Source organism: Oncorhynchus gorbuscha, linkage group LG07 (assembly GCF_021184085.1).
Source record: "Oncorhynchus gorbuscha isolate QuinsamMale2020 ecotype Even-year linkage group LG07, OgorEven_v1.0, whole genome shotgun sequence".
Classification (NCBI taxonomy): domain Eukaryota; kingdom Metazoa; phylum Chordata; class Actinopteri; order Salmoniformes; family Salmonidae; genus Oncorhynchus; species Oncorhynchus gorbuscha.
Genome location: NC_060179.1, coordinates 9,730,728 through 9,802,816, shown reverse-complemented (window position 1 = coordinate 9,802,816; position 72,089 = coordinate 9,730,728).

The following is a 72,089-nucleotide window of genomic DNA, read 5'->3' as shown; positions in this document are numbered from 1 at the left end:
GATGGGTGTATTGTCATAGCATAACTTTCATCAAACCATTCAGTAAACTACTCGTGTCCTGTGGATGGGTGTGACTACTCGTGTCCTGGGGATGGGTGTGACTACTCGTGTCCTATGGATGGGTGTAACTACTCGTGTCCTGTGGATGGGTGTGACTACTCGTGTCCTGTGGATGGGTGTAACTACTCGTGTCCTGTGGATGGGTGTAATGACTCATGTCCTGTGGATGGGTGTAACTACTCGTGTCCTGTGGATGGGTGTAGTTCAGTGACTACTCGTGTCCTGTGGATGGGTGTAACTACTCGTGTCCTGTGGATGGGTGTAGTTCAGTGACTACTCGTGTCCTGTGGATGGGTGTAGTTCAGTGACTACTCGTGTCCTGTGGATGGGTGTGACTACTCGTGTCCTGTGGATGGGTGTAACTACTCGTGTCCTGTGGATGGGTGTAACTACTCGTGTCCTGTGGATGGGTGTAACTACTCGTGTCCTGTGGATGGGTGTAGTTCAGTGACTACTCGTGTCCTGTGGATGGGTGTAGTTCAATGACTACTCGTGTCCTGTGGATGGGTGTGACTACTCGTGTCCTGTGGATGGGTGTGACTACTCGTGTCCTGTGGATGGGTGTAACTACTCGTGTCCTGTGGATGGGTGTAACTACTCGTGTCCTTTGGATGGGTGTGACTACTCGTGTCCTGTGGATGGGTGTAACTACTTGTGTCCTGTAGATGGGTGTGAATACTCGTGTCCTGTGGATGGGTGTGATTACTCGTGTCCTGTGGATGGGTGTGACTACTTGTGTCCTGTGGATGGGTGTGACTACTCGTGTCCTGTGGATGGGTGTAACTACTCGTGTCCTGTGGATGGGTGTGACTACTCGTGTCCCGTGGATGGGTGTAACTACTCGTGTCCTGTGGATGGGTGTGACTACTCGTGTCCCGTGGATGGGTGTGACTACTCGTGTCCTGTGGATGGGTGTAACTACTCGTGTCCTGTGGATGGGTGTAGTTCAGTGACTACTCGTGTCCTGTGGATGGGTGTAACTACTCGTGTCCTGTGGATGGGTGTAGTTCAGTGACTAGTCGTGTCCTGTGGATGGGTGTAGTTCAGTGACTACTCGTGTCCTGTGGATGGGTGTAGTTCAGTGACTACTCGTGTCCTGTGGATGGGTGTGACTACTCGTGTCCTGTGGATGGGTGTAACTACTCGTGTCCTGTGGATGGGTGTAACTACTCGTGTCCTGTGGATGGGTGTAGTTCAGTGACTACTCGTGTCCTGTGGATGGGTGTAGTTCAGTGACTACTCGTGTCCTGTGGATGGGTGTAACTACTCGTGTCCTGTGGATGGGTGTAGTTCAGTGACTACTCGTGTCCTGTGCATGGGTGTAACTACTCGTGTCCTGTGGATGGGTGTAACTACTCGTGTCCTGTGGATGGGTGTAGTTCAGTGACTACTCGTGTCCTGTGGATGGGTGTAACTACTCGTGTCCTGTGGATGGGTGTAGTTCAGTGACTACTCTTGTCCTGTGGATGGGTGTAGTTCAGTGACTACTTGTGTCCTGTGGATGGGTGTAACTACTCGTGTCCTGTGGATGGGTGTAGTTCAGTGACTACTCTTGTCCTGTGGATGGGTGTAGTTCTGTGACTACTCTTGTCCTGTGGATGGGTGTAGTTCAGTGACTACTTGTGTCCTGTGGATGGGTGTAACTACTCGTGTCCTGTGGATGGGTGTAGTTCAGTGACTACTTGTGTCCTGTGGATGGGTGTAACTACTCGTGTCCTGTGGATGGGTGTAGTTCAGTGACTACTCTTGTCCTGTGGATGGGTGTAGTTCAGTGACTACTTGTGTCCTGTGGATGGGTGTATTGTCGTAGCATAACTTTGCACATTGCATGCAGCACATTGTCGACGTGTTTTGCTATTGTTGTGATATTTTGATTTGTTTTACTAGAAAAATAATTAGTGAACAAAAGATTTACTGACAGAACACATAGATTTGATAAACGAATATCGACCTGCTATAATGACATTTCTGTCTGCTACAACTGTTTAATCACCTGTCAATTTTACAATGAAACAAATTACAATTCCACTGTAGCACTTCCTGTCAACAATGCTATAATTCGAAGTAATTAAACCGTAGCTCTAATACTCTGAGGAAAAATAATGATTGGCTGAAATCTATAGGTAATTTATTTGAGTCACAATATACATTTGTAGATACTTTAGGATGATTTAGACACACACACACACACACACACACACACACACACACACACACACACACACACACACACACACACACACACACACACACACACACACACACACACACACACACACACACACACACACACACACACACACACACACACACACACACACACACACACACACACACACACACACACACACACACACACACACACACACACACACACACACACATCAGCAGTGGAGGAGAGGGGGAAGAGATGAAGGGAGATGATTGTCGGTGACTGTGGAGAGGATGGCCAGGGTGGTTAGTGAAATTAACAGAAGGTTAGCCGGCAGAGGACTGCAGGAAGCAGATGGTTCTGTACAGTGGATCTCTCTGAAGGATATCTCTGCTGAAAACCTGCATTGTTGGAGTGTGTGGAGGGGGAGAGGTGGCTGTAGGGGGAAAGGGACTTCAATTCTGTTTAAATAAGTTCAGAAGTAGAAATGTGCTTACAAGTCACATGATAAGCCGAATGGACCCACTCTGTGTGCAACAATAGTTTTTAACATGGCCTTTCAAACGACATTTAAAAAAAACAAGCCGTTGTTTTTCAAAGGAATGAGGAATGATAAACGGCTGCGTCGGGCCAGGTGCCAATTTGTAAGTCGCTCTGGATAAGAGCGTCTGCTAAATGACTTAAATGTAAATGTAATGTGACACTAACTGGGCTGCTTTGGGGTTTAAAGTAGATTGAATTTTTATGTTGTGCTGCGCTGGACTCTGTTCACAGGGTCAGGTGCCCTGTTCACCTTGCTTGTACTAACTGAAAGGGCCATTATATAAGCGAGTAGCGTTTGCCCCTCATCCAGAGGTGTTGTTGTGCCGTTAAGATTACTGCAGTAGGTCACAGCGTGCCGTTATGATTACTGCAGTAGGTCACAGTGTGTCGTTATGATTATTGCAGTAGGTCACAGTGTGTCGTTATGATTACTGCAGTAGGTAACAGTGTGTCGTTATGATTACTGCAGTAGGTCACAGTGTGTCGTTATGATTACTGCAGTAGGTCACAGTGTGTCGTTATGATTACTGCAGTAGGTCACAGCGTGTCGTTATGATTACTGCAGTAGGTCACAGTGTGTCGTTAAGATTACTGCAGTAGGTCACAACGTGTCGTTATGATTACTGCAGTAGGTCACAGTGTGTCGTTATGATTACTGCAGTAGGTCACAGTGTGTCGTTATGATTACTGCAGTAGGTCACAGCGTGTCGTTATGATTACTGCAGTAGGTCACAGTGTGTCGTTATGATTACTGCAGTAGGTCACAGTGTGTCGTTACGATTTCAAACGGAAAGAATTAGAGAGATGACAGATGTTGCAAATGTGTGATTCGTTTCATGTACTCTACTTACTGAACGGAGGTTATATTTATAATGTCAAGCTCACTGAATTAGTTTATGTGAGAGAGTACTGCATAAACAAAAGGCCGTGTCATATGTCTTACCTACTGTGGAACACCATTATGTGTGGCCTGTACACTAAATGCTCTAACAATTTATACCTTTATCTTTGTAACATGAGAAGGTTTTAACGATCCAAACGGGTGATAAAGGTGTGCGTTGAAGCTTTTGATTTGTGCGTGAGATCAGGGTGGTGTGCAGGTCCTATTCTTAACCATCACTCTGAATGGGAGATGTAAAAACATGTGAGGTATCATTGAGTTATTGGAGAAAGTAATATTCTGCACTTGCTAGTGTAGACTTATAATAGTTTATACAGTTTATTCAGCGTGGGGTATGTGAGATATTGGAGAAAGTAATATTCTGCACTTGCTATTGTAGACTTATAATAGTTTATACAGTTTATTCAGCGTGGGGTATGTGAGATATTGGAGAAAGTAATATTCTGCACTTGCTATTGTAGACTTATAATAGTTTATACAGTTTATTCAGCGTGGGGTATGTGAGATATTGGAGAAAGTAATATTCTGCACTTGCTATTGTATACTTATAATAGTTTATACAGTTTATTCAGCGTGGGGTATGTGAGTTATTGGAGAAAGTAATATTCTGCACTTGCTATTGTATACTTATAATAGTTTATACAGTTTATTCAGCGTGGGGTATGTGAGTTATTGGAGAAAGTCATATTCTGCACTTGCTATTGTATACTTATAATAGTTTATACAGTTTATTCAGCGTGGGGTATGTGAGTTATTGGAGAAAGTCATATTCTGCACTTGCTATTGTAGATTTATAATAGTTTATACAGTTTATTCAGCTTATACAGTGTTGGGTATGTGAGTTATTGTTAGCTTGTTGTGTTCAATGTCACAGTTACTCTGGCCTTCTGTTTTCAACTCCAATTAGGATCCTTAGTGGCAGCCAGCGGTGGCCGTAGTACTCCCAGTGGTGCCTGTCTAGATTGAATTGCTGTCGTAATCTTGAGGTATTTGAAATTGAAAGCTCCAAACCAGGGAATATTGACAGACAGGCCCAGTGCCCCATAGGCCCCAGACACACACACACACACACACACACACACACACACACACACACACACACACACACACACACACACACACACACACACACACACACACACACACACACACACACACACACACACACACACACACACACACACACACACACACACACACACACACACACACACACACACACACCGCAGTCCCAACTCTCAGTGGAATAAGCAAAATGATTTGTGGACGCTTGTCAAGAGGATCCTAATTATAAATGTTTACCCATAGAGAAACAACCAGTTTGCCTCCTAATTCACAGCCTTGGAAAGCTATTCCCCTGGAGGATGAGCTAGCACATCATAATGTCAGCTGCTTCCTCCAAGCACATCATAATGTCAGCTGCTTCCTCTCTCGCCTGGCCTGGCCTTGCTGTTCACAATCACTGTTTCCAACCTTGGCTGCTGACGCACAAAGAACACACATAATACACTGAACCAAGTACACCGTTGCCTCATTCCACTGATAATACAAGGCATTTCAGTATATGGGGGGGACATGAGGCAACGATGTACTTTAGGACCATAGGGACGCCTCCGAGCAGTGGGCAGGCTGTTTGGAGTTTTTATCCACCATACACCCATCCACATTATATACTTGATAAAAAATGTAATAATACTATGCCTCACCCCACTTCTAAAACTAAAGTTGTGCCCCTGCACTGAGCAAATATATAACGCAACATGCAACAATTTACAGTTCATATGAGGAAATCAAGTCAATTGAAATAAATGAATTAGGCCCTAATCTATGGATTTCACACGACTGGGAATACAGATATGCATTTGTTGGTCACAGACACCTCTTAAGGATGGGACTGTTTTTTTTTTCAATTTTCGCCTGAAATGACATACCCAAATTTAACTGCCTGTAGCTCAGTACCTGAAGCAAGGATATGCAAATTCTTCGATACCATTTGGAAGGAAACACTTTGACATTTGTGGAAATGGGAAATGAATGTAGGAGAATATAACACATTGGATCTAGTAAAAGATAATACAAACTAAAAACATGCGTTTTCTATTAGTTTTTTTTGTTCCACCATCTGTGAAAATGTAAGAGAAAGGCCAATATATGAGTTAAGAGTCTAATCGAAATTAATATTTTGGCCACTAGATGGCAGCAGTGTATGTGCCAAGTTTTAGACTGATCCAATGAACCATTGCATTACTGTTCAAAATGTTTTATCAAGTCTGCCCAAATGTGCAGAATTGATCAATTGATACATTTTCAAGTACATAACTATAGAGAACATACATTATGTGGTAATAAAACAAATCAGTTTACACACTCCCAGGAATGTCATAAATTATGGACAATTAGTTTCCCTACAGAAAATACACTAAACTTCACACATCTAGATGTGGGGGGCAAACACAGCAGGGGTTCAAAAATCATAATCGGTCGACCTCTAGTTGTAATGCAACAAAATAGGAAAAATGCCAGGGGGGGTGAATACTTTTGCAAGGCACTGTACATTAGCTCAACCGGGTTTCCGGTAACGTAATTTCAAGGCACAAGGCAATGTTTCTTCAAATTACAGAAGACAGAAAACAATATCCTAAACTTAATAAACTCAGTAAAAAAAGAAACTTCCTCTCATAACAACATTCAACAACTGAGACATAATCTGAACAAGTTCCACAGACATGTGGCTAACAGAAATGGAATAATGTTTCTCTGAACAAAGAGGTGGTCAAATTCAAAAGTAATAGACAGTATCTGATGTGGCCACCAGCTGCATTAAGTACTTCAGTGTATCTCCTCCTCATGGACTGCACCAGATTTGTCAGTTCTTGCTTTGAGATGTTACCCCACTCTTCCACCAAGGCACCTGCAAGTTCCCGGACATTTCTGGGGGGTGGCCCTAGTCCTCACCCTCCGATCCAACAGGTCCCAATGGGATTGAGATCCGGGCTCTTCGCTGGCCATGGCAGAACATTGACATTCCTGTCTTGCAGGAAATCACGCACAGAACGAGCAGTATGGTTGGTGGAATTGTCATGCTAGAGGGTCATGTCAGGATGAGTCTGCAGGAAGGCTACCACATGAGGGAGGAGGATGTCTTCTCTGTAACACACAGCGTTGAGATAGCCTGCAATGACAACAAGCTCAGTCCGATGATGATGTGACACACCACCCCAGACCATGACGGACCCTTCACCTCCAAGTAGATCCCGCTCCAGAGTACAGGCCTCGGTGTAATGCTCATTCCTTCGACGATAAACGCAAATCCGACCATCACCCCTGGTGAGACAAAACCACGACTCATCAGTGAAGAGCACTTTTTGCCAGTCCTGTCTGGTCCAGCGACGGAGGGGTTGTGCCCCTATGTGATGTTGTTGCCAGTCCTGTCTGGTCCAGCGACGGAGGGGTTGTGCCCCTATGTGACGTTGTTGCCAGTCCTGTCTGGTCCAGCGACGGAGGGGTTGTGCCCCTATGTGACGTTGTTGCCAGTCCTGTCTGGTCCAGCGACGGAGGGGTTGTGCCCCTATGTGACGTTGTTACCAGTCCTGTCTGGTCCAGCGACGGAGGGGTTGTGCCCCTATGTGACGTTGTTGCCAGTCCTGTCTGGTCCAGCGACGGAGGGGTTGTACCCCTATGTGACGTTGTTGCCAGTTCTGTCTGGTCCAGCGACGGAGGGGTTGTGCCCCTATGTGATGTTGTTGCCAGTCCTGTCTGGTCCAGCGACGGAGGGGTTGTGCCCCTATGTGACGTTGTTGCCAGTCCTGTCTGGTCCAGCGACGGAGGGGTTGTACCCCTATGTGACGTTGTTGCCAGTCCTGTCTGGTCCAGCGACGGAGGGGTTGTACCCCTATGTGATGTTGTTGCCAGTCCTGTCTGGTCCAGCGACGGAGGGGTTGTGCCCCTATGTGATGTTGTTACCAGTCCTGTCTGGTCCAGCGACGGAGGGGTTGTGCCCCTATGTGATGTTGTTGCCAGTCCTGTCTGGTCCAGCGACGGAGGGGTTGTACCCCTATGTGACGTTGTTGCCAGTCCTGTCTGGTCCAGCGACGGAGGGGTTGTACCCCTATGTGACGTTGTTGCCAGTCCTGTCTGGTCCAGCGACGGAGGGGTTGTGCCCCTATGTGACGTTGTTACCAGTCCTGTCTGGTCCAGCGACGGAGGGGTTGTACCCCTATGTGACGTTGTTGCCAGTCCTGTCTGGTCCAGCGACGGAGGGGTTGTGCCCCTATGTGACGTTGTTGCCAGTCCTGTCTGGTCCAGCGACGGAGGGGTTGTACCCCTATGTGACGTTGTTGCCAGTCCTGTCTGGTCCAGCGACGGAGGGGTTGTACCCCTATGTGATGTTGTTGCCAGTCCTGTCTGGTCCAGCGACGGAGGGTTGTGCCCCTATGTGACGTTGTTGCCAGTCCTGTCTGGTCCAGCGACGGAGGGTCCTGAGAAAGGGACGTTTCTTTTTTTTCTGAATTTACAAGTGTAGATATTAGTTGGCAGGGGTCTTTACATCAACATTATAGTGTTTTGATGTATTTCTAATACAGTTTAGACACACATTATAATACATTTTCTAAGACCCCTTTCTCAGGTGTTTGGACAGAAATCAAAACCTTTGCTTATTCCTAATATTTAATATAGAAAAAAGTTGACAAATATATAAATGCCTTAACACACGCCTATGAACTTAACATGTTGATGCTCATGTGTCCTTTTACATGGACATGACTTGAGGTAGATTTTTACTGTTATGTTATGTTACTCTAAGCTATGTTTTACTTTGCCTAGAGTATCTGAGTTCCATTCCAGCCTGGTTATATTTATTCAAGATGTATGTGACTCATTTCAATGGCCAACGTGTTTTTGCAGTGAGATGAAGCTCTTTGATGAGAGCCGGAGGGACATCTGCTAGTCTGCTGCCAGACCTGTGAAATCACCCAGGTGGGTCATGGGCTGTCTGGCTGAACATGTGTCCATGAAAGCATAGCCAACACCTTGTCTAGAAACTAATATTACCTTTTCAAAAAATAGAACATAGAATATGATATCAGAATAGTTCCATAACAGGGCTTGAAAAATGGACTGAAAGTGTCATGCAGGTGAATGAGGACCCAAAAGCGACTTGGCGAAAACAGAGTCTTTAATTCAGTAAAGTAATTCTACAAACATAAGACATAATTCCACTCGTAATGACGAGAACAGACTGGAGACTCGATCAAGAACTGCAGGTTGCCTCGGGAAGGCACTTGAACCTAGCAGACTCAGACACCTGCTCTCCACGCAGCATCTGAGGGAAACACGACACGACAGGGCGATACACAGACACAGCAAGGTGAACAATAGACAAGGATCCGACAGGACAGGAACGGAAAACAAGGGAAGAAATAGGGACTCTAATCAGGGGAAAAGATAAGGAACAGGTGTGGGAAGACTAAATGATTGATTAGGGGAATAGGAACAGCTGGGAGCAGGAACGGAACGATAGAGAGAAGAGAGAGAGGAAGGGAGAGAGAAAAAGGGGAACGAACCTAAAAAGACCAGCAGGGGGAAAATGAACAGAGGGAAAAGCAAAATGACAAGACAATCTAAGACAAAACATGACAGTACCCCCCCACTCACCGAGCGCCTCCTGGCGCACTCGAGGAGGAATCCTGGCGGCAACGGAGGATGAGTGAACGGTCCAGCACGTCCCGAGACGGAACCCAACTCCTCTCCTCAGGACCGTAACCCTCCCAATCCACTAAGTATTGGTGACCCCGTCCCCGAGAACGCATGTCCATGATCCTACGTACCTTGTAAATAGGTGCGCTCTCGACAAGGACGGGAGGGGGGGAGGGAAGACGAACGGGGGTGCGAAGAAAGGGCTTGACACAGGAGACATGGAAGACAGGATGGACGCGACGAAGATGTCGCGGAAGAAGCAGTCGCACAGCGACAGGATTGACGACCTGGGAGACACGGAACGGACCAATGAACCGCGGAGTCAACTTACGAGAAGCTGTCGTAAGAGGAAGGTTACGAGTGGAAAGCCACACTCTCTGGCCGCAACAATACCTTGGACTCTTAATCCTGCGTTTATTGGCGGCTCTCACAGTCTGTGCCCTGTAACGGCAAAGTGCAGACCTCACCCTCCTCCAGGTGCGCTCACAACGTTGGACAAACGCTTGAGCGGAGGGAACGCTGGACTCGGCAAGCTAGGAAGAGAACAGAGGAGGCTGGTAACCCAGACTACTCTGAAACGGAGATAACCCGGTAGCAGACGAAGGAAGCGAGTTGTGAGCGTATTCTGCCCAGGGGAGCTGTTCTGCCCAAGACGCAGGGTTTCTGAAAGAAAGGCTGCGTAGTATGCGACCAATCGTCTGATTGGCCCTCTCTGCTTGACCGTTAGACTGGGGATGAAACCCGGAAGAGAGACTGACGGACGCACCAATCAAACGACAGAACTCCCTCCAAAACTGTGACGTGAATTGCGGGCCTCTGTCTGAAACGGCGTCTAACGGGAGGCCATGAATTCTGAACACATTCTCGATGATGATTTGTGCCGTCTCCTTAGCGGAAGGAAGTTTAGCGAGGGGAATGAAATGTGCCGCCTTAGAGAACCTATCGACAACCGTAAGAATCACAGTCTTCCCCGCAGACAAAGGCAGACCGGTAATGAAGTCTAGGGCGATGTGAGACCATGGTCGAGAAGGAATGGGGAGCGGTCTGAGACGACCGGCAGGAGGAGAGTTACCCGACTTAGTCTGCGCGCAGTCCGAACAAGCAGCCACGAAACGGCGCGTGTCACGCTCCTGAGTCGGCCACCAAAAGCGCTGGCGAATAGACGCAAGAGTGCCTCGAACACCGGGATGACCAGCTAACTTGGCAGAGTGAGCCCACTGAAGAACAGCCAGACGAGTGGAAACAGGAACGAAAAGGAGGTTACTAGGACAAGCGCGCGGCGACGCAGTGTGCGTGAGTGCTTGCTTAACCTGTCTTTCAATTCCCCAGACTGTCAACCCGACAACACGCCCATAAGGAAGAATCCCCTCGGGATCAGTAGAAGCCACAGAAGAACTAAACAGACGGGATAAGGCATCAGGCTTGGTGTTTTTGCTACCCGGACGGTAAGAAATCACAAACTCGAAACGAGCGAAAAACAACGCCCAACGAGCTTGACGGGCATTAAGTCGTTTGGCAGAACGGATGTACTCAAGGTTCTTATGGTCTGTCCAAACGACAAAGGAACGGTCGCCCCCTCCAACCACTGTCGCCATTCGCCTAGGGCTAAGCGGATGGCGAGCAGTTCGCGGTTACCCACATCATAGTTGCGTTCAGATGGCGACAGGCGATGAGAAAAATAAGCGCAAGGATGAACCTTATCGTCAGACTGGAAGCGCTGGGATAGAATGGCTCCCACGCCTACCTCTGAAGCGTCAACCTCGACAATGAATTGTCTAGTGACGTCAGGAGTAACGAGGATAGGAGCGGACGTAAAACGTTCTTTTAGAAGATCAAAAGCTCCTGGGCGGAACCGGACCACTTAAAACACGTCTTGACAGAAGTAAGAGCTGTGAGTGGGGCAGCAACTTGACCGAAATTACGAATGAAACGCCGATAGAAATTAGCGAAACCTAAAAAGCGCTGCAACTCGACACGTGACCTTGGAACGGGCCAATCACTGACAGCTTGGACCTTAGCGGAATCCATCTGAATGCCTTCAGCGGAAATAACGGAACCGAGAAAAGTAACGGAGGAGACATGAAAAGAGCACTTCTCAGCCTTCACGTAGAGACAATTCTCTAAAAGGCGCTGTAGAACACGTCGAACGTGCTGAACATGAATCTCGAGTGACGGTGAAAAAATCAGGATATCGTCAAGATAGACAAAAACAAAGATGTTCAGCATGTCTCTCAGAACATCATTAACTAATGCCTGAAAAACAGCTGGCGCATTGGCGAGACCAAACGGCAGAACCCGGTACTCAAAATGCCCTAACGGAGTGTTAAACGCCGTTTTCCACTCGTCCCCCTCTCTGATACGCACGAGATGGTAAGCGTTACGAAGGTCCAACTTAGTAAAGCACCTGGCTCCCTGCAGAATCTCGAAGGCTGATGACATAAGGGGAAGCGGATAACGATTCTTAACCGTTATGTCATTCAGCCCTCGATAATCCACGCAGGGGCGCAGAGTACCGTCCTTTTTCTTAACAAAAAGAACCCCGCCCCGGCCGGAGAGGAAGAAGGCACTATGGTACCGGCGTCAAGAGACACAGATAAATAATCCTCGAGAGCCTTACGTTCGGGAGCCGACAGAGAGTATAGTCTACCCCGAGGAGGAGTGGTCCCCGGAAGGAGATCAATACTACAATCATACGACCGGTGAGGAGGAAGGGAGTTGGCTCGGGACCGACTGAAGACCGTGCGCAGATCATGATATTCCTCCGGCACTCCTGTCAAATCGCCAGGTTCCTCCTGAGAAGTGGGGACAGAAGAAATGGGAGGGATGGCAGACATTAAACACTTCACATGACAAGAAACGTTCCAGGATAGGATAGAATTACTAGACCAATTAATAGAAGGATTATGACATACTAGCCAGGGATGACCCAAAACAACAGGTGTAAAAGGTGAACGAAAAATCTAAAAATAAATAGTCTCACTGTGGTTACCAGATACTGTGAGAGTTAAAGGTAGTGTCTCAAATCTGATACTGGGAAGATGACTACCATCTAAGGCAAACATGGGCGTAGGCTTGTCTAACTGTCTGAAAGGAATGTCATGTTTCCGAGCCCATGCTTCGTCCATGAAACAACCCTCAGCCCCGAGTCAATCAAGGCACTGCATGTAGCACCCGAACCGGTCCAGCGTAGATGGACCGACATAGTAGTACAGGATCTAGATGAAGAGACCTGAGTAGTAGCGCTCACCAGTAGCCCTCCGCTTACTGATGAGCTCTGGCCTTTTACTGGACATGAATTGACAAAATGTCCATCAAATCCGCAATAGAGGCACAGGCGGTTGGTGATCCTCCGTTCCCTCTCCTTAGTCGAGATGCGAATACCTCCCAGCTGCATGGGCTCAGTCTCTGAGCCAGAGGAGGGAGATGGTTGCGATGCGGAGCAGGGAAACACCGTTGACGCGAGCTCTCTTCCACGAGCTTGGTGACGAAGATCTACCCGTCGTTCTATGCGGATGGCGAGAGCAATCAAAGAGTCCACACTGGAAGGAACCTCCCGAGAGAGAATCTCATCTTTGACCACTGCGTGGAGTCCCTCCAGAAAACGAGCGAGCAGCGCCGGCTCGTTCCAGTCACTAGAGGCAGCAAGAGTGCGAAACTCTATAGAGTAATCCGTTATGGATCGATCACCTTGGCATAGGGAAGCCAGGGCCCTAGAAGCCTCCCTACCAAAAACTGAACGGTCAAAAACCCGAATCATCTCCTCTTTAAAGTTCTGGTAATTGTTAGAACAATCAGCCCTTGCCTCCCAGATAGCTGTGCCCCACTCTCGAGCCCGGCCAGTAAGGAGTGAAATGACGTAAGCAACCCGAGCTCTCTCGCTAGAGTATGTGTTGGGTTGGAGAGAGAACACAATATCACACTGGGTGAGAAAGGAGCGGCACTCCGTGGGCTGCCCGGAGTAGCAAGGTGGGTTATTAACCCTAGGTTCCGGAGGCTCGGCAGGCCAGGAAGTAACAGGTGGCACGAGACGAAGACTCTGGAACTGTCCAGAGAGGTCGGAAACCTGAGCGGCCAGGTTCTCCACGGCATGGCGAGCAGCAGACAATTCCTGCTCGTGTCTGCCGAGCATGGCTCCTTGGATCTCGACGGCAGTGTTACGAACGTCTGTAGTCGCTGGGTCCATTCTTTGGTCGGATCCTTCTGTCATGCAGGTGAATGAGGACCCAAAAGCGACTTGGCGAAAACAGAGTCTTTAATCCAGTAAAGTAATTCTACAAACATAAGACATAATTCCACTCGTAATGACGAGAACAGACTGGAGACTCGATCAAGAACTGCAGGTTGCCTCGGGAAGGCACTTGAACCTAGCAGACTCAGACACCTGCTCTCCACGCAGCATCTGAGGGAAACACGACACGACAGGGCGATACACAGACACAGCACGGTGAACTATAGACAAGGATCCGACAGGACAGGAACGGAAAACAAGGGAAGAAATAGGGACTCTAATCAGGGGAAAAGATAAGGAACAGGTGTGGGAAGACTAAATGATTGATTAGGGGAATAGGAACAGCTGGGAGCAGGAACGGAACGATAGAGAGAAGAGAGAGAGGAAGGGAGAGAGAAAAAGGGGAACGAACCTAAAAAGACCAGCAGGGGGAAAATGAACAGAGGGAAAAGCAAAATGACAAGAGAATCTAAGACAAAACATGACAGTAAGGGCGGACAGCAGGCTTTTGTTTCAGCCAAGGAATAACCCACCTGATTTAGCCCAGGTATAACCCACCTGATTTAGCCCAGGTATAACCCACCTGATTCAGCCCAGGTTGTCACGAGTCCGATCGAGGGTGTTTCCCCTTCCCGGGCGGTTGGAGCCGGCCTATTAGCTGCCACTGATTGTCTTTCCTCCCCCTCCTTGTATGTTTAGTGGTAGCACCTGTTTATGTTAATTAGTTTGTCGTTATTAGACAGCCGGCCCGCCTGGTTGTTGTGCGGGATTATTTCATTGTAACCTTCGGCTCTGTTGTAAAGGTACGTGTTAGTGCCTGGTCGTGAATTTTTCTATTGTATTTTTTGATTCCCTGTGTTTTGGGAACGTAACTTTTGTGAGCACCCTGTGGTGCGTTGGTGCTATTAAAAGACGCACAGCATTGAACTCTGTCTCCTGCATTTGACTCCACACCCACGACACCCGGAGCATTACACAGGTAGAACCCACCTGATTTGGCCCAGGTATAACCCACCTGATTTAGCCTAGGTGTAACCCACCTGATTCAGCCCAGGTATAACACACCTGATTTAGCCAGGTACAACCCACCTGATTCAGCCCAGGTATAACCCACCTGATTCAGCCCAGGTATATACTACCTGATTCAGCCCAGGTATAACCCAACTGATTCAGCCCAGGTATATACTACCTGATTCAGCCCAGGTATAACCAACCTGATTCAGCCCAGGTATAACACACCTGATTCAGCCAGGTACAACCCACCTGATTCAGCCCAGGTATAACCAACCTGATTCAGCCCAGGTATAACCCACCTGATTCAGCCCAGGTATAACCCACCTGATTCAGCCCAGGTATAACCAACCTGATTTTAAGACCAGGGACAACCCACCTGATTCAGCCAACGTACACCACACCTGATTCAGCCCAGGGATAACCCACCTCATTCAGCCCAGGTATAACCCACTTGATTCAGCCCAGGTACAACCAATCTGATTCAGCCCAGGTACACCACACCTGATTCAGCCCATGAATAACCCACCTGATTCAGCCCAGGTATAACCCACCTCATTCAGCCATGGTATAACCCACCTGATTCAGCCATGGTATAACCCACCTGATTCAGCCCAGGAATAACCCACCTCATTCAGCCATGGTATAACCCACCTGATTCAGCCCAGGAATAACCCACCTGATTCAGCCATGGTATAACCCACCTGATTTAGCCCAGGTATATACTACCTGATTTAGCCCAGGTATATACTACCTGATTTAGCCCAGGTATAACCCACCTCATTCAGCCATGGTATAACCCACCTGATTCAGCCCAGGAATAACCCACCTCATTCAGCCATGGTATAACCCACCTGATTCAGCCCAGGAATAACCCACCTGATTCAGCCATGGTATAACCCACCTGATTTAGCCCAGGTATATACTACCTGATTTAGCCCAGGTATAACCCACCTGATTCAGCCCAGGTATATACTACCTGATTCAGCCCAGGTATATACTACCTGATTTAGCCCAGGTATAACCCACCTGATTCAGCCCAGGTATATACTACCTGATTCAGCCCAGGTATACCCCACCTGATTCAGCCATGGTATAACCCAAATGATTCAGCCCAGGTATATACTACCTGATTAAGCCCAGGTATAACCCACCTGATTCAGCCCAGGTATATACTACCTGATTCAGCCCAGGTATAACCTACCTGATTCATCCCAGGTATATACTACCTGATTCAGCCCAGGTATAACCTACCTGATTCAGCCCAGGTATATACTACCTGATTCAGCCCAGGTATATACTACCTGTGTCACGCCTTGGTCATTGTACCTGTCTTAGTGTTAGTCACCAGATAGGCTGTATTAGTTTCATTCGTTTGTTGTTTTCTTCTTCTATTATTTTCATGTACCGCTTTAGCTTCATTAAAAGGCACGAGTAACCTACACGCTGCATTTCGGTCTGTCTCTCTTCTAACAACAGACGAAGATCATTACAGAATCACCCACCACGATTCACAGACCGAGCAGCGTGTGAACTGGCAGGTGTTGAAGGAGGACGATATGAATTATTTGGAGAATGGACATGGGAAGACGTATTGGATGGTAAAGGTTGTTACACTTGGGAGGAGATATTGGCCGGAAGAGATCGTCTTCCATGGGAACAGGTGGAGGCACTAAGGAGAGCAGAGGCAGCGGGAGATAGGAGCCGACGATACGAGGGAACACGGTTGGCAAGGAAACCGGAAAAACAGCCCAAAAAAATTATTGGGGGGGAGCTAGAAGGGCGAATAGTTATGCCAGGTAGGAGACCTGCGCATACTCCCTGTGCTCACCGTTGGGCTAGAGAGACCGGGCAGGCACCGTGTTATGCTATGGAGCGCATGGTGTTTTCAGTGCGGGAGCATAGCCCGGTGAGGCACATACCAGCTCTTCCTATTGGCCGGGCTAGAGTGGGCATCGAGCCAGGGAAGCTTGGGCAGGCTCGGTGCTCTAGGGCTCCAGTGCGCCTGCACGGTCCGGTCTATCCAGAGCCACCTCTACACACCAGTCCTCCGGTAGCAGCTCCCCGCACCAGGCTTCCTGTGCGTGTCCTCGCGCCAGTACCACCAGTTCCAGCACCACGCACCAGGCCTCCAGTGCGCCTCGCCTGTTTAGCGCAGCCAGAGTTTTTCTCCTCTCCTGCGCTGCCGGAGTCTCCTGTCTGTCCAGCGCCACCAGTGCTCCCAGTCGGCCCAGCGCGTCCAGTGCGCATCGCCTGTTCAGCACAGCCAGTGCTTTAGCGCAACCAGAGCTGTTCTCCTCTCCGGCGCTGCCGGAGTCTCCTGTCTGTCCAGCGCCACCAGTGCTACCAGTCGGCCCAGCGCGTCCAGTGCGCATCGCCTGTTCAGCACAGCCAGTGCTTTTCTCCCCTCCTGTGCTATCGGAGTCTCCAGCCTGTTCAGCTCAGCCAGAGCCTTTCTCCTCTCCTGTGCTGCCGGAGTCTCCTGTTGGCCCAGTGTCACCAGTCTGCCAGGATCAACCAGAAGTGCCAGTCTGCCAGGATCCACCAGAAGTGCCAGTCTGCCAGGATCCGCCAGAAGTGCCAGTCTGCCAAGATCTTCTAGATCGGCCAGACAACCTTAATCATCCAGGTCCACCAGCCAGCCAGGATTTACCGGAGCCTACTACCTGCCTGAGCTTCCTCTCAGTACTGAGCTTCCTCTCAGTACTAGGCTCCCTCTCTGTACTGAGCTCCCTCTCAGTACCGGGCTTCCCCTCAGTACCGGGCTTCCCCTCAGTACCGGGCTTCCCCTCAGTACCGGGCTTCCCCTCAGTACCGGGCTGCTTCGGTCCCGGGCTGCCCCTCTGTCCCGGGCTGCCCTGCTGTCTCGAGTTGCCCCTCTATCCCGAGCTGCCCCTCTGTCCCGAGCTGCCCCTCTGTCCCGAGCTGCCCCTCAGTTATGTGGGGATCAGGGTGAGGACTATTAGGCCATGGTCGGCGGAGAAGGTGGATTATCCTAGGACGCGAAGGGGAGGAACTAGGACATTAATGGAGTGGGGTCCACGTCCCGAGCCAGAACCGCCACCATGGACAGACGCCCACCCGGACCCTCCCTATGCTCTTGAGGTGCGTCCCGGAGTCCGCACCTTAGGGGGGGGGTTCTGTCACGCCTTGGTCATTGTACCTGTCTTAGTGTTAGTCACCAGATAGGCTGTATTTGTTTCATTCGTTTGTTGTTTTCTTCTTCTATTATTTTCATGTACCGCTTTAGCTTCATTAAAAGGCATGAGTAACGTACACGCTGCATTTCGGTCTGTCTCTCTTCTAACAACAGACGAAGATCATTACAACCTGATTCAGCCCAGGTATAACCCACATGATTCAGCCATGGTATAACCCACCTGATTCAGCCCAGGTATATACAACCTTATTCAGCCCAGGTATAACCCACCTGATTCAGCCCAGGTATAACCCACCTGATTTAGCCCAGGTACAACCCACCTGATTCAGCCCAGGTATAACCCACCTAATTCAGCCCAGGTATAACCCACCTGATTCAGCCCAGGTATAACCCACCTGATTCAGCCCAGGTATATACTACCTGATTCAGCCCAGGTATAAGCCACCTGATTCAGCCCAGGTATAACCAACCTGATTTTAAGACCAGGGACAACCCACCTGATTCAGCCAACGTACACCACACCTGATTCAGCCCAGGGATAACCCACCTCATTCAGCCCAGGTATAACCCACTTGATTCAGCCCAGGTACAACCAATCTGATTCAGCCCAGGTACACCACACCTGATTCAGCCCATGAATAACCCACCTGATTCAGCCCAGGTATAACCCACCTCATTCAGCCATGGTATAACCCACCTGATTCAGCCCAGGAATAACCCACCTGATTCAGCCCAGGTATAACCCACCTGATTCAGCCCAGGTATATAATACCTGATTCAGCCCAGGTATATAATACCTGATTTAGCCCAGGTATATACTACCTGATTTAGCCCAGGTATAACCCACCTGATTCAGCCCAGGTATATACTACCTGATTCAGCCCAGGTATACCCCACCTGATTCAGCCATCGTATAACCCAAATGATTCAGCCCAGGTATATACTACCTGATTAAGCCCAGGTATAACCCACCTGATTCAGCCCAGGTATATACTACCTGATTCAGCCCAGGTATAACCTACCTGATTCAGCCCAGGTATATACTACCTGATTCAGCCCAGGTATAACCTACCTGATTCAGCCCAGGTATATACTACCTGATTCAGCCCAGGTATAAACTACCTGATTCAGCCCAGGTATATACTACCTGATTCAGCCCAGGTATAACCCACATGATTCAGCCATGGTATAACCCACCTGATTCAGCCCAGGTATATACAACCTGATTCAGCCCAGGTATATACTACCTGATTCAGCCCAGGTACACCACACCTGATTCAGCCCATGAATAACCCACCTGATTCAGCCATGGTATAACCCAAATGATTCAGCCCAGGTATATACTACCTGATTAAGCCCAGGTATAACCCACCTGATTCAGCCCAGGTATATACTACCTGATTCAGCCCAGGTATAACCTACCTGATTCAGCCCAGGTATATACTACCTGATTCAGCCCAGGTATAACCTACCTGATTCAGCCCAGGTATATACTACCTGATTCAGCCCAGGTATAAACTACCTGATTCAGCCCAGGTATATACTACCTGATTCAGCCCAGGTATAACCCACATGATTCAGCCATGGTATAACCCACCTGATTCAGCCCAGGTATATACAACCTGATTCAGCCCAGGTATATACTACCTGATTCAGCCCAGGTACACCACACCTGATTCAGCCCATGAATAACCCACCTGATTCAGCCATGGTATAACCAATCTGATCCAGCCCAGGTATAACCCACCTCATTCAGCCATGGTATAACCCACCTGATTCAGCCCAGGAATAACCCACCTGATTCAGCCCAGGTATAACCCACCTGATTCAGCCCAGGTATATAATACCTGATTCAGCCCAGGTATATAATACCTGATTCAGCCCAGGTATATACTACCTGATTCAGCCATGGTATAACCCACCTTATTCAGCCATGGTATAACCCACCTGATTCAGCCCAGGAATAACCCACCTGATTCAGCCATGGTATAACCCACCTGATTCAGCCCAGGCATATACTACCTGATTCAGCCCAGGTATAACCCACCTGATTCAGCCCAGGTATATACTACCTGATTCAGCCCAGGTATAACCCACCTGATTCAGCCATGGTATAACCCAAATGATTCAGCCCAGGTATATACTACCTGATTCAGCCCAGGTATAACCGACCTGATTCAGCCCAGGTATATACTACATGATTCAGCCCAGGTATAACCAACCTGATTCAGCCCAGGTATATACTACCTGATTCAGCCCATGTATATACTACCTGATTCAGCCCAGGTATATACTACCTGATTCACCCAGGTATAACCGACCTGATTCAGCCCAGGTATATACTTCCTGATTCTGCCCATGTATAACCCACCTGATTCAGCCCAGGTACATCCAAGCTGATTCCACTAATCTGCTAACTGTCTTCCAGTTAAACCAATATTAGAGGGTTGATTATATATCGGCCCAGTGGTAATAGTCCTCTAGAGGGTTGATTATATATCAGCCCAGTGGTAATAGTCCTCTAGACACTAGAGGGTTGATTATATATCAGCCCAGTGGTAATAGTCCTCTAGAGGGTTGATTATATATCAGCCCAGTGGTAATAGTCCTCTAGACACTAGAGGGTTGATTATATATCAGCCCAGTGGTAATAGTCCTCTAGAGGGTTGATTATATATCAACCCTGTCACGCCTTGGTCATTGTATTTAATATTTTTTTGTTATATGTTTGGGTAGGCCAGGGTGTGACATGGGTTTGTATGTTGTATTCGTATTGGGGTTTGTATTATTTGGGATTGCGGCTGATTAGGGGTGTGTCTAGTTAGGCTTGGCTGCCTGAGGCGATTCTCAATCAGAGTCAGGTGCTTGTCGTTGTCTCTGATTGAGAACCGTATTTAGACAGCCTTGCTTTCGCTTTGTATTTTGTGGGTGTTTGTTCCTGTCTCTGTGTAGTAGTCGCCAGATAGGCTGTAATTAGTTTCACGTTTCGTTTGTTGTTTTCGTAATTCAGTTATTTCATGTACTGTTTTCATTCATTAAAGTCATGAGTAACCTACACGCTGCATTTCGGTCTGACTCTCTTCATTCAACAGAAGAATGCCGATACAGAAACACCCACCACTCACAGACTGAGCAGTGTGTAAACTGGCAGGATCTAAAGGAGGACGTTATGGAGGGTAGAGGCATGGATTATACGACGTGGGAAGAAATCAACAGGTGGGCGGCCGACCCAGAGCGAGTGCAGGAGCCCGCCTGGGATTCCCTACAGCAATGCGAAGAGGGCTATAGACGAATGGAGGCGAAAAGGAAAACATGGCGACGCAGAGCGAAAACCGAAAGTAACGGGGGAGAGCGCAGAGAGAGAGTGCCTGAGTCAGGAGTCAGACCTGAGCCTACTCTCCCTGTTAATCGTGAAGAGCAGTTGCAGTGGGAGAGGCTGCACCACTTGGAGATTTGGACATGGGAGGAGGAATTAGACGGTAAAGGACCCTGGGCGCAGCCGGGACAATATCGCCGTCCCAAGGAAGAAATAGAAGCGGCTAAAGCGGAGAGGCGCAGGTATGAGGAGGCAGCACGGCGACGCGTTTGGAAGCCGGAAAAACAGCCCCCAAATTTTTTTTGGGGGGGGCTAGAAGAGAGAATAGTTATGCCAGGTAGGAGACCTGCGCAAACTCCCTGTGCTCACCGTTGGGCTAGAGAGACCGGGCAGGCACCGTGTTATGCTATGGAGCGCAAGGTGTTTCCAGTACGGGTGCAGAGCCAGGTGCGGCACATACCAGCCCTTCCTATTGGCCGGGCTAGAGTGGGCATCGAGCCAGGTAAGCTTGGGCAGGCTCGGTGCTTAAGAGCTCCAGTGCGCCTGCACGGTCCGGTCTATCCAGAGCCACCTCTACACACCAGTCCTCCGGTAGCAGCTCCCCGCACTAGGCTTCCTGTGCGTGTCCTCGATCCAGTACCACCAGTTCCAGCACCACGCACCAGGCCTCAAGTACGCCTCGCCTGTTCAGCGCAGCCAGAGCTTTTCTCCTGTCCTGCGCTGCCGGAGTCTCCCGTCTGTTTAGCGCAGCCAGAGCCTTTCTCCTCTCCTGTGCTGCCGGAGTCTCCTGTCTGTCCAGCGCCGCCAGTGCTCCCAGTCTGCCCAGTGCTCCCAGTCTGCCCAGCGCCGCCAGTCTGCCCAGCGCCGCCAGTGCTCCCAGTCGGCCCAGCGCGGCCAGTGCTCCCAGTCTGCCCAGCGCGGCCAGTGCTCCCAGTCTGCCCAGCGCGGCCAGTGCTCCCAGTCTGCCCAGCGCGGCCAGTGCTCCCAGTCTACTCAGCGCCACCAGCGCTCCCAGTCTACCCAGCACGGCCAGTGCTCCCAGTCTGCCCAGCGCGGCCAGTGCTTCCAGTCTGCCCAGCGCGGCCAGTGCTCCCAGTCTGCCCAGCGCGGCCAGTGCTCCCAGTCTGCCCAGCGCGGCCGGAGTCTCCAGTCTGCCCAGCGCCGCCAGTGCTCCCAGTCTGTCCAGCGCCGCCAGTCTGCCCAGCGCCGCCAGTGCCACCAGTCAGCCCAGCGCTGCCCGACAACCAGTCTCTTCCAGATCTGCTCGACAACCAGTCTCTTCCAGATCTGCCAGCCAGCCAGGATTTACCGGAGCCTACTACCTGCCTGAGCTTCCTCTCAGTACTGGGCTTCCTCTCAGTACTGGGCTTCCTCTCAGTACTGGGCTTCCCTCAGTACTGGGCTTTCCCCTCAGTACCGGGCTTCCCCTCAGTCCCGGGCTGCTTCGGTCCCGAGCTGCCCCTCTGTCCCGAGCTGCCCCTCTGTCCCGGGCTGCCCCTCTGTCCTGAGATGCCCCTCTGTCCTGAGATGCCCCTCTGTCCTGAGATGCCCCTCTGTCCTGAGATGCCCCTCTGTCCCGAGCTGCTCCTCAGTTATGTGGGGATCTGGGGGAGGACTATTAGGCCATGGTTGGCGGAGAAAGTGGATTATCCCAGGACGCGAAGGGGAGGAAATAGGACATTAATGGAGTGGGGTCCACGTCCCGAGCCAGAACCGCCACCATGGACAGACGCCCACCCGGACCCTCCCTATGCTCTTGAGGTGCGTCCGGGAGTCAGCACCTTAGGGGGGGGTTCTGTCACGCCTTGGTCATTGTATTTTGTGTTTTTGTTATATGTTTGGGTAGGCCAGGGTGGGACATGGGTTTATATGTTGTATTCATATTGGGGTTTGTATTATTTGGGATTGCGGCTGATTAGGGGTGTGTCTAGTTAGGCTTGGCTGCCTGAGGCGATTCTCAATCAGAGTCAGGTGCTTGTCGTTGTCTCTGATTGAGAACCGTATTTAGACAGCCTGACTTTCGCTTTGTATTTTGTGGGTGTTTGTTTCTGTCTCTGTGTAGTAGTCACCAGATAGGCTGTAATTAGTTTCACGTTTCGTTTGTTGTTTTCATAATTCAGTTATTTCATGTACTGTTTTCATTCATTAAAGTCATGAGTAACCTACACGCTGCATTTCGGTCTGACTCTCTTCATTCAACAGACGAACGCCGTTACAAGCCCAGTGGTAATAGTCTAATAGAGGATTGATTATATATCAGCCCAGTGGTAATAGTCCTCTAGAGGGTTGATTATATATCAGCCCAGTGGTAATAGTCTAATAGAGGGTTGATTATATATCAGCCCAGTGGTAATAGTCCTCTAGAGGGTTGATTATATATCAGCCCAGTGGTAATAGTCCTCTAGAGGGTTGATTATATATCAGCCCAGTGGTAATAGTCCTGTAGAGGGTTGATTATATATCAGCCCAGTGGTAATAGTCCTGTAGAGGGTTGATTATATATCAGCCCAGTGGTACTAGTCTAATAGATGGTTGATTATATATCAGCCCAGTGTTAATAGTCCTCTAGAGGGTTGATTATATATCAGCCCAGTGGTAATAGTCCTCTAGAGGGTTGATTATATATCAGCCCAGTGGTAATAGTCTAATAGAGGGTTGATTATATATCAGCCCAGTGGTAATAGTCCTCTAGAGGGTTGATTATATATCAGCCCAGTGGTAATAGTCTAATAGAGGGTTGATTATATATCAGCCCAGTTGTAATAGTCTAATAGATGGTTGATTATATATCAGCCCAGTGTTAATAGTCTAATAGAGGGTTGATTATATATCAGCCCAGTGGTAATAGTCTAATAGAGGGTTGATTATATATCAGCCCAGTGGTAATAGTCTAACAGAGGGTTGATTATATATCAGCCCAGTGGTAATAGTCCTCTAGAGGGTTGATTATATATCAGCCCAGTGGTAATAGTCCTCTAGAGGGTTGATTATATATCAGCCCAGTGGTAATAGTCCTCTAGAGGGTTGATTATATATCAGCCCAGTGGTAATAGTCCTCTAGAGGGTTGATTATATATCAGCCCAGTGGTAATAGTCCTCTAGAGGGTTGATTATATATCAGCCCAGTGGTAATAGTCTAATAGATGGTTGATTATCAGAATAGTCCCATGACAGTTCAATGAATTTAGTTTGTTCGAGTTTACAGACTTTCACATGTTCTGAGCCTGCTGGGCCATTTGATTGTGGGCAGAGGCTCTTCAGCATCTTTTACACACACCCACACACATATGCACCCACACACACACACAGACACCCACACACACACATATGCACACACACACATATGCACACTGATATGCACACACACATTTGCACACACACATATGCACACACACATATGCACACACACACACACACACACACACACACACACACACACACACATACACACACACACACACACACACACACACACACACACACACACACACACACACACACACACACACACACACACACACACACACACACACACACACACACACACACACACACACACACACACACACACACACACACACACACACACACACACACACACACACACACACACACACACACACACACACACACACACACACACACACACACACACACACACACACACACACACACACACACACACACACACACACACACACACACACACACACACACACACACACACACACACAGTGTTTGGGCCTGTGCTCATCTGCGGAGCTGAGCGTCTCTCTCTCTGGGAGGTCAGTTGAGGATTGATGACTTCAGCCTTCTCAGCATCTGCTTTACCTGACTGAATCAGCAAGGTAGGTGTGGTGCAACTGTGTGTGTCTGTGTGTACCTGTGTACGTGTGTGTATTTCTGCATGCTGCATGGTTATAAAATACTTTTCTGTTCATCATCTACACTTGGGACCTGATGCAGCCCTGGCCCTATTCATGTCTCCTCTAGTGTCCTTTAGCCCTGGCCCTATTCATGTCTCCTCCAGAGTCCTTTAGCCCTGGCCCTATTCATGTCTCCTCCAGTGTCCTTTAGCCCTGGCCCTATTCATGTCTCCTCTAGTGTCCTTTAGCCCTGGCCCTATTCATGTCTCCTCTAGTGTCCTTTAGCCCTGGCCCTATTCATGTCTCCTCTAGTGTCCTTTAGCCCTGGCCCTATTCATGTCGCCTCTAGTGTCCTTTAGCCCTGGCCCTATTCATGTCTCCTCCAGAGTCCTTTAGCCCTGGCCCTATTCATGTCTCCTCCAGTGTCCTTTAGCCCTGGCCCTATTCATGTCTCCTCTAGTGTCCTTTAGCCCTGGCCCTATTCATGTCTCCTCTAGTGTCCTTTAGCCCTGGCCCTATTCATGTCTCCTCCAGAGTCCTTTAGCCCTGGCCCTATTCATGTCTCCTCCAGTGTCCTTTAGCCCTGGCCCTATTCATGTCTCCTCCAGTGTCCTTTAGCCCTGGCCCTATTCATATCTCCTCTAGTGTTCTTTAGCCCTGGCCCTATTCATGTCTCCGCCAGTGTCCTCACACTGAGATCTGTTGTGATGGATAGATAGATAGTGCAAAAATATTTTCTGTGTACAACGTAGAACACCAAATAATGCATGCAGAGCAGAAATAGGCCGATACCCACTAATTATCAAAATCCAGAAAAGAGCCATTCAATTCTACAACCAACTAAAATGAAGCGATTCCCAAACCTTCCATAACAAAGCCATCACCTACAGAGAGATGAACCTGGAGAAGAGTCCCCTAAGCAAGACAGGCTATGTGCATACCTCCCACAAAATGAAGTGGAAACTGAGCTGCACTTCCTAACCTCCTGGCCAATGTATGACCATATTAGAGACACATATTTCCCTCTCATGACACAGATTCACAAAGAATTTGAAAACAACCCAATTTGGATAAACTCCCATATCTACTGGGTGAAATTCCACAGTGTGCCATCACAGCAGCAAGGTTTGTGACCTGTTGCCTCATGAAAAGGTCAACCAGTGAAGAACAAACACCATTGTAAATACAACCCATATTTATTTATTTCCCTTGTGTACTTTAACCATCTGTACATTGTTACAACACTGTATATATACATAATATGACATTTGTAATGTCTTTATTGTTTTGAAAAGTCTGTATGTGTAATGTTTACTGTTAATTTGTATTGTTTATTTCACTTTTGTATATTATCTACCTCACTTGCTTTGGCAATGTTAACACATGTTTCCCATGCCAATAAAGCCCTTGAATTGAATTGAAAGATAGATAGAGCTCTTTAGGCCCTATTCATGTTTCTGCCAGTGTCCTCTGCTGCTCAGCACAGCACAGAACAACACTTTAATCAGACCAGACTGCTGCTCAGCACAGCACAGAACAACACTTTAATCAGACCAGACTGCTGCTCATCTGTCAGACTCCACGCACTGAGCCACAGCAGTCATTCAAAGCCCCAAATCACTTTGTTAGGAATATAACAACACTGGTTAGGTCAGTATGCTTTTGGCCAACCTATTGAGATTAAAAACTTGCCTCAAACCCCAACATTTCCCAAAGGAAATGTCTCTCCATACAGTGGTTCTGGGTCACCCAGTGATTTACTCACATGAGGTATGCATTGGCAATATATTGAGAGTAAAAACCAAGTCTTAAAATTTCCCTTAGGTGTTCTCTGAAATTCAATGGGACACATTTGCTCACCCAGGCTTTCGACAAACTGTCTCTCTCTCTCTCTCTCTCTCTCTCTCTCTCTCTCTCTCTCTCTCTCTCTCTCTCTCTCTCTCTCTCTCTCTCTCTCTCTCTCTCTCTCTCTCTCTCTCTCTCTCTCTCTCTCTCTCTCTCTCTCTCTCTCTCTCTCTCTCTCTCTCTCTCTCTCTCTCTCTCTCTCTCTCTCTCTCTCTCTCTCTCTCTCTCTCTCTCTCTCTCTCTCTCTCTCTCTCTCTCTCTCTCTCTCTCTCTCTCTCTCTCTCTCTCTCTCTCTCTCTCTCTCTCTCTCTCTCTCTCTCTCTCTCTCTCTCTCTCTCTCTCTCTCTCTCTCTCTCTCTCTCTCTCTCTCTCTCTCTCTCTCTCTCTCTCTCTCTCTCTCTCTCTCTCTCTCTCTCTCTCTCTCTCTCTCTCTCTCTCTCTCTCTCTCTCTCTCTCTCTCTCTCTCTCTCTCTCTCTCTCTCTCTCTCTCTCTCTCTCTCTCTCTCTCTCTCTCTCTCTCTCTCTCTCGCTGTCTGTCTTTCACTCTCTATATATCTCCTTGTCGCTATTTAATAGCGAGTAGCCCAGTGAATAACTGATTGATTTGTGGCTGTGAAACCCCCATACAGAGCTGGAATAAGGTATTCATTCAGAAATATGTGTAAAATTTCCCCCCCTGCGTTGAAGACACAGTATCTCGTATGGTCATGGTATCCTCATTCTAATGTAACTGTATGTTCTCTAGGGCTGAGGTACAATTTGAATGACCTCATGTGAATTAGACTAATATCTCATCAGAATTTGGTGCAGCCTGTGTGAACTTTCTGTTGATTTAAAAAACAACCTTATGGTGTTATTTTGGTGTTCCTGTCATGTGAACATAGATAGCTGATTAGGGAAGCCCTGTCTGGCCACAGCTGTAATAGATAGCTGATTAGGGAAGCCCTGTCTGGCCACAGCTGTCATAGATAGCTGATTAGGGAAGCCCTGTCTGGCCACAGCTGTCATAGATAGCTGATTAGGGAAGCCCTGTCTGGCCACAGCTGTAATAGGTAGCTGATTAGGGAAGCCCTGTCTGGCCACAGCTGTCATAGATAGCTGATTAGGGAAGCCCTGTCTGGCCACAGCTGTAATAGATAGCTGATTAGGGAAGCCCTGTCTGGCCACAGCTGTAATAGATAGCTGATTAGGGAAGCCCTGTCTGGCCACAGCTGTAATAGATAGCTGATTAGGGAAGCCCTGTCTGGCCACAGATGTAATAGATAGCTGATTAGGGAAGCCCTGTCTGGCCACAGCTGTAATAGATAGCTGATTAGGGAAGCCCTGTCTGGCCACAGCTGTAATAGATAGCTGTTTAGGGAAGCCCTGTCTGGCCACAGCTGTCATAGATAGCTGATTAGGGAAGCCCTGTCTGGCCACAACTGTAATAGATAGCTGATTAGGGAAGGGGGGTGGAGAGGATGGAGGGATGAGAAGAGTGAAACACACTGTGTTTAGTGGGTGTATGGGCTTTGTGGGAATTTGTGAATGTGTTTTTTTTCCCACTTTTTTCTATAACAAAGGTTTGGTTTTCTTTGATGTTAGGGAGTGTTCCTATAGGCAAGTAGAGGTAAGAAAGGGAAGTAAGAAAGAAAGACCAAAAAGACGAGGTGAAACCTTATTTGATGCCTCATATCAAAGGAGGTCACTTAGAGCTAGAGGGGAAATGGACATTATGAATAGGATTCACAACATACAGTTAGTTATATTCTGTGCAGCCTGGCTGACACCAGTGGAATCAATCAAAACACTTGAGCATGCTGTCTCTGACCAACTTCCTCTTTCTCGGAATGATCTTCTCCACCCTAACCAGTCAGGACGGGTCCATCAACCGAGACGGCCCTCCTCTGTGTCTCAGAGGATCTCTGCACTGCCGAAGCTGACTCTCTCTCCTCTTTTCTCATCCTTCTAGATCCATCCTCTGCCTTCAACACCGTGAACCATCAGAACCTCCTCTCCACCCTCTCAGGTCAGGGTGTCTCAGACTCTGCCGAATCTTGGATTGCATCCTACCTGGCATGCCGCTCCTACCAGGTGACGTGGAGAGGATCTCCTTCCCAAGTTCTCTCATGTCACCCCACTCCTCCGCACACTCCACTGGCTTCCAGTCAAAGCTCACATCCATTTCAAGACAATGGTACTTCCTTACGGAGCAGCAAGGGGAACTGCCTGTCCCTACCATCAGGCTATGTTCAAACCCTACACCCCAAGTACTCTGTTCTGCCACCTCTGGATTCTTGGCCCTCCCACCCCTAAGGTAGGGCAGCTCCCACTCATCCCAGTCAAATATCTCTCTGTCCTGGCACGCCAATGGTGGAACCAGCTTCCCTCTGAAGCTAGGACCATAAAGTCCTTGCCCATCTTCCAAAAACATCTGAAACATCTGAAACCTTCAAATAGTATATTAAATAATCCTACAACAACCCACCTCACACCAAAATGACCTTGCCTTTCTAACAATCACACACCTTTCTAACAATCGCACACCTTTCTAACAATCACACACCTTTCCAACAATCACACACCTTTCTAACAATCACACACCTTTCCAACAATCACAGACCTTTCTAACAATCACACACCTTTCTAACAATTACACACCTTTCTAACAATCACACACCTTTCCAACAATCACACACCTTTCCAACAATCACACACCTTTCTAACAATCACACACCTTTCCAACAATCACACACCTTTCCAACAATCACACACCTTTCCAACAATCACACACTTTTCTAACAATCACACACCTTTCCAACAATCACACTTGACTCTTCCGCCTTACTCGCTCTGACATTGCTGATAGCTACTTTATGGAGGAAAAATGTACTTACTAGGACTGAGATATGTGGTTGTACCACCTAGCTATCTTAAGATACGGGCACTAAATGTAAGTCTTTCATTACACACACCTGTCCCCTATTTCCACTGATTAGCACTTGTATAAGTGTGCCCTTTGGTTTCCATTGGGCCGTCGATTATTGTTACAATGTCCGTTGGTCGTGTGAGTACGTGTGCTGTATCGTTTCGGCTTTCGTGCCGCTTGTATCGCACAGATGATTACGGGTTTCGTCCCATGTGGAATCATTGTGTGTGTATGTTGCAGGTCTCCTCCCATGTGGAATCATTGTGTGTGTGTTGCAGGTCTCCTCCCATGTGGAATCATTGTGTGTGTATGTTGCAGGTCTCCTCCCATGTGGAATCATTGTGTGTGTGTATGTTGCAGGTCTCCTCCCATGTGGAATCATTGTGTGTGTATGTTGCAGGTCTCCTCCCATGTGGAATCATTGTGTGTGTATGTTGCAGGTCTCCTCCCATGTGGAATCATTGTGTGTGTATGTTGCAGGTCTCCTCCCATGTGGAATCATTGTGTGTGTATGTTGCAGGTCTCCTCCCATGTGGAATCATTGTGTGTGTGTTGCAGGTCTCCTCCCATGTGGAATCATTGTGTGTATGTTGCAGGTCTCCTCCCATGTGGAATCATTGTGTGTGTATGTTGCAGGTCTCCTCCCATGTGGAATCATTGTGTGTGTGTTGCAGGTCTCCTCCCATGTGGAATCATTGTGTGTGTATGTTGCAGGTCTCCTCCCATGTGGAATCATTGTGTGTGTATGTTGCAGGTCTCCTCCCATGTGGAATCATTGTGTGTGTGTATGTTGCAGGTCTCCTCCCATGTGGAATCATTGTGTGTGTATGTTGCAGGTCTCCTCCCATGTGGAATCATTGTGTGTGTATGTTGCAGGTCTCCTCCCATGTGGAATCATTGTGTGTGTATGTTGCAGGTCTCCTCCCATGTGGAATCATTGTGTGTGTATGTTGCAGGTCTCCTCCCATGTGGAATCATTGTGTGTGTGTTGCAGGTCTCCTCCCATGTGGAATCATTGTGTGTGTATGTTGCAGGTCTCCTCCCATGTGGAATCATTGTGTGTGTATGTTGCAGGTCTCCTCCCATGTGGAATCATTGTGTGTGTGTTGCAGGTCTCCTCCCATGTGGAATCATTGTGTGTATGTTGCAGGTCTCCTCCCATGTGGAATCATTGTGTGTATGTTGCAGGTCTCCTCCCATGTGGAATCATTGTGTGTGTATGTTGCAGGTCTCCTCCCATGTGGAATCATTGTGTGTATGTTGCAGGTCTCCTCCCATGTGGAATCATTGTGTGTGTGTATGTTGCAGGTCTCCTCCCATGTGGAATCATTGTGTGTGTGTTGCAGGTCTCCTCCCATGTGGAATCATTGTGTGTGTATGTTGCAGGTCTCCACCCATGTGGAATCATTGTGTGTGTGTATGTTGCAGGTCTCCTCCCATGTGGAATCATTGTGTGTGTATGTTGCAGGTCTCCTCCCATGTGGAATCATTGTGTGTGTATGTTGCAGGTCTCCTCCCATGTGGAATCATTGTGTGTGTATGTTGCAGGTCTCCTCCCATGTGGAATCATTGTGTGTGTGTATGTTGCAGGTCTCCTCCCATGTGGAATCATTGTGTGTGTGTATGTTGCAGGTCTCCTCCCATGTGGAATCATTGTGTGTGTATGTTGCAGGTCTCCTCTCATGTGGAATCATTGTGTGTGTGTATGTTGCAGGTCTCCTCCCATGTGGAATCATTGTGTGTGTATGTTGCAGGTCTCCTCCCATGTGGAATCATTGTGTGTGTATGTTGCAGGTCTCCTCCCATGTGGAATCATTGTGTGTGTATGTTGCAGGTCTCCTCCCATGTGGAATCATTGTGTGTGTGTATGTTGCAGGTCTCCTCCCATGTGGAATCATTGTGTGTGTGTATGTTGCAGGTCTCCTCCCATGTGGAATCATTGTGTGTGTATGTTGCAGGTCTCCTCCCATGTGGAATCATTGTGTGTGTATGTTGCAGGTCTCCTCCCATGTGGAATCATTGTGTGTGTATGTTGCAGGTCTCCTCCCATGTGGAATCATTGTGTGTGTGTTGCAGGTCTCCTCCCATGTGGAATCATTGTGTGTATGTTGCAGGTCTCCTCCCATGTGGAATCATTGTGTGTGTATGTTGCAGGTCTCCTCCCATGTGGAATCATTGTGTGTGTGTTGCAGGTCTCCTCCCATGTGGAATCATTGTGTGTGTATGTTGCAGGTCTCCTCCCATGTGGAATCATTGTGTGTGTATGTTGCAGGTCTCCTCCCATGTGGAATCATTGTGTGTGTGTATGTTGCAGGTCTCCTCCCATGTGGAATCATTGTGTGTGTATGTTGCAGGTCTCCTCCCATGTGGAATCATTGTGTGTGTATGTTGCAGGTCTCCTCCCATGTGGAATCATTGTGTGTGTATGTTGCAGGTCTCCTCCCATGTGGAATCATTGTGTGTGTATGTTGCAGGTCTCCTCCCATGTGGAATCATTGTGTGTGTGTTGCAGGTCTCCTCCCATGTGGAATCATTGTGTGTGTATGTTGCAGGTCTCCTCCCATGTGGAATCATTGTGTGTGTATGTTGCAGGTCTCCTCCCATGTGGAATCATTGTGTGTGTGTTGCAGGTCTCCTCCCATGTGGAATCATTGTGTGTATGTTGCAGGTCTCCTCCCATGTGGAATCATTGTGTGTATGTTGCAGGTCTCCTCCCATGTGGAATCATTGTGTGTGTATGTTGCAGGTCTCCTCCCATGTGGAATCATTGTGTGTATGTTGCAGGTCTCCTCCCATGTGGAATCATTGTGTGTGTATGTTGCAGGTCTCCTCCCATGTGGAATCATTGTGTGTGTGTTGCAGGTCTCCTCCCATGTGGAATCATTGTGTGTGTATGTTGCAGGTCTCCTCCCATGTGGAATCATTGTGTGTGTGTATGTTGCAGGTCTCCTCCCATGTGGAATCATTGTGTGTGTATGTTGCAGGTCTCCTCCCATGTGGAATCATTGTGTGTGTATGTTGCAGGTCTCCTCCCATGTGGAATCATTGTGTGTGTATGTTGCAGGTCTCCTCCCATGTGGAATCATTTGTGTGTGTATGTTGCAGGTCTCCTCCCATGTGGAATCATTGTGTGTGTGTATGTTGCAGGTCTCCTCCCATGTGGAATCATTGTGTGTGTATGTTGCAGGTCTCCTCTCATGTGGAATCATTGTGTGTGTGTATGTTGCAGGTCTCCTCCCATGTGGAATCATTGTGTGTGTATGTTGCAGGTCTCCTCCCATGTGGAATCATTGTGTGTGTGTATGTTGCAGGTCTCCTCCCATGTGGAATCATTGTGTGTGTATGTTGCAGGTCTCCTCCCATGTGGAATCATTGTGTGTGTGTTGAATCAGGTCTCCTCCCATGTGGAATCATTGTGTGTGTATGTTGCAGGTCTCCTCCCATGTGGAATCATTGTGTGTGTATGTTGCAGGTCTCCTCCCATGTGGAATCATTGTGTGTATGTTGCAGGTCTCCTCCCATGTGGAATCATTGTGTGTATGTTGCAGGTCTCCTCCCATGTGGAATCATGTGTGTGTATGTTGCAGGTCTCCTCCCATGTGGAATCATTGTGTGTGTATGTTGCAGGTCTCCTCCCATGTGGAATCATTGTGTGTATGTTGCAGGTCTCCTCCCATGTGGAATCATTGTGTGTGTATGTTGCAGGTCTCCTCCCATGTGGAATCATTGTGTGTGTGTTGCAGGTCTCCTCCCATGTGGAATCATTGTGTGTGTATGTTGCAGGTCTCCTCCCATGTGGAATCATTGTGTGTGTGTATGTTGCAGGTCTCCTCCCATGTGGAATCATTGTGTGTGTATGTTGCAGGTCTCCTCCCATGTGGAATCATTGTGTGTGTATGTTGCAGGTCTCCTCCCATGTGGAATCATTGTGTGTGTATGTTGCAGGTCTCCTCCCATGTGGAATCATTGTGCAGGTGTGTGTATGTTGCAGGTCTCCTCCCATGTGGAATCATTGTGTGTGTGTATGTTGCAGGTCTCCTCCCATGTGGAATCATTGTGTGTGTATGTTGCAGGTCTCCTCATGTGGAATCATGTGGAATCATTGTGTGTGTGTATGTTGCAGGTCTCCTCCCATGTGGAATCATTGTGTGTGTATGTTGCAGGTCTCCTCCCATGTGGAATCATTGTGTGTGTATGTTGCAGGTCTCCTCCCATGTGGAATCATTGTGTGTGTATGTTGCAGGTCTCCTCCCATGTGGAATCATTGTGTGTGTGTATGTTGCAGGTCTCCTCCCATGTGGAATCATTGTGTGTGTGTATGTTGCAGGTCTCCTCCCATGTGGAATCATTGTGTGTGTATGTTGCAGGTCTCCTCCCATGTGGAATCATTGTGTGTGTATGTTGCAGGTCTCCTCCCATGTGGAATCATTGTGTGTGTATGTTGCAGGTCTCCTCCCATGTGGAATCATTGTGTGTATGTTGCAGGTCTCCTCCCATGTGGAATCATTGTGTGTGTATGTTGCAGGTCTCCTCCCATGTGGAATCATTGTGTGTGTATGTTGCAGGTCTCCTCCCATGTGGAATCATTGTGTGTATGTTGCAGGTCTCCTCCCATGTGGAATCATTGTGTGTGTATGTTGCAGGTCTCCTCCCATGTGGAATCATTGTGTGTGTATGTTGCAGGTCTCCTCCCATGTGGAATCATTGTGTGTGTATGTTGCAGGTCTCCTCCCATGTGGAATCATGTTGTGTGTGTATGTTGCAGGTCTCCTCCCATGTGGAATCATTGTGTGTGTATGTTGCAGGTCTCCTCCCATGTGGAATCATTGTGTGTGTATGTTGCAGGTCTCCTCCCATGTGGAATCATTGTGTGTATGTTGCAGGTCTCCTCCCATGTGGAATCATTGTGTGTGTATGTTGCAGGTCTCCTCCCATGTGGAATCATGTGTGTGTATGTTGCAGGTCTCCTCCCATGTGGAATCATTGTGTGTGTATGTTGCAGGTCTCCTCCCATGTGGAATCATGTGTGTATGTTGCAGGTCTCCTCCCATGTGGAATCATTGTGTGTGTATGTTGCAGGTCTCCTCCCATGTGGAATCATTGTGTGTGTATGTTGCAGGTCTCCTCCCATGTGGAATCATTGTGTGTATGTTGCAGGTCTCCTCCCATGTGGAATCATTGTGTGTATGTTGCAGGTCTCCTCCCATGTGGAATCATTGTGTGTGTATGTTGCAGGTCTCCTCCCATGTGGAATCATTGTGTGTGTATGTTGCAGGTCTCCTCCCATGTGGAATCATTGTGTGTGTATGTTGCAGGTCTCCTCCCATGTGGAATCATTGTGTGTGTATGTTGCAGGTCTCCTCCCATGTGGAATCATTGTGTGTATGTTGCAGGTCTCCTCCCATGTGGAATCATTGTGTGTGTGTGTATGTATGTTGCAGGTCTCCTCCCATGTGGAATCATTGTGTGTGTGTATGTTGCAGGTCTCCTCCCATGTGGAATCATTGTGTGTGTATGTTGCAGGTCTCCTCCCATGTGGAATCATTGTGTGTGTATGTTGCAGGTCTCCTCCCATGTGGAATCATTGTGTGTGTATGTTGCAGGTCTCCTCCCATGTGGAATCATTGTGTGTGTGTATGTTGCAGGTCTCCTCCCATGTGGAATCATTGTGTGTGTGTATGTTGCAGGTCTCCTCCCATGTGGAATCATTGTGTGTGTATGTTGCAGGTCTCCTCCCATGTGGAATCATTGTGTGTGTGTATGTTGCAGGTCTCCTCCCATGTGGAATCATTGTGTGTGTATGTTGCAGGTCTCCTCCCATGTGGAATCATTGTGTGTGTATGTTGCAGGTCTCCTCCCATGTGGAATCATTGTGTGTGTATGTTGCAGGTCTCCTCCCATGTGGAATCATTGTGTGTGTGTATGTTGCAGGTCTCCTCCCATGTGGAATCATTGTGTGTGTATGTTGCAGGTCTCCTCCCATGTGGAATGTGGAATCATTGTGTGTGTGTATGTTGCAGGTCTCCTCCCATGTGGAATCATTGTGTGTGTGTATGTTGCAGGTCTCCTCCCATGTGGAATCATTGTGTGTGTATGTTGCAGGTCTCCTCCCATGTGGAATCATTGTGTGTGTGTATGTTGCAGGTCTCCTCCCATGTGGAATCATTGTGTGTGTGTATGTTGCAGGTCTCCTCCCATGTGGAATCATTGTGTGTGTGTATGTTGCAGGTCTCCTCCCATGTGGAATCATTGTGTGTGTATGTTGCAGGTCTCCTCCCATGTGGAATCATTGTGTGTGTATGTTGCAGGTCTCCTCCCATGTGGAATCATTGTGTGTGTATGTTGCAGGTCTCCTCCCATGTGGAATCATTGTGTGTGTATGTTGCAGGTCTCCTCCCATGTGGAATCATTGTGTGTGTGTATGTTGCAGGTCTCCTCCCATGTGGAATCATTGTGTGTGTATGTTGCAGGTCTCCTCCCATGTGGAATCATTGTGTGTGTATGTTGCAGGTCTCCTCCCATGTGGAATCATTGTGTGTGTGTATGTTGCAGGTCTCCTCCCATGTGGAATCATTGTGTGTGTATGTTAGGTCTCCTCCCATGTGGAATCAGGTATGTTGCAGGTCTCCCATGTGGAATCATTGTGTGTGTGTATGTTGCAGGTCTCCTCCCATGTGGAATCATTGTGTGTGTATGTTGCAGGTCTCCTCCCATGTGGAATCCCATGTGGAATTGTGTGTGTGTATGTTGCAGGTCTCCTCCCATGTGGAATCATTGTGTGTGTATGTTGCAGGTCTCCTCCCATGTGGAATCATTGTGTGTGTATGTTGCAGGTCTCCTCCCATGTGGAATCATTGTGTGTGTATGTTGCAGGTCTCCTCCCATGTGGAATCATTGTGTGTGTATGTTGCAGGTCTCCTCCCATGTGGAATCATTGTGTGTGTATGTTGCAGGTCTCCTCCCATGTGGAATCATTGTGTGTGTGTATGTTGCAGGTCTCCTCCCATGTGGAATCATTGTGTGTGTATGTTGCAGGTCTCCTCCCATGTGGAATCATTGTGTGTGTATGTTGCAGGTCTCCTCCCATGTGGAATCATTGTGTGTGTATGTTGCAGGTCTCCTCCCATGTGGAATCATTGTGTGTGTATGTTGCAGGTCTCCTCCCATGTGGAATCATTGTGTGTGTATGTTGCAGGTCTCCTCCCATGTGGAATCATTGTGTGTGTATGTTGCAGGTCTCCTCCCATGTGGAATCATTGTGTGTGTATGTTGCAGGTCTCCTCCCATGTGGAATCATTGTGTGTGTATGTTGCAGGTCTCCTCCCATGTGGAATCATTGTGTGTGTATGTTGCAGGTCTCCTCCCATGTGGAATCATTGTGTGTATGTTGCAGGTCTCCTCCCATGTGGAATCATTGTGTGTGTATGTTGCAGGTGGAATCTCAGGTCTCCCATGTGGAATCATTGTGTGTGTATGTTGCAGGTCTCCTCCCATGTGGAATCATTGTGTGTGTATGTTGCAGGTCTCCTCCCATGTGTGTATGTTGCAGGTCTCCTCCCATGTGGAATCATTGTGTGTGTATGTTGCAGGTCTCCTCCCATGTGGAATCATTGTGTGTGTATGTTGCAGGTCTCCTCCCATGTGGAATCATTGTGTGTGTATGTTGCAGGTCTCCTCCCATGTGGAATCATTGTGTGTATGTTGCAGGTCTCCTCCCATGTGGAATCATTGTGTGTGTATGTTGCAGGTCTCCTCCCATGTGGAATCATTGTGTGTGTATGTTGCAGGTCTCCTCCCATGTGGAATCATTGTGTGTGTATGTTGCAGGTCTCCTCCCATGTGGAATCATTGTGTGTGTATGTTGCAGGTCTCCTCCCATGTGGAATCATTGTGTGTGTATGTTGCAGGTCTCCTCCCATGTGGAATCATTGTGTGTGTATGTTGCAGGTCTCCTCCCATGTGGAATCATTGTGTGTGTGTATGTTGCAGGTCTCCTCCCATGTGGAATCATTGTGTGTGTATGTTGCAGGTCTCCTCCCATGTGGAATCATTGTGTGTGTATGTTGCAGGTCTCCTCCCATGTGGAATCATTGTGTGTGTATGTTGCAGGTCTCCTCCCATGTGGAATCATTGTGTGTGTATGTTGCAGGTCTCCTCCCATGTGGAATCATTGTGTGTGTGTATGTTGCAGGTCTCCTCCCATGTGGAATCATTGTGTGTGTGTATGTTGCAGGTCTCCTCCCATGTGGAATCATTGTGTGTGTATGTTGCAGGTCTCCTCCCATGTGGAATCATTGTGTGTGTATGTTGCAGGTCTCCTCCCATGTGGAATCATTGTGTGTGTATGTTGCAGGTCTCCTCCCATGTGGAATCATTGTGTGTGTGTATGTTGCAGGTCTCCTCCCATGTGGAATCATTGTGTGTGTTGCAGGTCTCCTCCCATGTGGAATCATTGTGTGTGTATGTTGCAGGTCTCCTCCCATGTGGAATCATTGTGTGTGTGTATGTTGCAGGTCTCCTCCCATGTGGAATCATTGTGTGTGTATGTTGCAGGTCTCCTCCCATGTGGAATCATTGTGTGTGTGTATGTTGCAGGTCTCCTCCCATGTGGAATCATTGTGTGTGTATGTTGCAGGTCTCCTCCCATGTGGAATCATTGTGTGTGTATGTTGCAGGTCTCCTCCCATGTGGAATCATTGTGTGTGTATGTTGCAGGTCTCCTCCCATGTGGAATCATGTGTGTGTGTATGTTGCAGGTCTCCTCCCATGTGGAATCATTGTGTGTGTGTATGTTGCAGGTCTCCTCCCATGTGGAATCATTGTGTGTGTATGTTGCAGGTCTCCTCCCATGTGGAATCATTGTGTGTGTGTATGTTGCAGGTCTCCTCCCATGTGGAATCATTGTTGTGTGTGTGTGTATGTTGCAGGTCTCCTCCCATGTGGAATCATTGTATGTTGTGTGGAATATGTTGCAGGTCTCCTCCCATGTGGAATCATGTGTGTGTGTATGTTGCAGGTCTCCTCCCATGTGGAATCATTGTGTGTGTGTATGTTGCAGGTCTCCTCCCATGTGGAATCATTGTGTGTGTATGTTGCAGGTCTCCTCCCATGTGGAATCATTGTGTGTGTGTATGTTGCAGGTCTCCTCCCATGTGGAATCATTGTGTGTGTGTATGTTGCAGGTCTCCTCCCATGTGGAATCATTGTGTGTGTGTGTATGTTGCAGGTCTCCTCCCATGTGGAATCATTGTGTGTGTGTATGTTGCAGGTCTCCTCCCATGTGGAATCATTGTGTGTGTGTATGTTGCAGGTCTCCTCCCATGTGGAATCATTGTGTGTGTATGTTGCAGGTCTCCTCCCATGTGGAATCATTGTGTGTGTGTATGTTGCAGGTCTCCTCCCATGTGGAATCATTGTGTGTGTATGTTGCAGGTCTCCTCCCATGTGGAATCATTGTGTGTGTATGTTGCAGGTCTCCTCCCATGTGGAATCATGTGTGTGTGTGTCTCCTCCCATGTGGAATCATTGTGTGTGTGTATGTTGCAGGTCTCCTCCCATGTGGAATCATTGTGTGTGTGTATGTTGCAGGTCTCCTCCCATGTGGAATCATTGTGTGTGTATGTTGCAGGTCTCCTCCCATGTGGAATCATTTGTGTGTGTGGAATCATTGTGTGTGTGTATGTTGCAGGTCTCCTCCCATGTGGAATCATTGTGTGTGTGTATGTTGCAGGTCTCCTCCCATGTGGAATCATTGTGTGTGTATGTTGCAGGTCTCCTCCCATGTGGAATCATTGTGTGTGTGTATGTTGCAGGTCTCCTCCCATGTGGAATCATTGTGTGTGTGTATGTTGCAGGTCTCCTCCCATGTGGAATCATTGTGTGTGTGTATGTTGCAGGTCTCCTCCCATGTGGAATCATGTGTGTGTGTATGTTGCAGGTCTCCTCCCATGTGGAATCATTGTGTGTGTGTATGTGGAATGCAGTTCAGGTCTCCTCCCATGTGGAATCATTGTGTGTGTGTATGTTGCAGGTCTCCTCCCATGTGGAATCATTGTGTGTGTATGTTGCAGGTCTCCTCCCATGTGGAATCATTGTGTGTGTGTATGTTGCAGGTCTCCTCCCATGTGGAATCATTGTGTGTGTGTATGTTGCAGGTCTCCTCCCATGTGGAATCATTGTGTGTGTGTATGTTGCAGGTCTCCTCCCCCATTGTGTGTGTATGTTGCAGGTGTGGAATCATTGTGTGTGTGTATGTTGCAGGTCTCCTCCCATGTGGAATCATTGTGTGTGTGTATGTTGCAGGTCTCCTCCCATGTGGAATCATTGTGTGTGTGTATGTTGCAGGTCTCCTCCCATGTGGAATCATTGTGTGTGTGTATGTTGCAGGTCTCCTCCCATGTGGAATCATGTTGCAGGTCTCCTCCCATGTGGAATCATTGTGTGTGTGTATGTTGCAGGTCTCCTCCCATGTGGAATCATGTGTGTGTGTATGTTGCAGGTCTCCTCCCATGTGGAATCATTGTGTGTGTGTATGTTGCAGGTCTCCTCCCATGTGGAATCATTGTGTGTGTGTATGTTGCAGGTCTCCTCCCATGTGGAATCATTGTGTGTGTGTATGTTGCAGGTCTCCTCCCATGTGGAATCATTGTGTGTGTGTATGTTGCAGGTCTCCTCCCATGTGGAATCATTGTGTGTGTGTGTATGTTGCAGGTCTCCTCCCATGTGGAATCATTGTGTGTGTGTATGTTGCAGGTCTCCTCCCATGTGGAATCATTGTGTGTGTGTATGTTGCAGGTCTCCTCCCATGTGGAATCATTGTGTGTGTGTATGTTGCAGGTCTCCTCCCATGTGGAATCATTGTGTGTGTGTATGTTGCAGGTCTCCTCCCATGTGGAATCATTGTGTGTGTATGTTGCAGGTCTCCTCCCATGTGGAATCATTGTGTGTGTATGTTGCAGGTCTCCTCCCATGTGGAATCATTGTGTGTGTGTATGTTGCAGGTCTCCTCCCATGTGGAATCATTGTGTGTGTATGTTGCAGGTCTCCTCCCATGTGGAATCATTGTGTGTGTATGTTGCAGGTCTCCTCCCATGTGGAATCATTGTGTGTGTATGTTGCAGGTCTCCTCCCATGTGGAATCATTGTGTGTGTATGTTGCAGGTCTCCTCCCATGTGGAATCATTGTGTGTGTGTATGTTGCAGGTCTCCTCCCATGTGGAATCATTGTGTGTGTGTATGTTGCAGGTCTCCTCCCATGTGGAATCATGTGTGTGTGTATGTTGCAGGTCTCCTCCCATGTGGAATCATTGTGTGTGTATGTTGCAGGTCTCCTCCCATGTGGAATCATGTGTGTGTGTATGTTGCAGGTCTCCTCCCATGTGGAATCATTGTGTGTGTATGTTGCAGGTCTCCTCCCATGTGGAATCATTGTGTGTGTGTATGTTGCAGGTCTCCTCCCATGTGGAATCATTGTGTGTGTGTATGTTGCAGGTCTCCTCCCATGTGGAATCATTGTGTGTGTATGTTGCAGGTCTCCTCCCATGTGGAATCATTGTGTGTGTGTATGTTGCAGGTCTCCTCCCATGTGGAATCATTGTATGTGTGGTGTATGTTGCAGGTCTCCTCCCATGTGGAATCATTGTGTGTGTGTATGTTGCAGGTCTCCTCCCATGTGGAATCATTGTGTGTGTATGTTGCAGGTCTCCTCCCATGTGGAATCATTGTGTGTGTGTATGTTGCAGGTCTCCTCCCATGTGGAATCATTGTGTGTGTGTATGTTGCAGGTCTCCTCCCATGTGGAATCATTGTGTGTGTGTATGTTGCAGGTCTCCTCCCATGTGGAATCATTGTGTGTGTGTATGTTTGTGTGTGTGTATGTTGCAGGTCTCCTCCCATGTGGAATCATTGTGTGTGTGTATGTTGCAGGTCTCCTCCCATGTGGAATCATTTGTGTGTGTATGTTGCAGGTCTCCTCCCATGTGGAATCATTGTGTGTATGTTGCAGGTCTCCTCCCATGTGGAATCATTGTGTGTGTATGTTGCAGGTCTCCTCCCATGTGGAATCATTGTGTGTGTGTATGTTGCAGGTCTCCTCCCATGTGGAATCATTGTGTGTGTTGTATGGAATGCAGGTCTCCTCCCATGTGGAATCATTGTGTGTGTATGTTGCAGGTCTCCTCCCATGTGGAATCATTGTGTGTGTGTATGTTGCAGGTCTCCTCCCATGTGGAATCATTGTGTGTGTGTATGTTGCAGGTCTCCTCCCATGTGGAATCATTGTGTGTGTATGTTGCAGGTCTCCTCCCATGTGGAATCATTGTGTGTGTATGTTGCAGGTCTCCTCCCATGTGGAATCATTGTGTGTGTATGTTGCAGGTCTCCTCCCATGTGGAATCAGGTCTCCTTGTGTGTGTGTATGTTGCAGGTCTCCTCCCATGTGGAATCATGTGTGTGTGTATGTTGCAGGTCTCCTCCCATGTGGAATCATTGTGTGTGTGTATGTTGCAGGTCTCCTCCCATGTGGAATCATTGTGTGTGTGTATGTTGCAGGTCTCCTCCCATGTGGAATCATTGTGTGTGTATGTTGCAGGTCTCCTCCCATGTGGAATCATTGTGTGTGTGTATGTTGCAGGTCTCCTCCCATGTGGAATCATTGTGTGTGTATGTTGCAGGTCTCCTCCCATGTGGAATCATTGTGTGTGTGTATGTTGCAGGTCTCCTCCCATGTGGAATCATTGTGTGTGTATGTTGCAGGTCTCCTCCCATGTGGAATCATTGTGTGTGTGTATGTTGCAGGTCTCCTCCCATGTGGAATCATTGTGTGTGTATGTTGCAGGTCTCCTCCCATGTGGAATCATTGTGTGTGTGTATGTTGCAGGTCTCCTCCCATGTGGAATCATTGTGTGTGTATGTTGCAGGTCTCCTCCCATGTGGAATCATTGTGTGTGTATGTTGCAGGTCTCCTCCCATGTGGAATCATTGTGTGTGTATGTTGCAGGTCTCCTCCCATGTGGAATCATTGTGTGTGTGTATGTTGCAGGTCTCCTCCCATGTGGAATCATTGTGTGTGTATGTTGCAGGTCTCCTCCCATGTGGAATCATTGTGTGTGTGTATGTTGCAGGTCTCCTCCCATGTGGAATCATTGTGTGTGTATGTTGCAGGTCTCCTCCCATGTGGAATCATGTGTGTGTGTATGTTGCAGGTCTCCTCCCATGTGGAATCATTGGAATCATTGTGTGTGTATGTTGCAGGTCTCCTCCCATGTGGAATCATTGTGTGTGTATGTTGCAGGTCTCCTCCCATGTGGAATCATTGTGTGTGTGTATGTTGCAGGTCTCCTCCCATGTGGAATCATTGTGTGTGTATGTTGCAGGTCTCCTCCCATGTGGAATCATTGTGTGTGTGTATGTTGCAGGTCTCCTCCCATGTGGAATCATTGTGTGTGTATGTTGCAGGTCTCCTCCCATGTGGAATCATTGTGTGTGTGTATGTTGCAGGTCTCCTCCCATGTGGAATCATTGTGTGTGTATGTTGCAGGTCTCCTCCATGTGGTGTGTGTATGTTGCAGGTCTCCTCCCATGTGGAATCATTGTGTGTGTATGTTGCAGGTCTCCTCCCATGTGGAATCATTGTGTGTGTGTATGTTGCAGGTCTCCTCCCATGTGGAATCATTGTGTGTGTATGTTGCAGGTCTCCTCCCATGTGGAATCATTTGTGTGTGTATGTTGCAGGTCTCCTCCCATGTGGAATCATTGTGTGTGTATGTTGCAGGTCTCCTCCCATGTGGAATCATTGTGTGTGTATGTTGCAGGTCTCCTCCCATGTGGAATCATTGTGTGTGTATGTTGCAGGTCTCCTCCCATGTGGAATCATTGTGTGTGTATGTTGCAGGTCTCCTCCCATGTGGAATCATTGTGTGTGTGTATGTTGCAGGTCTCCTCCCATGTGGAATCATTGTGTGTGTATGTTGCAGGTCTCCTCCCATGTGGAATCATTGTGTGTGTGTATGTTGCAGGTCTCCTCCCATGTGTAATCATTGTGTGTGTATGTTGCAGGTCTCCTCCCATGTGGAATCATTGTGTGTGTGTATGTTGCAGGTCTCCTCCCATGTGGAATCATTGTGTGTGTGTATGTTGCAGGTCTCCTCCCATGTGGAATCATTGTGTGTGTGTATGTTGCAGGTCTCCTCCCATGTGGAATCATTGTGTGTGTATGTTGCAGGTCTCCTCCCATGTGGAATCATTGTGTGTGTATGTTGCAGGTCTCCTCCCATGTGGAATCATTGTGTGTGTGTATGTTGCAGGTCTCCTCCCATGTGGAATCATTGTGTGTGTATGTTGCAGGTCTCCTCCCATGTGGAATCATTGTGTGTGTGTATTGTGTGTGTGTATGTTGCAGGTCTCCTCCCATGTGGAATCATTGTGTGTGTATGTTGCAGGTCTCCTCCCATGTGGAATCATTGTGTGTGTATGTTGCAGGTCTCCTCCCATGTGGAATCATTGTGTGTGTGTATGTTGCAGGTCTCCTCCCATGTGGAATCATTGTGTGTGTATGTTGCAGGTCTCCTCCCATGTGGAATCATTGTGTGTGTGTATGTTGCAGGTCTCCTCCCATGTGGAATCATTGTGTGTGTATGTTGCAGGTCTCCTCCCATGTGGAATCATTGTGTGTGTATGTTGCAGGTCTCCTCCCATGTGGAATCATTGTGTGTGTGTATGTTGCAGGTCTCCTCCCATGTGGAATCATTGTGTGTGTATGTTGCAGGTCTCCTCCCATGTGGAATCATTGTGTGTGTATGTTGCAGGTCTCCTCCCATGTGGAATCATTGTGTGTGTGTATGTTGCAGGTCTCCTCCCATGTGGAATCATTGTGTGTGTATGTTGCAGGTCTCCTCCCATGTGGAATCATTGTGTGTGTGTATGTTGCAGGTCTCCTCCCATGTGAATCATTGTGTGTGTATGTTGCAGGTCTCCTCCCATGTGGAATCATTGTGTGTGTGTATGTTGCAGGTCTCCTCCCATGTGGAATCATTGTGTGTGTATGTTGCAGGTCTCCTCCCATGTGGAATCATTGTGTGTGTATGTTGCAGGTCTCCTCCCATGTGGAATCATTGTGTGTGTGTATGTTGCAGGTGTGTGTGTATGTTGCAGGTCTCCTCCCATGTGGAATCATTGTGTGTGTGTATGTTGCAGGTCTCCTCCCATGTGGAATCATTGTGTGTGTGTATGTTGCAGGTCTCCTCCCATGTGGAATCATTGTGTGTGTGTATGTTGCAGGTCTCCTCCATGTGGAATCATTTGTGTGTGAATCCCATGTGTGTGTGTATGTTGCAGGTCTCCTCCCATGTGGAATCATTGTGTGTGTGTATGTTGCAGGTCTCCTCCCATGTGGAATCATTGTGTGTGTATGTTGCAGGTCTCCTCCCATGTGGAATGTGTGTGTGTATGTTGCTCCCATGTGGAATCATTGTGTGTGTGTGTATGTTGCAGGTCTCCTCCCATGTGGAATCATTGTGTGTGTATCTTGCAGGTCTCCTCCCATGTGGAATCATTGTGTGTGTATGTTGCAGGTCTCCTCCCATGTGGAATCATTGTGTGTGTATGTTGCAGGTCTCCTCCCATGTGGAATCATTGTGTGTGTGTATGTTGCAGGTCTCCTCCCATGTGGAATCATTGTGTGTGTATGTTGCAGGTCTCCTCCCATGTGGAATCATTGTGTGTGTGTATGTTGCAGGTCTCCTCCCATGTGTAATCATTGTGTGTGTATGTTGCAGGTCTCCTCCCATGTGGAATCATTGTGTGTGTATGTTGCAGGTCTCCTCCCATGTGGAATCATTGTGTGTGTATGTTGCAGGTCTCCTCCCATGTATTTATTCGAGGTAGTCCTCACTCTTTTGTTTGCATTTCAACCCTGTGTTTTGTCTATGTGTTTGTCTGGGCTTCGTCCCCGTTCCTTTGAATGGCATGCTGTAATTTGGGTCAATAAAAACCCCTATTACCCATTCCTGTGCCTGTCTCCCGATCTTTTTTATACCAATGTGATATTCGCTCTGGATAGAAGTGCTAAATGACTAAAATGTAAATGAGTAGAGGGTTTAGGAAAGAGTGGAATGGGATTTTTTCAAAACTTGAAGTGGATAGGGTGTGTTACCTTGCAGTGGATAGGGTTTGTTTATTTGCAGTGGATAGTTTGTTTATTTGCAGTGGATAGGTTTGTTTACTTGCAGTGGATAGGTCTGTTTACTTGCAGTGGATAGGTTTGTTTACTTGCAGTGGATAGGTTTGTTTACTTGCAGTGGATAGGTTTGTTTACTTGCAGTGGATAGGTTTGTTTACTTGCAGTGGATAGGTCTGTTTACTTGCAGTGGATAGGTTTGTTTACTTGCAGTGGATAGGTTTGTTTACTTGCAGTGGATAGGTTTGTTTACTTGCAGTGGACAGGTTTGTTTACTTGCAGTGGACAGGTTTGTTTACTTGCAGTGGATAGGTTTGTTTACTTGCAGTGGATAGGTTTGTTTACTTGCAGTGGATAGGTTTGTTTACTTGCAGTGGATAGGTTTGTTTACTTGCAGTGGATAGGTTTGTTTACTTGCATGTACACAAACACGCACACTCTCTTTCTGAGCCAAAGTGAGCTGCTTTGAAAGGCAGCAGAGTCTGAAACAATTGAGAGAAACAATTCATTCTCAAACAATCTTCCTGTTTTTGTGAGTATTGAGGACACAGCTATACTGTACCATACAATAGAGAAGACATAATGTGCTTTTCTGTGCATTGATTCACTCTCTGAATGCATCCATTGTCATCTCCTAAGGGTAATTGACTTGGCGTACCTTTCCTCCTGTCGTTACAATGTCACAGCTCTTAATATAATCCTTAGACAAGCATCACTTTACATTTGACATTGTCCTTTGTTGCGATGCCCATGCACTGCGCGGTTTAAATAGGCTCTCAATGTATGTGACAGAATGAGATACCACCCATTGATTTTTTATAATCCCCCTCTGAAATGAATGGCTTTCGTTTGTTTGAGTGAGAGTGAGAGTGAGAGTGAGAGTGAGAGTGAGAGTGAGTGAGAGAGAGAGTGAGAGATTTATCTCTTCGAGAGAATGTTTTGTGGTGGCATGTAGCCTAGTGGTTAGAGCGTTGAATCCCCAAGCTTACTAGGTAACAATCTGTTGTTCTGCCCCTGAACAAGGCAGTTAACCCACTGTTCCTAGGCCGTCATTGTAAATATACGTAAATATTGTTTTTAACTGACTTGCCTAGTGTCACGTTCTGATCTTAGTTCCTTTGTTATGTCTTTGTTTTAGGTTGATCAGGGCGTGAGTTGGGGTGGGTAGTCTATGTTCTTTTTTCTATGTGTTTGGCCTGGTATGGTTCTCAATCAGAGGCAGGTGTCGTTCGTTGTCTCTGATTGAGAATTATACTTAGGCAGCCTTTTCCCAGCTGTGTTTTGGTGGGTGATTATTTCCTGTTTTGTGTTACGTGTGTATGTCACCAGACAGAACTGTTTCGGTGTTCTTTTGTTCTTTCACTTGGTTTTGTTATTCAGTGTTCAGTTGATTTATTAAATATTAACTTGGACACATACCACGCTGCGCATTGGTCCAATCTTGACTACCCCTCGTCAGATGACGAGGAGAATCGTTACACCTAGGTAAATAAAATACATTCAATAGCGTTTTTAAAACTCCTAGCAACCAGACATTTATTAATATGCCACTGTGTGTGTGTCTGTCTGTGTGTGTGTGTGTGTGTGTGTGTGCAGTTGTGTGTGTGTGTTTGTGTGTGTGTCATTATAATGATTAAATATGTTAACTGTCCAACTGTCCACTGTCCAATCACTGGCATGTAGGAGTAAATTATGCTTGACCCTACAGTAGATGCTGTTGATGACACTCAACATGTTGATGACATTGGTGTAATGCTCTGCATCTGAAAAACAACGTATTTTCTCATGTGTGTTAGTAGCGAGGGTAAGGGTTGAGTTGTGTGTTAGTAGAGAGGGTAAGGGTTGAGTTGTGTGTTTGTACAGAGGGTTGAGTTGTGTGTTTGTACAGAGGGTTGAGTTGTGTGTTTGTACAGAGGGTTGAGTTGTGTGTTAGTAGAGAGGGTAAGGGTTGAGTTGTGTGGTTGTACAGAGGGTAAGGGTTGAGTTGTGTTTGTACAGAGGGTTGAGTTGTGTGTTTGTACAGAGGGTTAGAGTTGAATTGTGTGTTTGTACAGAGGGTTAGGGTTGTGTTGTGTGTTTGTACAGAGGGTAAGGGTTGAGTTGTGTGTTTGTACAGAGGGTTGAGTTGTGTGTTTGTACAGAGGGTTAGAGTTGAATTGTGTGTTTGTACAGAGGGTTAGGGTTGTGTTGTGTGTTTGTACAGAGGGCAAGGGTTGAGTTGTGTGTTTGTACAGAGGGTTAGGGTTGTGTTTGTGCTTTGTGTTAGTTCAAAGTTAACGTCTCAGAGGAGATATGTGTGGCTGGCTACATCCAAGATTCACATCACTGATGTTATCCAGGTTATCAACACACCCACACGTGCACACTCACACAGACAGACACACACTCGCAGAGTCACAGCGTTTTGTTTTGGGTTTTCTGATTTGGACTCAGGCTCTCATTAAGAACCCAGAAATCCCACAAAGAATATCAAAGGAGAGAGATTGTGTCAACACCTCCATAGTGTGTAACCAGGAATGCTAACCATAAATGAGAGGTAGACGGATACACAGAGAGACTGACAAAGGGAGGAACAAATAGACACAGGAAGAGAGAGACAGACAGACAGACAGATTAACAGACTTTCACAGATGTTGTAGAATTTTTTACCCTGCAACCTTGCCTGCAACCTTGCCTGCAACCTTGCCTGCAACCCTGCCTGCAACCCTGCCTGCAACCCTGCCTGCAACCCTGCCTTCAACCCTGCAGCACAGCAAAGAAGTGTCACTTCCATTGCCAAAGCAGGACAATTACCCATAAACAACTGTTAACTTAAGATTGTAGCAAAACTCACTTATCCAGAGCGATTTACAGTAGTGAGTGCAATTTATATTAATATTTTGGTCCTGGCATTGGAAGTGCAATGCTCTACCGACTGAGTCACACAGGACCACAGCTTTGATAACACAAGACCGATGCTTTATACCACAGTGAACCCAACAGGACATGAAGGTACGTCTCGTTCTGAGGCCATGCTGCACACTTCTCTTCACTATTACATATGGAGTAGCAGGCTCTAATTCATTAACAACCCTTATTCCTGTGCCATTGATTTAAATGGGCCAAGTAATAGAAGTGATCAGTCAAAGGAAAATCTACAGAGTGGCCAACCAACTACTCTACCAGAACAGAGAGTGGTTGGCCAACCAGCTACTCTACCAGAACAGAGAGTGGTTGGCCAACCAGCTACTTTACCAGAACAGAGAGCGGTTGGCCAACCAGCTACTCTACCAGAACAGAGAGTGGTTGGCCAACCAGCTACTCTACCAGACCAGAGAGTGGTTGGCCAACCAGCTACTCTACCAGAACAGAGAACGATTGGTCAACCAGCTACTCTACCAGAATATTGATCGGTTGACCAACCAGCTACTCTATCAGAACAGAGAGTGGTTGGCCAACCAGCTATTCTATCAGAACAGAGAGTGGTTGGTCTCCGTGGTTGCATTCACACGGAGGCAAAGAGACCAAGCTGCAATAACGAAGCAAAGGTTGTGATTGTTGTTTCTCCCGATAATGGTTTCTCCCGATAATGGTTTCTCCCGATAATGGTTTCTCCTGATAATGTTTTTTCCTGATAATGGTTTCTCCTGGTAATGGTTTCTCCTCATAATTTGTAAGTCGCTCTGGATAAGAGCGTCTGCTAAATGACTTAAATGTAAATGTAAATAATGGTTTCTCCTGTTAATGGTTTCTCCCGATAATGGTTTCTCCTGATAATGGTTTCTCCCGATAATGGTTTCTCCCGATAATGGTTTTTCCCGATAATGGTTTCTCCTGATAATGTTTTTTCCTGGTAATGGTTTTTCCTGGTAATGGTTTTTCCTGGTAATGGTTTCTCCTGATAATGGTTTCTCCTGATAATGGTTTCTCCTGATAATGGTTTCTCCTGATAATGGTTTCTCCTGGTAATGTTTTTTCCTGATAATGGTTTCTTCTGATAATGGTTTCTCCTGGTAATGGTTTCTCCTGGTAATGGTTTCTCCTGGTAATGGTTTCTCCTGATAATGGTTTCTTCTGATAATGTTTTTTCCTGGTAATGGTTTCTCCTGGTAATGGTTTCTCCTGATAATGGTTTCTTCTGATAATGTTTTTTCCTGGTAATGGTTTCTCCTGGTAATGGTTTCTCCTGATAATGGTTTCTTCTGATAATGTTTTTTCCTGGTAATGGTTTCTCCTGGTAATGGTTTCTCCTGATAATGGTTTCTTCTGATAATGTTTTTTCCTGGTAATGGTTTCTCCTGGTAATGGTTTCTCCTGATAATGGTTTCTTCTGATAATGTTTTTTCCTGGTAATGGTTTCTCCTGGTAATGGTTTCTCCTGGTAATGGTTTCTCCTGGTAATGGTTTCTCCTGGTAATGGTTTCTCCTGATAATGGTTTCTCCTGATAATGGTTTCTTCTGATAATGTTTTTTCCTGGTAATGGTTTCTTCTGATAATGTTTTTTCCTGGTAATGGTTTCTCCTGATAATGGTTTCTTCTGATAATGTTTTTTCCTGGTAATGGTTTCTCCTGGTAATGGTTTCTCCTGATAATGGTTTCTCCTGATAATGTTTTTTCCTGGTAATGGTTTCTCCTGGTAATGGTTTCTCCTGATAATGGTTTCTCCTGATAATGGTTTCTTCTCCTCCTTGGTTCACAGCAACGTATTATATTCCAAGCCAATCTTAGACTATTAGCTATTAAAATAGTTCACACTTAAATGCTTTTTAATTAATTCAGCCACTTGACAAAATACAAAAGCCATGAAATTGCTAAAGAGTTTTATGGGAGAATCTCCGGAGAGGATCTTTACTGTTCACAGGGTTGAATTGACTGTGAACCAAATTGAAAAATACCCCAATACTGGGTCCACGGGATGTTTCTTATTTGGTTTAATGACTCAAACACAGACTCAAACTATTTCACAACCAAGTTCAAGTGTTTTCTACTGCAATAATTAAGGAAGGACAGCAGGAGCATGGCTTGAACCAATGACCCTCTGGTTCTGGAGGAAGTATACTGCCAGCTGTACCATAAAGATCCATGTTACAGTGTCATCATGTTCCTATCCACAACATTATATTATTTTCTGGAGTGCATTTTGAGTGTACATTTTTTGAAGCTAAAGAGCAACACACTATAATATGAATAGATGTGCAGAGTTAGTAGATCGATCAGGACAACGTGTTTTACACAATAATTCTCTGGGTACTTGGGATGTTTTTAAAGCTGTTGTAATGGACGGAAATGTGTCTTTTGCAAAGCCGCCTCCTGCCATCGATCGGAGTAAAAACAGAACACTCTTTGTCTGTAATCAATCCATCCATTGTCACCTCAGCTGAGCACAAGCAGACGTCATCATCTTATGTCCTGCCTCCCTGGTCACGAAGATGATTCTCTGTAAAAAGTGCTCTAGGATAACATCTGATATGTGGTGCTGCTGAGTTGCGTGTTCAGTCTTCTCTCAGAGATGAGAGAGTGTAAATGTCACGTTCTGACCTTGGTTCCTTTGTTTAGTCTTTGTTTTAGGATGGTCAGGGCGTGAGTTGGGTGGGTTGTCTACGTTAGTTTGTCTATGATTTTCTATTTCTGTGTTTGGCCTGGTATGGTTCTCAATCAGAGGCAGCTGTCAATCGTTGACCATGATTGAGAACCATATTTAGGGAGCCTGTTTTCCATTGTGTTTTGTGGTTATTCTCAGTCTTTGTGTGTCTGCACCAGACAGAACTGTTCTTATTTTTATTAAATTTTTTAAATTCAGTGTCCAGTTTACTTTATTAAAAAGATGAACATGTACCACGCTGCACATTGGTCCTCACCTTCTTCCACCGACGACAGACTTTGCAGTAAAAGCTCATCTTCACATCGGAAATGTCAAATGTCTTTTTGTCTTATGTGTCTTCTTTTTCTTTGTAACTGCTTGAATAGCAAATAGCCATTGGCATGAGCCACATCGATGAATACCAAGACAGGTATAGAATAATTGTTTGAATAATAGAATAATTGTTTGTTGTTGCTCTTGTACCAATCTACTTCTATCTATACTGAACAAAAATATAAACACAAACATGAAGAATTTATTTGGGCTGCAATTTCTGAGGCTTGTAACTCTAATGAACTGATCCTCTGCATCAGAGGTAACTCTGACTCTTCCTTTCCTGTGGCCGTCCTCATGAGGGACAGTTTCAACATAGCACTTGATGGTTTTTTTGACTGGACTTGAAGAAACATTCAAAGTTCTTGACATTTTCCTGATCTTCATGTCTTCACACCACTCAGCTGTCGAAGGCACTACATTTCAGTACTTGATGCGTCACTGCAGACACCCTGGTTCGAATCCAGACTGTACCACAACCGGCCGTGATTGGGAGTCCCACAGCGTGGCGCACAATTGGCCCAGCGTTGTCCGGGTTTGGCCGGTGTAAGCCGTCATTGTAAATAAGAATTTGTTCTTAACTGACTTGACGAGTTAAATAAAATACAAATATATATATATTTAAAGTAATGATGGACTGTCATTTCACTTTCTTTCCATAATATGTACTTGGTCTTTTCCCAAATAGGGCTGTATTCTGTACACCACCCCTACCTTGTCACAACACAACTGATTGGCTCAAACGCATTAAGAAAGAAAGAAATTCCACAAATTAACTTTTAACAAGGCACACCTGTTAATTGAAATGCAATCCAGATGACTACCTCATGAAGCTGGTTGGGAGAATGCCAAGAGTGTGCCAAGCTGTCATCAAGGCAAAGGGAGGCTACTTTGAAGAATCTCAAATATAAAATGTAATTTGATTTGTTAAACACTTTTTTTTGTTTACAACATGATTCCATACTACATGATTCCATATATATTTCAGTAATCACAAATTACTGAAATATACCAAAACTGTTGGACATATAAAAACTGTCTTTCTTTCATCTTTTTTGAATAATGTTGATTGTGACTCCACCTGGACTCGGTCTTATGTAGCAACATTTGAAATGTTGTTTTTTATATTGGATAAAAGTAGAGACTCAGAGCTATGAAATGGTCAATCGTACACTGCATTTGAGGAACAATGGGAAAGTAATTCTGCATTGAAAGTTGATCAACTTGTAAACTCACTTTTGAGAAAATGGCCTTTGAATGTTTTGGTATCTAGTAAAGAGCTCTTCCTTGTATACACCCATTCAGCATCGTTCACACCCTCTTAATTAAGCTTTAGCCCCACCCATCGCGTTTTGTTCTCGGAGCGCACACTTGACGCTCTGGCTGATGATTCGTTTACCTCCGGATAACATGAAAACAGCCTAACAAGCTCTGCTGGAAACAATTTCATTACGCTTTTCTGTCAAAATTAGAAATGTGCAATATCTGAAAATGTAGCTAACTAAAGCTAGACTATCTTACCTGTACACATCATCATGCGTTGTGTGTTCGCGTCTCCCTGTCAGGAATGCTATACCATGGTTGCCCTTAGTTTGAAGATGTAATCCGGAGACAGGTGTTTTCTCCATCTCTTTAGCTATCGTACTCTAATCCCACTGATTTAAAAACTTGATCCTCCAGAAAGTGGAGAGCAACACGTATGCAGCTCCACTACACAATACATTAAAGAACACGCTGCGTTCGACGGGATCACCAACACAGACTGATGAGCTCAAAAAGACGGAAGCCTTGGCAGACCAATTCTAACTCACCTCTTGACATGTCCAGCCCACTCATTATCTCAGCCAATCATGGCTAGCGGTAAAGGTTGATGACTTTTTCTCTGTCTTAACGAACAAGTCTCATAATTTAACAATTTTATTTATATTTACAGGTGGAATATAAGTTTGTTATTATTAAAGCACTTGAAAGTTCACATGTTCGAAAATGTGTCGAAAAGTTCATTTTGATTTAAAAAGAAATTACGTTCAAATGGCTCTCCTGTGAAGTAGTGACCCGCAACATCGGTCTAGTTTCCTGAATCTGGTCACAAATGAACTTTTAACAAGGCACACCTGTTAATTGAAATGCATTCCAGGTGTCTTCCTCATGAATCTGGATGAGGGAACTCCAAGAGTGTGCAAAGCTGTCATCAAGGCAAAGGGTGGCTACTTTGAAGAATCTTTTGATTTGGTGAAAACTTTTTGGGTTACTACATATGTGTTATTTCGTAGTTTGATATCTTCTACAATGTAGAAAATAGCAAAAATAAAGAAAAACCCTTGAAAGAAGAGATGTGTCCAACTTTTGGCTGGTACTGTAATTGCAATGATTATAGCGAATATGCTCCTCGATAATCGAAAACAAATTCTAAAGCACAAATCAAAATATCACATCATATTCAGGAAGGAGCTAAAGCTCAGCCAATCACAGCCTTGATAAATCTGCTCTCCTGTAAAGAATGATGATGTGAAATAAAAAACACCCTGTTTTCAAATTAAGATAATTTTTTCATGTAATGCAAGAAAATCCACCAATCATCATCTCCTCTATCCTCTAGTCGAAGGATCAAAGCCTGCAGCAAATGAAAGAATATTCTCCTGAATCCGGGCACTGAGCCAGAGACTGTGTCTGCTGCCAACCTGGAGGATTCCAGCTATTTACTTTTGTTCTTTTTTTTGTTTGGCTCACAGGAGACGCAGAAAGGAAATGTATTCAGGAATAGGCAGAGGGAGGTCAACACCTTCAAACACAGCAATTAAACCTACAGTCAAAGATTTACGTTTCGGATATTTGGATCGCAAAGAAAAGAACAAGTCATAGTCAGTACTGAATCGTAGTTTTAGAAATAAACTTATTAAAAGGCAAAAACTTCTTCATTTTCCAGCACACAAGGCCTATTCACCACCTTGCTCTCCAAGGAGGCTGGGTGTTTACATGTATTTTAGTACACATTCTTATCCAGAGCGACTTACAGGACCAATGAGGGTTAAGTGACTTGCTCAAAGGCACAGCAACAGATTATTCACCTAGGGGATTCAAACCAAATACCTTTTTGTTACTGGCCCAATGCTGTTAACTGCTAGGCTACCTACCAACCTGTTGAGTAATTGAGTGTAAAACCGCTGCATTAAGTCAGTCAGCTGTCTGCTCTGCCCCATGCCAGCAGCAGCAGCACAGGTGGCGTACAGTGTTACAGTACATAGTAGCAATTGTTGTTCTGTAACTGTAGGCCTACATAACTCACTGCTGACTAATTGGTGTTAGATCCTTTACGGATGAGAATACATTCTGGCCTAAACAGCAACCTTCTGGGATGTAGAAAACAAGTGAAGAAGAATAGAGTCTGAGAAGTCATTTCAATATGTGGACACTGCAAAGTGCTAATATATTATTGTACAAGGTAATAAGTTCACACCTGACACCTTTTATTGTTAAATCTACATAACACTAAAGTGACGGAAGACCACCAGTATGTATTACAGCCACCTCTCAGACACAACTACAAGATCAGCTAGCGTACATCTGCTGCCCTTGCTACATCTACATAATAAACAATAGGGGTCCTCACCCAAGAAGTATGTATCCAGGATTACCCAGAGGACACCTCCGCAGTCCCTCTCTCCCTGTCTGATTAATGATGTTGTTTCTGGAAAACACTGGAGCATCTGGTGCCTTCTGTCTTCCTCAATACTATTATCCCTCCCATGGGACCCAGCCAACCATGACACCACACAGACTGACCTCTCCAGAGGGCAGAGCCAGCCAACCATGACACCACACAGACTGACCTCTCCAGAGGGCAGAGCCAGCCAACCATGACACCACACAGACTGACCTCTCCAGAGGACAGAGCCAGCCAACCATGACACCACACAAACTGACCTCCCCAGAGAGCAGAGCCAGCCAGCCAGCCACAGCCATGACACCACACAGACTGACCTCTCCAGTGGGCAGAGCCAGCCAGCCACAACCATAACACCACACAGACTGACCTCACCGGAGGGCGGAGATCAAAGATTATATGTACCTACCAGAGCGTCATGCTCAGTGGGGTTTTCTGTTGCACCCATCCCTGCTGCACTGTATGACACTGTCATGAACCTGCTGTGTAAAAAAAAACAGGCCAGGAAGTAAAAGACTGTTCCTAAGAATGGGGGACGAGAATTCTGTAGGCTGTCAATCAGGAGAGAAAGGGGGAATTGTTATTAAAGGAGGATAGGATGGAAAGGAGTGTCATGACTCTCCTGTGAAGATCTGAAGGATCAGGTCACAGTTGGTCCGCTCTACAGCGCCCTCTCTCTCCCTCAGAGGTGGAGGGGGCCACTCTACAGCGCCCTCTCTCTCCCTCAGAGGTGGAGGGGGCCACTCTACAGCGCCCTCTCTCTCCCTCAGAGGTGGAGGGGCCACTCTACAGCGCCCTCTCTCTCCCTCAGAGGTGGAGGGGCCACTCTACAGCGCCCTCTCTCTCCCTCAGAGGTGGAGGGGGCCACTCTACAGCGCCCTCTCTCTCCCTCAGAGGTGGAGGGGGCCACTCTACAGCGCCCTCTCTCTCCCTCAGAGGTGGAGGGGGCCACTCTACAGCGCCCTCTCTCTCCCTCAGAGGTGGAGGGGGCCACTCTACAGCGCCCTCTCTCCCCCTCAGAGGTGGAGGGGGCCACTCTACAGCGCCCTCTCTCCCCCTCAGAGGTGGAGGGGGCCACTCTACAGCGCCCTCTCTCCCCCTCAGAGGTGGAGGGGGCCACTCTACAGCGCCCTCTCTCCCCCTCAGAGGTGGAGGGGGCCACTCTACAGCGCCCTCTCTCTCCCTCAGAGGTGGAGGGGGCCACTCTACAGCGCCCTCTCTCTCCCTCAGAGGTGGAGGGGGCCACTCTACAGCGCCCTCTCTCCCCTCAGAGGTGGAGGGGCCACTCTACAGCGCCCTCTCTCCCCTCAGAGGTGGAGGGGGCCACTCTACAGCGCCCTCTCTCCCCCTCAGAGGTGGAGGGGGCCACTCTACAGCCCTCTCGCCCTCTCTCCCCCTCAGAGGTGGAGGGGCCACTCTACAGCGCCCTCTCTCTCCCTCAGAGGTGGAGGGGGCCACTCTACAGCGCCCTCTCTCTCCCTCAGAGGTGGAGGGGGCCACTCTACAGCGCCCTCTCTCTCCCTCAGAGGTGGAGGGGGCCACTCTACAGCGCCCTCTCTCTCCCTCAGAGGTGGAGGGGGCCACTCTACAGCGCCCTCTCTCCCCCTCAGAGGTGGAGGGGGCCACTCTACAGCGCCCTCTCTCCCCTCAGAGGTGGAGGGGGCCACTCTACAGCGCCCTCTCTCTCCCTCAGAGGTGGAGGGGGCCACTCTACAGCGCCCTCTCTCTCCCTCAGAGGTGGAGGGGGCCACTCTACAGCGCCCTCTCTCCCCCTCAGAGGTGGAGGGGGCCACTCTACAGCGCCCTCTCTCCCCCTCAGAGGTGGACTCTACAGCGCCCTCTCTCCCCTCAGAGGTGGGGGGCCACTCTACAGCGCCCTCTCTCCCCTCAGAGGTGGAGGGGGCCACTCTACAGCGCCCTCTCCCCCTCAGAGGTGGAGGGGGCCACTCTACAGCGCCCTCTCTCCCCCTCAGAGGTGGAGGGGGCCACTCTACAGCGCCCTCTCTCTCCCTCAGAGGTGGAGGGGGCCACTCTACAGCGCCCTCTCTCTCCCTCAGAGGTGGAGGGGGCCACTCTACAGCGCCCTCTCTCTCCCTCAGAGGTGGAGGGGGCCACTCTACAGCGCCCTCTCTCTCCCTCAGAGGTGGAGGGGGCCACTCTACAGCGCCCTCTCTCTCCCTCAGAGGTGGAGGGGCCACTCTACAGCGCCCTCTCTCTCCCTCAGAGGTGGAGGGGGCCACTCTACAGCGCCCTCTCTCTCCCTCAGAGGTGGAGGGGGCCACTCTACAGCGCCCTCTCTCTCCCTCAGAGGTGGAGGGGGCCACTCAGAGGTGGAGGGGGCCAGCGCCCTCTCTCTCCCTCAGAGGTGGAGGGGGCCACTCTACAGCGCCCTCTCTCTCCCTCAGAGGTGGAGGGGGCCACTCTACAGCGCCCTCTCTCCCCTCAGAGGTGGAGGGGGCCACTCTACAGCGCCCTCTCTCCCCCTCAGAGGTGGAGGGGGCCACTCTACAGCGCCCTCTCTCCCCCTCAGAGGTGGAGGGGGCCACTCTACAGCGCCCTCTCTCCCCCTCAGAGGTGGAGGGGGCCACTCTACAGCGCCCTCTCTCTCCCTCAGAGGTGGAGGGGGCCACTCTACAGCGCCCTCTCTCTCCCTCAGAGGTGGAGGGGGCCACTCTACAGCGCCCTCTCTCCCCCTCAGAGGTGGAGGGGGCCACTCTACAGCGCCCTCTCTCTCCCTCAGAGGTGGAGGGGGCCACTCTACAGCGCCCTCTCTCTCCCTCAGAGGTGGAGGGGGCCACTCTACAGCGCCCTCTCTCTCCCTCAGAGGTGGAGGGGGCCACTCTACAGCGCCCTCTCTCTCCCTCAGAGGTGGAGGGGGCCACTCTACAGCGCCCTCTCTCTCCCTCAGAGGTGGAGGGGGCCACTTTATGGTGGTCGTAAAAAACTCTGCTTCTGGGCTCTGTAGTATCAAGATCAGAATGTGACTGTTGAACACACAGACAGTTGAACATTTTCTGTATAAAATAAATGATTACGCATAAGAATACATTTGGAAAGGTTTGTGATGTTAGTTTTCTCAGTGAGAATTGTTTTTCATGGTAACTTGTAATCAGTCAGAGGCCACGCCCCTGTGACCACAGACATTATTCGGCATTGTGGAACGCCCCCTTTTCTACTAAAGGTATAAAACCCACTTCTGACAAAATTTACATTAGACCAGAAAACATGGAAACTGACGCTACATGTTGAAATGCTTGGCAACTCTACCAAAGGACAAGACCAGAGAACGTGGAGATCATTCCCACGTTGAAATGGCTAAGAAATCTACAAACTAAAGAACAATTATTCAGGCTGCAGCTGTTTAAAGTACTTTAGTCTGGTAAAAGCAACCGGTCGAACGACCGAATGACATATCCATTATAACAAGCTACAAATACGAAAGACTTTGATCTCTGGTGGACAAACCAGTGTAACGGCGTTCGTCTGTTGAAGAAAGAGAGTCGGACCGAAATGCAGCGTGTTGGTTACTCATGACTTTAATGAAATGAATCGCGGTACATGAAATAACTGAAACTAACTACAAAACAACAGAACGGAACGTGAAACTTATTACAGCCTATCTGGTGAATACTACACAAGGACAGGAACAAACACCCACGAAATACAAAGCGAAACTATGGCTCCCTAAATACGGTTCCCAATCAGAGACAACGAGGATCACCTGACTCTGATTGAGAATCGCCTCAGGCAGCCAAGCCTATACAACACCCCTAAATAGCCGCGATCCCAAATACTACAAACCCCAATACGAAAATAACATATAAACCCATGTCACACCCTGGCCTACCCAAACATATAACAAAAACACAAAATACAATGACCAAGGCGTGACAACCAGAGACATTTTGTCGACTGACTATCCAGCAGACAGACTGGCGATCGCAGAGAGGGACAACAAAGGCAGACACTCGTAAATATGTAAATTGCAATTTCTTTTCGAATGAGCGGTTGTTCATGTGTAAAATATTAGCATTTCCATGAGTTTAAGCCGTCATATCGGTTTTGTCCACTAGGGACTTTTGTTTGTGTCATGTCAGTAACCAAAGTATAACTATTGCCTGTGTGTGTTCATGTAATTATGTGATTAATTAGTTAGTTATAAATAAATAATTAAGCCAATATGTATAACACTGATTCATGATGGATTTGCACAGATATCCAAGGGTTTGCAACATTCACGAACGAGACTGATGAGGTAGCAATATGTTAATAGAAGACTGTAATCGATAAGATAATAAAATATCTGAAGAGTTATTTTCGGGAAATTGCAAGTCTATAAACAACAGTTTCCCGTGGTGCCCCAACTTCCTAGTTAATTACTATTCCGTGATTTGTTTAATCACTGAATAATTACACATAGAGAATTGATTTGATCATATAACACATCTTCACATTTGATTACAGCAAATGTGTCAATTACTGTCACGCATAGGTGTAATAGGTGGCAGGGAAGTCAGGTGCAGGAGAGTCAAATGGAGTGTAAATATGGAGTCTTTTAATAAAGTTCCAAGAGTATTCTCCATAACAATAAATGTACAAACAAAATGAGGGGAAACAGAGGGTTAAATACACAACAGGTAATGAATGGGATTGAAAACAGGTGTGTGGGAAGACAAGACAAAACCAATGGAAAATTAAAAAAGGATCAGTGATGGCTAGAAGACCGGTGGCGTCGAACGCCGAGCACCGACCGAACAAGGAGAGGCAACGACTTCAGCAGAAGTTGTGACAATTACTGTACATTTTGCTTGCATACATGATATTTCAAAAAATATATTGATAATCTGGATTATGGAAAAGTTATTAATTTCTGGAAAATATTAAAAAGAAGAGTCACAATGAGTTTATTTTATCATAATTGTAAGCTGAAATGGAGTTGACCCCTACCCTGACTGGAGCATGTTTAGGAGACCTTTAGACATTCAGCAGTACAAGACAATCTGAAATTGTTTTATTTTTTATTTTTTACCCTCAACGGTCATCAGTAAAACATACTTTTAGCCTTCATCATTTTCAAAATAAGATTCTACTTCAGATGTGGAAGCTCAGATCCCCAAACAACACATGACCGTAGTCAGAACAAAACATCCCTATTATCAGATATTTTCTTAGATTCTCTTCCTCCTCAGGATGTCAGCATCAAGTCGCTTGTCTCCTCATTCCACAACACTGTTGCTGTCGCAGGTTGATGTTTATTGTCATGTATCTTGTCCTGGAGGCAGAACTGAGCAATTTCCCTTAGACGGGTCGTATCATTTTCTTGAGAATTTAATCCACTGACCTGAAATTGTATGGAATAAATTTAGCTCACATTCCAATGAGAGGGTGAAGCAATGGTGAGCCTGTGGCATTGGTGTTTGCAAACATGAAATAGTCATATTCAGGGATGAATAATGTGATGTGTCAGAGCTATAGTAAGTGTCTAGAAAGCTCACTGTACTGGACAACCGTGTTTAGATAATGTAAGATATGGAGAGAGTTGAAGGACAGAGGAAGAGAGGGATGAAGAGAGAGAGAGAGACAAAGAGAGAGAGTGTTGTGGAGATAGGGAGGGAGAGAGAGAGCAAGGAATAGATATGGAGAGAAAGAGAGAGAAACAAAGAGAGAGAGTGTTGTGGAGATAGGGAGGGAGAGAGAGAGCAAGGAATAGATATGGAGAGAAAGAGAGAGAGACAAAGAGAGAGAGTGTTGTGGAGATAGGGAGGGAGAGAGAGCAAGGAATAGATACGGAGAGAAAGAGAGAGGGGGTGACAGAAAGACGCACAGAGAGAGAGAGATCATGCTCGCTCTAGCAGAGAGAGTATCGACCACAGCAGGTTTCTATGGGTACTGCTCTATAGGATCGTTCTCCAGGAGAGAGAGGTGTCTACTGTACAACGAGTGGGTGGACACACACGGCTTGAGACTGCATTCAACATAATTGACTGGAATTGAAAGGGACAGCGTTAAAACTCATGTGATCCCTGTCTGAACCACACTGTGTCCTTATTTTAATACAAAGAGTGCAGAGTGGGCTACATGAAGGTCTTTAATAGGGCGATTAGAAATTGTGCAAATAAGTAGTTTCATAGCACCCCTCTAAAAAGTTCCAAGAACTACATCCAACACAATATCTGCAATATTGAAGCTGATTTATATAGGCCGGGATGTACAGTACCAGTCCATAGTCTGGACACACCTACTCATCTCAAGATTTTTCTTTATTTTTACTGAAAATTGTCATCAAGGCAACAAAGAAATTAGGGTGGCTCGTTTGAAGAATCTAAACATTTAAATTATATTTTGATTTGTTTAACACTTTGTTTTGCTTACGGCATGATTCCCATTTGTGTTGTTTCAAGATTATGTGATATTTATGCACCAGTGCACCACACACCATCACACCTCCTCCTCCATGTTTCACAGTGGGAACCTGTGGTAGCAGAATTACAAGATTATGTGATATTTATGCACCAGCATAGCACCACACACCATCACACCTCCTCCTCCATGTTTCACAGTGGGAACCTCTGTGGTAGCAGAATTACAAGATTATGTGATATTTATGCACCAGCATAGCACCACACACCATCACACCTCCTCCTCCATGTTTCACAGTGGGAACCTCTGTGGTAGCAGAATTACAAGATTATGATATTTATGCATAGCACCACACACCATCACACCTCCTCCTCCATGTTTTGGGAACCTCTGTGGTAGCAGGATTACAAGATGATGTTTATAGCACCACACACCATCAACCTCCTCCTCCATGCTTGGGAACCTCTTTAATGATTATGTTATGATTATGTTATGTTTATGCACCAAATGCTTGTTTAATGAAATAGAGTAAGGTTCTTAGAACTCTCTCTCTCTCACTTTCTGAGTGAGAGGTGTCTTTATGAAGCTTGGGCTGGCAACTGAGATGAGATGGTTTCCGCTTCCTGCGGTTAGTCTGGGAGTAGGGTGAAGGAAATGGGTTTTACTAGATAGCTTGGACTGACAATTACTTGTTGATAAATACCGTACCAAAAGCTAGCATTCTATAGACAAGACGTGGTGTGTGTGACTCGAGATAGCGATAGCCTGGAAGAGTCTAGAACAATGGCTCATTTTCTCATCTTCCTGGCATCTGGGAAACTAAGCCGGGTTGGGGGTAAAACATCATCCTGTGTAGATAACCAAAGTGGTTTATGGGAGATGGAACCAGCCTGACTAAGCATTTTTAGGTCCTATATAAAATCTGTTTTTTTCATTATCAGAAAAACACTGGGCAACACATTATTGTGGTGGAATATTGTATTTATAAAAAGTGATAGACTTTGTCATTATTGCAATAATTAATCAATATTGAATAAAGATGATTTTAAAAAATAAATTACAAAGTCTCTTTCACTTGAAAATAATATTCCACCACATATTTCTTCACTATTGTTCTACAAGGCAAGTGGTGCCGGAACGGTACCAGAACATCAAGTCTAGGTTCAAAAGGCTTCTTAGCCACTTCTATCCCCAAACCGTAGGACTGCTGAACAGCCAATCAAAGGGCTACCCAGACCCCTCTTTTACTCTGATGCTATTCTCTGTTTATTACATATGTATAGTCACTTTAATAACTCTACCTACATGTACATGACTCTGTACCGGTACCCCCTGTATACAGGCTCATTATTGTTATTTACTGCTGCTCTTTAATTATTTGTGATTCTTATCTGTTGATTTTTTTTTTGTGGTATTTTCTTAAAACTGCATTGTTGGTAAATGGGGCAGCAGGTAGCCTAGTGGTTAGAGAGTTGGGCCAGTAACCAAAAGGTTGCTGGATCAAATCCCCGAGCTGACAAGGTAAAATTCTGTCATTCTACCCCTGAAAAAGGCAGTTAACTCACTGTTCCCTGGTGTGGCATCATTATAAAGAAGAATTTGTTTTTAACTGATGTGCCTGGTGAAAAAAATGGCTTGTAAGCACCTGTTGTATTTGGCTCATGTGAAAAATGTGATTTGTGTCCAAACTTTTAGTTCAACATCTGTTTTCACATTATGCCTACACAGTGGATATCGCAGCCTCTCGTTCGTCCTTACCTGACATTGACTGGACTAAATATAGACAGCCATACAGTATTATTGCAGGTAGCCCTCATAAAGTGTCATAAGATGGCTGAGTATAGGGAATAGCTGACAAACGCTCTTTATCACACGTCTCCCTCTCTTCCTTCCTCTCCCTCACCTTGTCACCCTAGCCTGGTCGTGAGAAGGTATTTAAAGGTTATCATTATGTAGAACGTACATAGAGAGAGGGAAGATCTCAGTTGCATTCTCCCCTCTCTCCTCTCTCCTCTCTCCTCTCTCCCCTCTCTAGCTCCACTCTCTCCTGTCTACTCTCTCCTCTCCCCTCTCTCCTTTCCCCTCTCCACTCTCTCTCCTCGTCTCCTCATCTCCTTCTCAAAAGACTCATTTTCATAAGTATCATAGCGATAATACTGAAAAACAACTATTTTGAATAGAATGTTGTATCATTTTAAATACAACCATTACACTGTATGATAGATTTACCAGACTTGAAGTGGTCATGTGACTTACGCTACCTGTGCACAGTAAATACTGTAGCCTATATTTCTAAAGCCCTAACACCATGGAAATCATCCTTATCCTTATCCTTACGCTACCTGTGTACAGTAAATATTGTAGCCTATATTTATAAAGCCCTCACGCTACCTGTGTACAGTAAATACTGTAGCCTATATTTAAAAAGCCCTAACACCATGAACATCATCCTTATCCTTATCCTTACGCTACCTGTGTACAGTAAATACTGTAGCCTATATTTATAAAGCCCTAACACCATGGAAATCATCATTATCCTTACGCTACCTGTGTACAGTAAATACTGTAGCCTATATTTCTAAAGCCCTAACACCATGGACATTATCCTTATCCTTATGCTACATGTGTACAGTAAATACTGTAGCCTATATTTCTAAAGCCCTAACACCATGGACATTATCCTTATCCTTATGCTACATGTGTACAGTAAATACTGTAGCCTATATTTATAAAGCCCTAACACCATGAACATCATCCTTATCCTTATCCTTACGCTACCTGTGTACAGTAAATACTGTAGCCTATATTTCTAAAGCCCTAACACCATGAACATCATCATTATCCTTATCCTTACGCTACCTGTGTACAGTAAATACTGTAGCCTATATTTATAAAGCCCTAACACCATGAACATCATCTTTATCCTTATCCTTACGCTACCTGTGTACAGTAAATACTGTAGCCTATATTTCTAAAGCCCTAACACCATGGACATTATCCTTATCCTTACGCTACCTGTGTACAGTAAATACTGTAGCCTATATTTCTAAAGCCCTAACACCATGAACATCATCCGTATCCACATACATGTTGCAGTACATATATGACAACGATTGACTGAGAAACAACAGTGTTCCCAGCCGCCAACAGGATTATTCCCTTAACGAACGTCTGTCCACACGACATCAGACACCAGTTTGGGTTTATTTTTTTGAACTTGTTTTTAGTTCCGATAGTTCACATCCCATTTAGATCCAACTCTAAAAGTGAAGGTGGAACGTTATAGAAGTGGAAAGAGAGAGCGTTCTCTCACCTTTCAGGTTTCAGCCAAGGCTTTGCAGTGAGATTGACATGATTTTTTTAAGCACTTACGCTGCAGGAGTTGTTTTCAGCAAATGACAGAGAAGAGGCCTTTAAAAAACAATACAAAATCCTGCGCGAACCTCCTTGCAGTGAGTAATGTGAAGAGATAAGCACTTGGCTTCTGGAAATTGTTGTTTGGCTCGATCCACTTGGGCCAATCATGTCCCTGAAAATTAGCTGTTGGCTACCTTTTCTCTCTATCGTTTAGTGCTGGCAACCTTAAATAAAGTTACTTACATTTTTTTTTTAACTAGGCGAGTCAGTTAAGAACAAATTCTTATTTATAATAACGGCCTATCCCAGCCCAAAGAAACTGGGCCAATGGTGCACTGCCCTATGAGACACCCAATCACAGCCAAATGTGATACAGCCTGGGTTTGAACCAGTGACTGTAGTGATGCCTTTTTGCACTGAGATGCAGTGCCTTAGACCTCTGCAACACTCGGCAGCCTGGTGCTTTGTCTATTTTCTTTCATGATGACATAGTGATTCCCCTGTCAAAGATCTATACACAAACCAATGACCTTGAGCAGTAGCTGTATGCTGTAAGTGTCCTATGTTAAAAGAGCCCGTATACGTTAGTCAACAGTGTAACAGGACAAGTCCTCGTTGGAGCACATTTCCACATAGCCTTATTACTCTCCAGAGGTCTGTTTAAATGGCCGAGGTCTTGTTGCATACCAACGCCATCCTTTCATCATACAGACACGCACACAAACACACACACACACACGCATGCACACGCACACACACACTACAGCCCCCATCAATGTCTCCCAAACTCCTAAGATGTGTGTATTTCTTATGACCCTTCATAATTAACAGATAGGATGAATTATGCATAGTTGGAAAATATTAAAACATGCAAAGCCTGAGCCATTTCATGCCAGATCCGTGGCATTAAACATTACTCTCCCGTACTGTGGGACCTTTAAGGTTTTTCAGCCAGTTTAATATTTCAATAGCTCATTTGAGCCACTGCAAAGCCGGCGGATCATTTCTAACACTCCCTGTGACATTTACCCCTCTGCCCGGCTTCACAATAGGATAAAAGTGTGGATATTAGCCTGAACAACCTGCATGGGAAAGAGAGCACTACGCTGGTGAGAGGCAGGAAGGATACTGAGGATAAGACAAGCATGGTGTTTTCATGATTTCTTCCCGCCCTGGTAAAGATTAGGTAGCAGACACGGCTCTAAGAAATGATCTCTATAGTTAGTTTTCAGATTAGTTTTAATTCATTCCTGTGTTCAGGTTTTGTTTGAGTTCAGTTCTTATAGCTAAGGCCAATGTATCGGTTCAATGACACCCCCCACCCCCAAAAATGTGTATGATTATGATCTCTGAATGAAATGTCCAACACATTGTCTCATAACATCAGATTTCATGATACAGTGATGTAAACCTTCACAAGACCTTGAATGCTGAAGAAGACTATTGGGGGAGGTTGGTCGCCTACAGATACTATAGGAAAACAAAGGCAATGCAACATAGACATGCAACAGGACAGAGAAATAATTCAAAACACACAACGACAACAGATTAACAGTTGTGTTTATGACACGCGAATGTTACAGACTGCCATGAATAGTTCATGTTGAGAAGAAATGTTACAGACTGCCATGATTAGTTCATGTTGAGAAGAAATGTTACAGACTGCCATGAATAGTTCATGTTGAGAAGAAATGTTAGACTGCCATGATTAGTTCATGTTGAGAAGAAATGTTACAGACTGCCATGATTAGTTCATGTTGAGAAGAAATGTTACAGACTGCCATGATTAGTTCATGTTGAGAAGAAATGTTACAGACTGCCATGATTAGTTCATGTTGAGAAGAAATGTTACAGACTGCCATGAATAGTTCATGTTGAGAAGAAATGTTACAGACTGCCATGAATCGTTCATGTTGAGAAGAAATGTTACAGACTGCCATGAATCGTTCATGTTGAGGAGAAATGTTACAGACTGCCATGATTAGTTCATGTTGAGAAGAAATGTTACAGACTGCCATGAATAGTTCATGTTGAGAAGAAATGATACAGACAGCCATGAATAGTTCATGTTGAGAAGAAATGTTACAGACTGCCATGATTAGTTCATGTTGAGAAGAAATGTTACAGACTGCCATGAATAGTTCATGTTGAGAAGAAATGATACAGACAGCCATGAATAGTTCATGTTGAGAAGAAATGTTACAGACTGCCATGATTAGTTCATGTTGAGAAGAAATGTTACAGACTGCCATGAATAGTTCATGTTGAGAAGAAATGTTACAGACTGCCATGAATCGCAATGTTGAGAAGAAATGTTACAGACTGCCATGAATCGTTCATGTTGAGAAGAAATGTTACAGACTGCCATGAATCGTTCATGTTGAGAAGAAATGTTACAGACTGCCATGAATCGTTCATGTTGAGAAGAAATGTTACAGACTGCCATGAATCGTTCATGTTGAGAAGAAATGTTACAGACTGCCATGATTAGTTCATGTTGAGAAGAAATGTTACAGACTGCCATGAATAGTTCATGTTGAGAAGAAATGATACAGACAGCCATGAATAGTTCATGTTGAGAAGAAATGTTACAGACTGCCATGATTAGTTCATGTTGAGAAGAAATGTTACAGACTGCCATGATAAGTTCATGTTGAGAAGAAATGTTACAGACTGCCATGATTAGTTCATGTTGAGAAGAAATGTTACAGACTGCCATGAATCATTCATGTTGAGAAGAAATGTTACAGACTGCCATGATTAGTTCATGTTGAGAAGAAATGTTACAGACTGCCATGATAAGTTCATGTTGAGAAGAAATGTTACAGACTGCCATGATTAGTTCATGTTTAGAAGAAATGTTACAGACTGCCATGATTAGTTCATGTTGAGAAGAAATGTTACAGACTGCCATGATTAGTTCATGTTGAGAAGAAATGTTACAGACTGCCATGAATAGTTCATGTTGAGAAGAAATGTTACAGACTGCCCATGATTAGTTCATGTTGAGAAGAAACATTACAGACTGCCATGAATCGTTCATGTTGAGAAGAAATGTTACAGACTGCCATGAATAGTTCATGTTGAGAAGAAATGTTACAGACTGCCATGAATCGTTCATGTTGAGAAGAAATGTTACAGACTGCCATGAATCGTTCATGTTGAGAAGAAATGTTACAGACTGCCATGAATCGTTCATGTTGAGAAGAAATGTTACAGACTGCCATGATTAGTTCATGTTGAGAAGAAATGTTACAGACTGCCATGAATAGTTCATGTTGAGAAGAAATGATACAGACAGCCATGAATAGTTCATGTTGAGAAGAAATGTTACAGACTGCCATGATTAGTTCATGTTGAGAAGAAATGTTACAGACTGCCATGATAAGTTCATGTTGAGAAGAAATGTTACATACTGCCATGATTAGTTTATGTTGAGAAGAAATGTTACAGACTGCCATGAATCATTCATGTTGAGAAGAAATGTTACAGACTGCCATGATTAGTTCATGTTGAGAAGAAATGTTACAGACTGCCATGATAAGTTCATGTTGAGAAGAAATGTTACAGACTGCCATGATTAGTTCATGTTTAGAAGAAATGTTACAGACTGCCATGATTAGTTCATGTTGAGAAGAAATGTTACAGAATGCCATGATTAGTTCATGTTGAGAAGAAATGTTACAGACTGCCATGAATAGTTCATGTTGAGAAGAAATGTTACAGACTGCCCATGATTAGTTCATGTTGAGAAGAAACATTACAGACTGCCATGAATCGTTCATGTTGAGAAGAAATGTTACAGACTGCCATGAATAGTTCATGTTGAGAAGAAATGTTACAGACTGCCATGAATCGTTCATGTTGAGAAGAAATGTTACAGACTGCCATGAATCGTTCATGTTGAGAAGAAATGTTACAGACTGCCATGAATCGTTCATGTTGAGAAGAAATGTTACAGACTGCCATGAATCGTTCATGTTGAGAAGAAATGTTACAGACTGCCATGAATAGTTCATGTTGAGAAGAAATGTTACAGACTGCCATGATTAGTTCATGTTGAGAAGAAATGTTACAGACTGCCATGAATAGTTCATGTTGAGAAGAAATGATACAGACAGCCATGAATAGTTCATGTTGAGAAGAAATGTTACAGACTGCCATGATTAGTTCATGTTGAGAAGAAATGTTACAGACTGCCATGATTAGTTCATGTTGAGAAGAAATGTTACAGACTGCCATTAGTTCATGTTGAGAAGAAATGTTACAGACTGCCATGATTAGTTCATGTTGAGACATGATTAGTTCATGTTGAGAAGAAATGTTACAGACTGCCATGAATAGTTCATGTTGAGAAGAAATGTTACAGACTGCCATGAATAGTTCATGTTGAGAAGAAATGTTACAGACTGCCATGAATAGTTCATGTTGAGAAGAAATGTTACAGACTGCCATGATTAGTTCATGTTGAGAAGAAATGTTACAGACTGCCATGATTAGTTCATGTTGAGAAGAAATGTTACAGACTGCCATGATAGTTCATGCTGAGAAGAAATGTTATAACATTTTATAAAATGGCCTTTTAGCTTGAGACTGAGAAATTTAGGGAAGAGATGGATATCCTGCTTTTAAGGTTAGTGCTTTAATCAATAGTACTTATGTCTTAAAATGCAGGTACTTCAACCCCCCCATCAAAGCTTTTGATAGGATGGGCTGGCTGTAGCTTGCATTTAAAAACCTTCTGACTACGGGAGAAATAAGAATAAGGGAAAAAAAGCTATTTCAGGTCTAGGAGCTTTGGCTTCTTCTGTTTAGAACATACCCAGCATTTCTACTGCATTCAAAATGAACATCCCAATAAAGGAATCAAAGAAACTGTGATATTGCGTTGAAAGGCAAATTTAGTTAAATTTAGGGAACATTCAACACATCACTGAGTACCACTCTTCAAATTTTTAAGCATGATGGTGACTGCATCATGTTATGGGTATGATTGCCATCAGCAAGGACTAGTGTGTTTTTTTAGGATAAAAATAAACAGAATAGAGCTAAGTGGAGGCAAAATCCTGGAAGAAAACCTAGTTCAGTCTGCTTTCCACCAGACACTGGGAGACAAATTCACCTTACAGCAGGACACCTTAAACACAAGGCCAAATATATAGTGGAGTTGCTTATCAAGATGACATTGAACTTCCTGACTGGCCTAGTTACAGTTTTTACTTAAATCGGCGTTATCATCTACAGCAAGACAAGAAAATGGCTGTAATATGCATATATTGTACAATCCAGGTGTGAAAGCTCTTAGAGATTTACCCAAGAAAGACTCACAGCTGTAACCGCTGACAAAGGTGATTCTAACATGTATTGACAAAGGGGTGTGAATACTTATGTAAATTTGATTTTCTGTATTTAATTTTCAATAAATTAGCACAAATCTATTTTTTTTTCACTTGGTCCATTATGGGGTATTATGTGTCAATGGATGACAAAAAAATACATATATATATATATATATTTAATCAATTTGGAATTCAGGCTGTAAAAACAAAATGTGGAGTAAGTCAAGGGGTATGAATAGTTTCTGAAGAAACTGTTACTGGCAACATCAAATAGGTCAATCAGATATCAATGCAGACATAGAACACCCACTGAGGGCATTATCCTTCAACGTCTTCTGAATCACCACATCAAGTCTGCACGTTATTGCAGACATTCTTATTGCAGACATTCTTATTGCAGACATTCTTATTGCCAGACATTCTTATTGCAGATATTCTTATTGAAGACATTCTTTTTGCCAGACATTCTGATTGCAGACATTCTTATTACCATACATTCTTATTGCAGACATTCTTATTGCAGACATTGTTATTGCAGACATTGTTATTGCAGACATTCCTATTGCAGACATTCTTATTGCCAAACATTCTTATTGCCAGACATTCTTATTGCAGACATTCTTATTGCCAGACATTCTTATTGCCAGACATTCTTATTGCCAGACATTCTTATTGCAGACATTCTTATTGCCAGACATTCTTATTGCAGACATTCTTATTGCCAGACATTCTTATTGCAGACATTCTTATTGCCAGACATTCTTATTGCCAGACATTCTTATTGCCAGATATTCTTATTGCAGACATGAAATGTGCAGAGATAGTGATGTCACAACGTAATTTCCATTGGTCATTTTTTAATGAGCTGATTTTCACTTTCCAAAGCTTTTTAAAATTTTGGTTTGTTTATGAAGTATTTGTCTATTGACATAGAATGTTATAAAGTATATACTGTATGGTGTTTTAAAGTCAGATTTTATATAGGATCACTGACTTGTGCAAAGTAATGTAGGGTAAGACCAGCGTTTTACGGCTTTACAATTATTTGAGGTTACTGGGAGTCAGTCTGAATGCATTTGATTTCTCTCTCTGTCTCTCTATCCCTCTCTCTCTCTCTCTCTCTCTCTCTCTCTCTCTCTCTCTCTCTCTCTCTCTCTCTCTCCCTTTCTCTCTCTCTCCCTTTCTCTCTCTCCCTTTCTCTCTCTCTCTGTCTATGTCTCTCCCTCTCTCTCTCTGACTCTCTCTCTCTCGCTCTCTCTCTGTCATCTCGCTCTCTTTCTCTGTCTCTCTATCTCGCTCTCTCTGTCTCTGTCTCGCTCTCTGTCTCTCTCTCTTTGTCTGTCTGTCTCACTCCTTCCCTCTGTTAGCCAGCAGTCAGCAGTCAGCACCCTGAGCAATGTTCATTTAGATTGGTACTGGAGTATCATTGACATTAGGGTTAAACCATCCATATAACTGTAAGTAGCAATTAACAACAGAGAAGTGTTATGCAGACGATGGGGAACAGAGAGAGGAGGAAGCAAGAACAGAATAAAAACAGTGTTTTAAGAGGGCCAGTCATCCAGGAAGTGGCCCTGCACAGTTGAACAGCTGAGATGATCCTTTAAGCAGATG